Below are 69,436 nucleotides of genomic sequence, written 5' to 3' on the forward strand. Positions count from 1 at the left end.
TTTATCTTAACTTCTAGCTGGCTGTTGTGTCCCATCCTGGATAGCTCAAGACTACTTCAGAGTCTGTTGATGTTTTAGGCTGGAAGGCCTCAAGGAATAATGAGGTGGAAGGAAACAGAAGCCCAGAGGGAGGTGATGGCTTTCCCAAACCAAGGGTAACCAGGACTAGAACCCAAGTCCTCTGCCTCCCTGGTGCAGTTCTCTAAATGAGGCCCTGAAGGATGTGTTGGGGTCAAGCAGTTGGGGAAGCCTCTGAAGGAACACTGCCTGGGCAGTGTAATGAAAAAGAGGAAAGGACCCAGGTGGTTGCTGAAGTCACCATGGACAGTCACATGCCAGTCTCGGCTCAGGGCTGCTGAGCCTGCAGGTGCATTGGAGTGAGGAGCAGACAGCTGCGTCCCAGGGGCAGTCAGAAGGATGTGGTTTGGGGGAGGGGGACTGTGTCAGTCCTAGGTAAGGTGACCCATCAGCTGGGGGAGATGTCAGCTCTGGGCAGCTGCTTCCTGAGAAAGGTTTCTCATCCTGACCTCAGCTCCCCACTTCCCGACTAATGTCACAGACCTCCTGCCTCTAATTGGGGCACAAGACTTCCCCTTTTGCCCATCCCCCTCCTCCCTAGTTTGTGGCTGGAAAAATCAGACCTAGCCACAGTTGGCTTAGGCCAAGGAAATGATCTGGTCTGTCCTTTTCATTTGGTAGGTGGAGAAAAGTGAGGCTAAGGGAGAAGAGCTTTGCTAACAGCAGTTATGATTTATAGAGCACTTTCCATATACCAGGGCTGGTGCATTTTATCCTTACAAAAAGCCTACCACATGGGGAATCATATTATGCCCACTTTCCGATGAGAGAGGCAGACTGGTATTACTTTGAGGTAGCAGAGAGCATCTAGACCACCAGAATCTCTGAATAGTGGCCCTCCCCTTTCATGTTGCGCCCTGCCCCCCCCAATGCCACAGGTTTTGGGAAGGGAACCCAAGCTGAGTACCCAGCTGCCCTCTCCTCTGTTTGGCGGGGCTTGCCATCCTAAACCAGTTCTTCCTGTCCAGCTGGGAGCATTCCCTGATCCGCCTTCCTGCCACTCCCTCTCTGGCCAATTAAAGGCAGCCTTGTTTTGGGAACCCCCCCCCAAAGGTGTTGCTGCCCAAAGGCACGGCCCACCGACTTGGCACAAGGCCTAGACAGTTCTGGGGAAGTATCCCCCGCCCATCACGTACTTCAGCTGAAAGATATTTCTGATCTACTTGAGAATTTTCTTGATTGCATGGAAGTAGGGGTGGCGGCGGAAGCCTATGGGGTTCTAGGACCGTTGAGTGACCAGTGAGTGCTCTTGAGACATCTCAGAGCCCAGAGAGTTACCAAACACCCAGGAAAATATTTGGACCATGCTTTGGAGGGCTCCTCGAGGTTGGGAGGAGGTCCCTTTCCCTCTCTGGGGTGACACCCCCCATCTGTAAAGTGAGGGGTTTGAGCAGGATGGCCTCCAGAGGCCTTTGCAGCTCTGAATTTGATTAATAATTAAGTACCTACTATTCTAAAGGGGCTGTGGAAACCATAAAGACATCTAAAGTATTCCCTCCCTTGAAGAAACTTACGGTTCCTGAGAAAATTGACTCCACCAAATTCTGAATCCCACTGCCTGCCCCCGCCCCGGCCCGCTTTCCACCCGCTTGCACCCGGGGCAGGAACTCTGCTGTCTTGGTTATAATGAGATACTTGTCCCCTGGTGAATTCGCGGGAAGTGTTTGTATGAATGAAGAGGTTCATGCATGTGACTTCATTCTAAAAGGTGCATTAAAGTTACTCATTACTAAAATGAATGTCTCTCGGTGATACTGTGAGGTGGGTGCTGATCTCTGTTTTTACAGGAGACCGATGCTCAGAGGAATGTAGGGGCTTGTCAAGGTCAGAACCAGTTCTGACTGATAGGCAAGGTGTCTGTCTGGTTTGAGCATTCTCAGAGAATATTTTAGATAAGGAAATCTGCTTGGTTTGAAGGTAGATAGATACCTTGGGTCCTACTTAGGCATTGCTGGGTGACCTTGAGCAAACATGCCCTGTCTCTGGGTTCACGTCCCCAACTCTAAAATGAGAAGGTTGGACCGTTGCCTTATAAGGGTCCGTCCTGCCCTAAAAGCCCTTAATGAGAGGAGGGGACCTTTCTTGGCTTCCTTGGTAAAGAGTCTAAACAAGTCTCAGTCTTGGAAGAGAAGTGGGCGGTGGAGTGGGGGACATTCAGCTCCTGCCATCCCAAGCTCCTAGAAACAGAGAGCTTTTCCAAGGACTTGGAGTGCTGAGGAGGCCTGAATGGGGAGCTGGGGAAGCCAGGCTGGGCTCCCAGCCCCAGCGCCCTGTTGGGAGGAATTGGCTCCTCGCTGTCCTTCAGTCCCCTGGACTGCATGGGTGGGTGTGATTTCCAAATGAACGCTTACCTCGGGGGAGGGGGCTGGATGGGGCTCTGTGAGTCACTGCAGGCTAGCGTAGCCTGCCTGAGTCACCCATTTCCTTTCAACCTCTTGGCTAATAGGTCAGATAGCTGTGTGGTGGGGGGGTTGGAGTGGACTGAGAGTTTTACCTTGTCCGGTACGAGTCAGTGTCTTAGTGCCCAGGGCCTTGAGGGGACATTCAGGAAATACTTGTACTAGGCCTGGAACCGTCACAGCCCCTTGCCTGCCTGTGGACTTTTGACATTGCACAAGGTGCAGCCAGTCCTCCAAATTGATCTTTAGACCTCTGCAGAGCGGGTAGTACTTTTTCCCCCTAACTTAAAGCAACACTGAGGCTGCATGTGGCCTGAGTTCATAGAGAAAAGCTGATACAGTTCAGATTTGATTTGACCGCAGGGTTCTTTGCTATTTGTGACACCGCTCTTGCCTCTTGGGGCTGGCCTAAGGGCACTGAAACGTTGGTTTGGTGTTAGGCGGGGGTGTTAAGTCCTCCTCGTACTAGCTCGATGACTTTGGACATGCTACTCAACCTCTCGGAGCCTCTGCTTCCTGGTCTGTTAAGAAGATGGTGACCGTTGTGGAGAGGCTTAAAGGAGATGACAAAGCTGCAAATAAAGGCACCTGGTATCCTGCCTGGTAGGGGGAGGTGTTAGTGACAATTCCCTTCCTTGTCCAGGCCACCTTGATGCCTGGTGGTCCCATGGGATTCCATGCCCAGGGCCCCTGGACTGCTTTTGCCCCTCCCCCATATCTAACCCCACAGCTGGGAGGTGGGAAGGGAGGAGTCTAGGGTGGGGCCGATGGAGGCCAAATCTGCTATTTGTTTATCTTAGAAGTGGGCTGTTTGCTAATTATCCGATGGGTTTATATTTAAACAAGAACCAGTTCCTGGCAGCCCCACCTCTCCTGCTGGGATCCGCAGGGGCCCCAGGCTGAGCAGCAGCCTGCAGCTTGGAGGGAGAGGGCTAGGGGTTTGCCAAGGGCACCGGACCACTCCGGACCCCGCCCTGGACTCAGGGCCACCCTCCTGTGTGGGAGAGGCAGAGTTTCTAGTCTGAAGGAGGCTGAGTGATTGCAAATAGCGCCCTGGGCTTTGGGGGACGGAGTGTTGGTGGACGGAAAAGGTAGAGTGTTCTAAAAAGCCAGGTTTCCATGCATTTTCATTTCGTGGTGCCCTAGAGAGGGAGGAGAACACACATGTCAACAGTTGATCTGATTTAGCCCTAGGAGAACAAGAAGCCTGACTTCTTGGGCTGGTTTGTCATTAACTAACTCACCGGTGACCTTTGGGTGCATTCCTGTACCTCACGGGGCCTCCCCAGCCCTGTCTGCTGGAGGCTGGGTGGCTGGAAGGTGGGTGTGCTTCACAGCCAGAAAACTCTGTCCCGGTCCCAGCTCTGCTGCTCACCCAGGGACACACACACGGTTAGTTAATAAGTCACATTGTTGATGTGAGCCCCAGTGTCCTCTATAAAACACCTGTGTCACTCAAGAGTCATAATCGGTGTTTGGCAAACTTGTAAAGTGCTGGCTTAAGTTTAGTTTATTATTAGTGGCTAGACAAGGGTTCTTAACCTGGCCAAAGGTTGGCTTCAGGGAGGTGGTGTCTGTGCACACGTTGAAACTGTAAACTGATGGTTACAGTTCTTGCTGTTCATACATTTTCATGCTTTTCAGAGGGCTCCAGGACTCCCCAAAAGATTACTCTGATCTTAACAGTGCTTTCTAGCTTCCACCTTATACAGTCGTCATTCCCTCCTCCCCACTTCCCACGCACCTCCCTTGCCCTGTTTCTCTCCACCCCTCCTTTGGGCCAGACCCTCCTATTCAGTGCCCCCTACTCTCTCCCCCCACACCTCCCCCTCGCCTGTCCTTCCAGGCCAGGCGGGGCGGGAGCTCGGCTGCTCCAGTTTTCTCTGGCACAGTAGAAGAGGCTGCTAGTCAGGTGACACCTGGGTAATGGAAAGGGGAGGGAGAGGTTGGTGTGTGTGGAAACAGTGACTTGTTGAAGCCCAGCGGTTGGTGGCCAGGCCTGCGAGGACTGGCTGTACCACTCAAACCTCTGGGCATTGGAGCAGGGTGGTGAATGGCAGGGCTGGTCACCCGGAGCGGGGACGCTCCTTGCCTCGGGGAAGCCCGGCTGAGAGACGTCTGTGGGACAGACTGACCTGATCTGGAGCAGTAGCTTCCCCCGGGTGGCGGTGGCAGTGGCGGGGGAGGCCGGGAAGGGGCAGGAAGCCAGCACCCAGGGCTGATCTAATCAGCTGAGACAAGGCTGCAGCGTAGACTCTGACTCTGCTCTCGAGAACACAGGAGGCTTGTTTACGTCCTGAGAGCCTCCTTGGCCGGTGGGTCCAGCAGGATTTCGGATCTGCCGCCTAGATTACAAACCCCAGCTTCAATGCACCTCTGTCTCTGAGGCCCTGCGGGAGCCAGCCCCCTCCCAGCTGTCTCCACCCGGTAATCGGAGCAATGCCCAGCTTGGTTACCAGGCCTTGGGACAGAGGGAGGCTTGTCTCTTTGAGACCATCTTTTACGGATAGGGAAACTGAGGCTCAGAGACAATCACCGAAGATCACCCAGGGAGTTAGTGACAAGAGTGCTGGATTGGCTCCTGGCAAGATGTCTAGAGACTCCAGAACCGTCCCCCGATTTCTTGCTGGCACCCCAGGATCCTAGAGTCCTTGCTGTGGGAATGAGCTCCCCTGAGGCTTAGTGAAAAGCTGGTTGCTGGCAGTGCCAGGCCTGGCTGTCTCCAGAGTGATTGTGTTCAAAGTAACCCGACCTTGAAGCCGACATTTGAACCCTCACTCCACCCCCCACCCCCAGACCTGGCTTAACCATTCAGTTGCCAGAGCACCAGACCACAGATTGGTGTGTGGTTTCTTTTTACCTTCAAGGTATTTTTTTTTTTTTTTTGTCCCTAAGATAAATCAGGAAATACTCTGGAGATCCAGGTCCCCAAGTATTAATAGAATTTCAGGTGTTTCTGGTCACCTCTGTTTGCTCTGGCTGGGAAAATAGAAATAGTCTTTCCTCTGCCTCTGTCTGCTTGGGACAGGTGTTCAGAGCTATGTGACCTTCGGCAGGTCTCTGTCCACCTCTGGGTCTTTTTTTTTTTTGAGACAGAGTCTCGCTCTGTTGCCCAGGCTAGAGTGCTGTGGCGTCAGCCTAGCTCACAGCAACCTCAAACTCCTGGGCTCAAGCGATCCTCCTGCCTCAGCCTCCCGAGTAACTGGGACTACAGGCATGTGCCACCATGCCTGGCTAATTTTTTTCTATATATATTTTTAGCTGTCCAAATCATTTCTTTCTATTTTTAGCAGAGACGGGGTCTCGCTCTTGCTCAGGCTGGTCTCGAACTCCTGACCTCGAGCGATCATCCCACCTCAGCCTCCCAGAGTGCTAGGATTACAGGCATGAGCCACCTCACCCGGCCTGGCTCTTTTTTTTTTTTCCCCCACAGTCTGAAGGGACCCAGTTGGTTGTTGAAAAGTCTCTGGTCTCAGTAGCACAATAGTAACCCACTATAGTTATGTTATGTTCCTTTTCAGTTCGTGAAGCACTTCCCTGTCCACGAAGCAGGTTCTTCCCAGCAGTGGAGCTGCTGCTGCTTCCTAGGTCTCCGACCTTTTGAGTACTAATCCCCTTAGCCAGAAGGAAGGCAGGTGGGGGTTAATAATAGCCACTACTCATTGAGCACCTGCTGTGTACCAGGCCAAGTGCTGGGTCCCTTGCACACACTAATGCATTTCACTTAATCCTCGTCACCCTGCAATGTGCTACCAGCCCTGGTTACAGAAGAGGAAACTGAGGATTTAAGAGATGACATCAACTCCCGGCTCATGTAGTTAGGAAGTGGCAGGACTGCAGTTTTGCCTTTATCAACAGCCACTCTGGGTGGTAGAGCCCTGATTGTGGCCCCCAGGTTCTACTCTTTCTGGGGAATGTCTGACCCTTCAGAAGGGAGGGGGGAAGACAATGACGGTGACGGTTCATCCTGCTGGGGATCCTCTGCCAGAATCACTCTGGTGGGTCCAGCAGTTGGAGCCCGGAGTACTCACCGCCCCACCCCCTGCCCCCACCAAATTTGACTTGCTGGGTTATTACCCTTCTGGTCTGGCATCCTGAAAGGAGGGTCAAGTGTGCCCCTGACCCTACCTCCCCTGGGGAGGAGCCAGGTGGGGAAAGGCTCATTAGTGCACAGTTAACCAAGCCCTGACCTGAACTCCTCCCTGGTGCCCCAGCCAAGTTTCTGTTCCTTTGTTTAAGCAATATCACTTTCACCCTTGTTTACTCCTAGGCAGGGGAAGGGGTGCCCTGGAGCCCTGGCCCAGGCGTGTGTTGTGGGCTGGTGGGTTAGAGGTGAAGAGTGGGTGGCAGCAAGAAGCCCTGGCTGTGGTTGGAAAGATCTAGGTTTGGATCCCAGCTGTGTCGCTTTCTAGCTGTGTGATGAGTGGCTCAGCTCAAATTCTGTTTCCTCATCTGCAAAATGGGTAGAACCCCTTACAAGGCTGTTGTGCCAATTAAATGAGCTTATATAGAGAAAGAACCCAGCATGGTGCCAGGCAGATATTGGATACTCCTGTTAGTCACCTGTACTTTTCCTGGGGTGACAGAAGCCATAGGACTTTGGGATAAGGTTGGTGGCCTTTTCCTGTTTTCATGCCTATAGCCTAAGGACGAGATGGGTAGTATAACCGGAGTGACAGCTGCTGCCTGTGGATTTGCTGAGACCCCTAGGGGCAGCCAAGACCCTAGAAGGGAGAGAAGACAGTTCCGGCCTGGGAGCCAGGAGACCTAGGTTCTAAGTCCAGCTTGCTGCCAGCTGCTTAGGTGACCCTGGCAAAGTCCTTTGTCTAGTTCTAATCTGTTTGCTAGGTTATAAAATGAGACGGTTGGGCTTGGTGGCCTTAGATACCTTCTGTTGGCAGGTGTTTGTCCCTACAAAACAAAAGAGCACCTACCCTTCTTTTCCCTGGCTAGTCTGGGGAAGAACCTGGGATCTCTAACCCCTCAGGCACCAATCCCAGGTCCCCACCACCCATGGATCCTGCAGGGTCTGTGGGACACAGGCCCACTGGCTTCTTTAGTTAGTTAATTTCTCTCGTGTGTCTGTGAAAGGGACAACGATGCAGGGAGACCTGGGGGCCCGGACAGGGTGCCTGTGCATGTCCACACATGTGAACACATGTGCCTGGGCAGGGAGCGGGTGAGCTGAGCAGAACAGACCACATTCTTAGCTAGGAGCAGGGCGGCGTCCCTCTCTGGTCAGGGTTGGGCCAGGCTGCTGGGTGGCCTGGTTCTTCAAAGCCAGCCCAGACTGAATGGGCCTTGTCTTAAAAGAGGGTGGGAGTATGGAGGGCTGTTGGGGCCTTCCCAACCTTCACAAGAAAAAGGACAATTGCCCACAATCCCATGGGGCTTGGTCCTGCCTTGCTGGCCTAGTCCTAAATGGCTCCTGCCCACTTGGGAGTCTCCCTCTGGGCAGAGGTCGTGGGTGGAGAAGGGGCCAGCACAGGGCAGAGAGGCTGCCTCCAGTGCCCAGGGAGGATTTAATCCCCTATGTCCTCCCACCAGCACTAGGAGATGGAAGATGCCAAAGCTTCTTCCCAGTGCCTTGTCTTGCTATAGGAGGGAACTCTGGGCTCATGTAATGCAGCATTTGAAGACTCCGTCCTTTTAGAAACCTGAAATAGGGTCTAAAATCCTGGCTATGCTGCTGATCCCCAGTGTGACCCTAGAGTACTTGTTTATCTTTTCTGGAAACCTGCTATAAAGATGAAGGGTTAGGGGGGCTGGGCAGGGTGGCTCACACCCATAATCCCAGTGCTTTGGGAAGCCAAGGTAGGAGGGTCACTTGAGCCCAGGAGATTGAGACCAGCCTGGGTAGTATAGCAAGACTCCATCTCTACAAAAAATAAAAAAATTAGCCAGGTGTGGTGGTGCGTGCCTGGAGTCCCAGCTACTCAGGAGGCTGAGGCAGAGGATCGCTTGAGCCCAGGAGTTTGAGGTTGCAGTGAGCTGTGATGACGGCACTGTACTCTACCCGGGGTGACAGAGTAACCGTCTGTCTCAGAAAAACCAAACAAAGAAAAAAAAAAGACTTGGGGATGACCAGGTGCTCACAAAGGGGGCTGAGTGGGGAATAAATCTTAGTTTCAGCCTTGGTTTTGCTGCTGACTTGGCTGTGAGATCTTCACACTCCACCTTCCCTCTTAGTCTTTATCTCTTTAATATATAACGGAGGTACATAGTAACAGCCAATCAGTGCGTTAATCCCATGGGTTGTTTTGAAACTCTCCTTAGCACTTTCACATAGTAAAAGACGGGCTGGATGCATAAACAACATTCCATGGCCTGGGAGGGGAGAAGGTCTCAGCCTGAGACAGCCCCAGTGACTGAACCCCAGCACCTGACTTGAGGACTTTGAACCCTGCAGGTCAACGAGTGGTCAAAGTACCCTCTTTCCCTCTCCTGGCTGGTTTGACCCCCACTTAACAGGGCTCCCTTCTAGCCTGTGGTGGACTGGCAGCCCTACGTACATGTGTGTTCACATATGTGTTTATATGTATGTGTTTAAAAGCCTGAGTGACTCATGCCTGGGTTCTGGTCCAGTGTGGCCACTTTCTTCTGCCTGTGTGGACTTGGACAAATGACTTTATCTTTCTGAGCTCTCATTCCCATCTCTGCAAAAAAGGGTCTATTAAGAGGACCTACAGCATGCTATGTGCTTAGTTAAGGCCTGTCACTTGGAGCCCCGGAGGTCTTGCTGCTTCAGATTCTGGGCCCGAGGGAAATTTGCAGCGGGAGATGGGGGTAGGAGCCCAGGGACCCCGCCCTAGGTGTAGGCACTTGCGCAATCACGGAAGAGCCTTTCTCCTGCTTTGCCAAACCAAAGCCACAGGCACGGGCTGTGTGCTGTGTGCGGGGGCTGGAATTCCAGCAGCTCAACAGCTCCTGATTCCCGAGTCATGAAGTCATCCCTTCCCAGGGCTTAACCCCTTCTGGCTTCCTGCCGCCGTGTGTGCCAGGCGTTCAGCAGAGGTTCCCCCGCCCCTGGGGAGAGAGTGATGCCTGCCCACTGCTTGCCTCCCAGCCTGACCCTGCTCCCTTCCGGGAACCCAGCATCCTGTCCCCTGGGGGTGGAAGAGAGCACATGAGGGTCAGGTTCTGCCACTGGGGCCAGGGGTGGGAGGGATGGGGGGGGTGTACAGGAGGAACCTGGTGGCCTCTCCTGCGATGACAATAGCCTTGTCTTAGGGACCGATGTTCCTTCTCAGACCCTGCCTCCATCACTGACAGCCCCAGCTGGGTGGAGGGCAGCCTGGGGAAGTCAGAAACAGACCTGGTGGCTTTCCACTCTGAGCTATGTAGCAAACTCACCGTGTGACCTTGGGCAAGTCACTGCCCTGTTCCAGGCTCCAATTCTCTCAAATCCTGTGAAAGGGGAGGACAGGAGCTTCCCGGGTCCCCAGCAGGTACCTGTGATTCTAAGCAGACCCACCTCCTTGAAGTTATGGCATCTGGAGAAGATGAGCCTGTCTTGTGGCGAGGTGGAGTGGGGAGGAGGTGTATTGAACTTAATTAAAAAAAAAAAACCCCAACTCTTCTAGGAAATAGTAGGCACTTCAATGTTCGAATTAATTAATGAAATGGTAAACCTTGCTCAGGGCTGCTGTTTTGTGGGCAGACAGAAGCCTGAGCCCAGAAGCTGGAGGAAGGGTGGTGGGTGTCCTGGTGTTTGCTCCACTCCTGAGGGGGTCTTGTTTCCCACTCTACTGAGCTACAGGATTAGAGAGTAACTGATGTTCTGTAGGGCCCTGGGCAAGTTCTTTGTCTCCCTGGACCTTTGATACTTTCCTTTTGAAAGCTGCTTGGTGAGGGGGGACCTGCGACTCTGCTGTGACGAGCTGGGTCTCCGTATGGGGTGGGGGTGAAGTGACACTTATGGGTGCTGGGGTGAAGGGTCTGTAAGGGCAGGGACTGTGCCTCTCTGTGCCCTGCACAGGGCTGGCAGCAGAGTAGATCTGTGGGAGTTGTTTGGAAGACAAGACTGAATCCAGGAGTGCGCTCTTGAGTGACCAGGTCCGGGCAGCGCCCTGACCGGAGGCTGTCGGGTGTGGGTGAGCCAGCCCGTCTGCCCCAGCCCAGTCTGACTCAGCCGGGAAAGGTGTCCTGGACTGCGCAAGACCAGAGCCAGCAGCCCACTCCCTGCCATGTGTGAGTCAGCTGCCACTGCATCATCGTAGAACCCTCGAGTACAGTGTCCAGGGGCTTGCCTGTGTGCAGTCCTCGCTCCCCCGTCTGCCGGTTGTGCCACCAAAAGAAAATTATTTCCTTGGATGTAAAATAAGTTAATAGCATGGCTCTAGAGTTATGAAGAACAGGGTCTGGCACATAGCAAGTGCTCAGTAAATGGTACCTAGTGATAGTAATCTAATCATGTGATTATCACCACCTTTACTATTTTTATTTGCTCAGAGTAGGAAAGAGACTTGCATAAGGACACACAGCAAGTTAGGGCACTGTGGGAGCCAGGACCCAGGTCTCTAGCCCCTGGCCTGGTCCCCTTTTGGACTTGAATGCCCACTTCACTGGCTTTTGGAATATTGGCTGCTTTTGAGTACCAGGAATCTTGGCTTACGTGTCTCTTTTCTTTATCTTAGATCCGGGAGACGGAGGTCATCGACCCCCAGGACCTCCTGGAAGGCCGGTACTCGGGAGCCCTACCAGATGACGAGGATGTGGGGGGCCCTGGGCAGGACCCCGATGACTTGGAGCTGTCCGGCTCTGGAGACCTGGGTACGGAGGGTGTGGTGGGCAGGCCTGGAGGGGATGGTGGCCTCCTAACCAGGAAGGTGGCCATGCCTGGGGACTTGGATTTTTGTGCGGATTTTCCTACTGTACCCCACATCCCCTTCCCAAAAAAGGGGGAACAAAAGTAACTGGTTTAAGCTTTTCCATCCCTGAGACCCTGAAGGGCAAGTCGTTTGGTGCTTTGAATTCATCTGTAGCTCTGGGTTTTCTGAGCACCAGCCTGAACCCGCCCTCACAGGCGCCTCCCTTTGGTGGGGGACGTGGTGGGGAGGGAGTGAGTGGGTGGCAGGACAGGGTCGGGGTGGGGAAGGAAGACCCACAGAGTGCTTTCCTTTTGAAAAGAAAAAAGTTCCAGTTTGGAAGTGGGGATGGGGTGAGGGGCCAGAGATGTGGTTGGGGAACCAAGAACAAGCCCCTGCTTCAGTGGGGGGTGGGGGTAGGTGAGGGGACTGAGGCCTCTCAGGGCTGGACCAGGGACCTGTGGCCTTTGTGGTCTTTTTTGATTCCCTGGCCCTGGGTTCCAGGCCAGACAGCTACTGAGAAGCATCCCTGCTATGTGCAGGGAGGTGTTAATGATTTGAAGTTTGAGCTTTGGAATCACACAATCCTGAGTTCACACCTCCACTCTGTGTGACCTCTGAAGCTCAGTCTCCTAATCTGTAAAATGAGAATGGCAATGACAGTACATCACTATTGTGGGACTGAACTGAGGTAAAGTTCTCGGCACATACCAAGCACTCAGTAAATGTGTGTTTGGTTTTTTTTTTTTTTTAAATAAAATTTTATTATGGGATACATATAGATGGTAAAAAGGTTACTGTAGGGGAGCAAATTAACTTACCCATCATCTCACATAGTTACCCAGTACAATGTTTTATTATTGCAATTGGAGTCTTTCTTTTCGGACTTTATTCCCTGGGGATCTTGCTGAAATGCAGATTCTGATTCCGTTGCACTGAAATTCTCCATGTCTAACCAGCTCTCAGGTGTTGCTGTTGGTTTCGGGATCCACAGTTGACAGGGCAAGATTCGGAGCTCACACAGCCTGCGCCCAGCTCACACATTCCCGTGAAAGGGCCAGGGAGCCGGGTCTTAGGGCACATTTTACCAGTGAAGTGACTTAGGTTGGGGTCAGAATGCTGGACATTGAGCACCTGGGGGCTGGCTGTAAGGGTAGAAGTCCCACCAGCCACGGCTGAAGGGTCATTTGCCTGGGGGGTAACGGACCTCACACTCACATAGCCGTTCTGACCTTCCAGATGACTCAGAGGACCCCGAGGTCTTCCCTGAAGTGATCCACCCCTTGGTAAGTAGCTGCACGCTTTTGCCTCTCCATTGCTCCTCTGTAACACACATGGGGTCTGACCCCACTCTGCAAGAAGGCTCATTTTAATCTGTGGCCTTATGGCATTTTGGGACAGGCAACTAACTGTGGGTTGCAGGTGGACCATCCTCTCTGCAGGGATAGTCACTGTCAACACCAGCTCCTTCTCTCTGCATTCATAGCTACTTTTTTAGCATTGATATAAAATTATTTACACAGTTCTGTGTACTGCATTTTTAACTTAGAGTGGTGATGAGTATTTCCCTGCATAATTAAACGTTCCTGTCATTTTTATAGGCTGTGTAATAGTTCACCTGTTTCCCCTTATGGATGGAAAAGTTATTTGAATTTTTTGATATTGTAACATTATAACATTGCAGCAAGCATCTTTTACACACAATCTCTGAATAGCTCCTTAGGACAGAGTCCCCAAGGCAAAATTACTGCCTCAAAGGGCAAGCAATGTCTAAGGTTTTGCCAGATTGCCTCCAGAGTTGTTATTCTAGAATACGCCCTGGCCAGCAGAGCGTGGGAACACCTGTTTCCCTGTGCTGTTGTTCACATTCATTTCCCATTCGGGACAGATAATACTAGAAAAGTTGTGGAGAGGTTGTTGCCAATTCCTGCTCCAGGATGGCAGAACCAGATTCTCCGCCAGGCTGAGTGTCCCTGTGCCCCACCCTGGGTCCCTCCCCAAATGCACTGAACGTCTCTTCTCCTTTCCAGGTGCCTGTAGATAACCACATCCCTGAGAGGGCAGGGCCTGGGCGCCAGGTCCCCACCGAACCCAAGGAACTGGAGGAGAATGAGGTTATCCCCAAGAGGATCTCACCCTTTGATGGGGACGAGGATGTGTCCAACAAGGTGTCCATGTCCAGCACTGCCCAGGACAGCAACATCTTTGAGAGAACAGAGGTCCTGGCAGGTAAGGCCCGGGAAGAGGGCTCAGGGTGGGACAGTGCCTGCAGGCAGGGAAGCCTCTAGCCCTGGAGGCTCCTTGGGCCCCTTCCTTGTACCCACTCAGGTTGCCCTGGGGCATCGAAGGACTACACCTCCTTTAAGGGGTGGCTCTGACTGTGTACCTGGTGGTGGGGGCCAGGGAGGAAGAATTGCATATCAAAGGCTTCTAAAGAATAGGCATTGAGTCATTCCCTTGCCTTAAGCCCTTCTCACTTAATTTTCAAAGCACTTTCATAGCCTAGGTTTGGCATCTGGGAGTTAATCATTAAAAGTTAATTTCCCTTCAAAGTCTGGAGGCTCCTTAGAATTCGGCTGGCTTCCCCTCCCCTTGCTCTGTCGTTTGCCAGCCTTGTGACCTTGGCTGAGAAGCTTTTGAACTTCTTGAGCCTCAGTTTCCTCATCTATAAAATGAGTAGGATGGTAACTTCCTTGGATTGGTGTAATGAGTCCCTGAAAAAGAAAACATGAAATAACTTTGCAAACTCCAACGGGCTGTTCCGATTTGTTAGTGTTGTAGGTGGGGCACGGGGTATCTTCCTGTGACAGAATAGGAAACTGAGGCCTAGAGAGGTTAAATGTGAGCGCTCTTGACTGTAATGGGCTGTTGTGGGGAAGTCTTTGTCTGAGGGTATTGTCAGAGGGAGCGAGGGAACTCCCTGTGGTTTTATAGGCTGTGGCTGGGGGCCAGTCTGGATGAACCGGCCTGGTGAGTGGTCACCTGGGAACCGGCTGGGCCAGAGTGCTTGAGGTATAGGGAGAGGGCTCTGTGCCAAACGTCAGTGTCCTGCCTCCAGCCAGGACAGATGGAGGACCTCTTGGGGACAGAGTCTCACTCTGTCACCCTGGGTAGAGTGCAATGGCATCATGGTACCTCACTGTAAGCTCAAACAATCCTCCTGCCTCAGCCTCCTGAGTAGCTGGGACTACAGGCACGTGCCACCACGCGCAGCTAAGTTTTCTGTTTTTAGTAGAGACGGGGTCTCGCTCCTGCTCAGGCTGGTCTCGAACTCTTGAGCTCAAGCCATCCTCACTCCTCAGCTTCACCGGCATGAGCCACCACGCCCAGCAAGGTTTTGCTTTAATCAACTAAATGTTCTATCACTTTTAAAGAAAAATTTAAAAACCTTTGATCTCATCCAAGCAACTGTTCCTTATACACAGGGAGACTGAGAGCCAAGCTTTGGGTCACATAGCAAGAGAACTGAAGCCAGTTCATCTCTTTAATCTTCCATTTGAGAATTGTCCAAGTATAAGATCCCTATGTGAAAAGTTACGTTGCTTAGCTAGCTGAGGTGGTTCCTTCCATGCCAGTAACTTTTAAACAGCACCAGGAGCATTATTAAGCGGTTGCTGGATGCCACGTGATTCCCGTGCCCCTGGTTAGGTCCCTACAGCCACCTGGAACTGAGTCTAAAGAACTTGTCCAGAGTCACAGCCAGGAAGTGATAGACCTGACACTTGGACCTCGGGCCACAGTCAGCTTTTGAGCTTGTGTTCAACCCTGACCCTTTGGGGAGCCCCAGACCAAGGGCCTTGTGGAGGAGCTGGGGTCAGCAGAGGGAGAGGTGACAGAGATGGGAATGGGATTGACACCTGATATTCCATGTGGTTTTTTTGGCACCTCCCCGGGGCACTCTGTTTGTCTGTTGCTGCTTTTTCATAGGCTCTTAGCTCCTTACTTGGCTCCTCTGTGCCATGCTGTCCCCATTCTGTGCATAGATTTGTAGCATGGGCAGGGATGGAAATTAATCTTCTTAGCCCGAGTAAGACCGAATTAGGGGACTCAATCTGCCACACAAAGGATTCTGCGAGACATCCCTGCCCCTAACAGACAGGAATGAGTCATTCGGGCCACCTGGCCTAGTGGACAGAACAGACGCTCACCCAAGGTTAGAAGCCCACTCTGCCTGGCACAAGCCAGGTGCTCCTCTGAGCCCGACTGTGCATGTCATTTATTGAGCACTTACTGTGGTGTAACCCTGATTCGGGGGCACAGATATAAAAAAACCCTAACGGTTTACAGTTAACGAGTCTTCAATATGCTACATGCCAGTGACTGTTCTAAGCACTTTAAGTAGATTAATTTATTTGCTCTAGGACAAATGCATGAGAAAGGTACTATTATTTCCATTTTGCAATGAGAGAGACGAAGGAACTTGCCCAAAATCACACAGCCAGGAAGTGGGAGAAGTGGGCGTGGAAACTAGGCCTTTGCCACTGGGTTCCACGTGGGAACGTAAACCACGATGTGTCACTATCAGTGACCTAATAGTATGGACATGAGCACGCTCTCCACGTGTGTATGTGGAATGTATGCACTGTCTGTAGCAGTGTGGGCCCGCATGCCTCCTGGGCTAAGAGCTGGAGGAGAAGCATCCACCGGGTTCTCCACGGCCTGCCGTTGTCCCTGTTCCTGGCTCAGTTGGCGCTAAGCTGTGGCTGAGGGGCGTGGGGTGTCTGCCTAGTGTTTGGAAAGAGCCTAGGCTTTGGACTCAGGCAGACGTGGGTTGGAATAGTGGCCTTGCCACTCTAGCCCTGTGGTTTTTAGTGACTTATAATGCCCAGTGACCCCCTTGTCACCACTGAGGTCGTGAGGGTCAAACTAAATAAGGCGTGAACTTGCCTGGCACAGGCAGCGGTGGTGGTGAGGATGTCTGATTGTCAGAGAACTGACTGGGGGCAGGGGGGGGGACGGGGGATGTACCCCAAGGTCCCGATGAGGAGTTCTCACCCCCGCCTCTCCCCCGTTCCCTCTCCAGCTCTGATTGTGGGCGGCGTGGTGGGCATCCTCTTCGCCGTGTTCCTGATCCTGCTGCTGGTGTACCGCATGAAGAAGAAGGACGAGGGCAGCTATGACCTGGGCAAGAAACCCATCTACAAGAAAGCCCCCACCAATGAGTTCTACGCATGAAGCTTCCTCAGGGGCACTGGCCTGGACTGTAATGGGGAGGGAAGCCGGAGGATTTTGCAGGGTGGACGTTAGGGTAGGGGGAGGTCAACCTAATCCCGACTTGTCAGTATCTCCAGTTCTGATTACCTTTTAAGTGTCAGAAGAGACATCGTCTTCTACTGTTCTGCCTGGCTCTTCTTGATTCTTGGGGCCTCAGTTGCCCTGGCAGAAAAATGGGCTTAAACTTGGCCTTTCTGAAGGCAAGCCTAGGACTGGATCATTTCCTAAACTTCCAGTTTAGAATCTAGGTCCAGCTTCAAGCCTATACTGAACATGCCTCATCCAGAGCCCCTCTGCAGCCAGGGGGCTGGGGGAGTGTGTGAGTCCTGGCTGGAGGTCTGTCCCCAGCCACCTTCCTTTCTCCCTGTCACAGCCTGTCCCTCTGCCAGGAAGTGGGAGAAGGATCTAGAACCATCTGCACCTTGAGATGTGTCTGTAAATGGATACTTAGGATCACACTACGGGAGTCTCTGTGGTATACCTTGGGCCATTCTAGGCCCTTTTAAGTGACTTTTGGAAATCAATCTTTTTTACTTGGGGCTTGGGGGGAAGAGCTGAAAGTTCATGCTGAAATGGATTTATAGAATATTTGTAAATCTATTTTTAGGGCTTTGTTGTGTTTTATTTTTTGTTTTTTAATGGTTCATTCCTTTGTGCAGAGTGTCTCTCTGCCTGGGCAAAGCGTGGAGATGCTGAGATGTTCTTCCCTCTCTTGTACATTTCCACCGTGCCTGCTAAGTTTGTATTTAATGTTTTTTTTTTTGTTTGTTTGTTTTTATTTGTTTCTTGGAATTGAGAGAAGAGCCGGAGACATGATTTTTATTTTTATTTTTTACTATTTATAGCTTTAGATAGGGCCACTCCTTCCCTCTTTCTCTCTTTCATTAAACCTCTTCCCCAGTTTTTTTTTTATACTTTACACTCCTCTGCTCATGACCTTGGCCCTTTCTGAAGCTGCTTCCTCTAAGAAGTAGCTTTTGCTGAAACGGTTTTTTTAGCAGCTCCCAAAATATAATGAAAGCGGATGGTGGGATATTTGTGTCTGTGTACTTGTAATATATTATTATTCTTCCTTGGTTCTAGAAAAATAGATAAATATATTTTTTTAGGAAATAGTGTGATATTTCCAGTTGGATGTTGGGTGGGTGGTCGAGTGAGTGAATTTTCATGTGGCTGGGTGGGTTTTTTACCTCTTTCTCTTGCACTGTTTTCTGGTGCCTTCTCCGGATTGGGCTGGAATAGTTGAGGTCGACAGTTCTACCCTTTCTGCTTTCTGCTTGGGAACCAGCTGGTGTTCTTTGCTTTCTCCAAGCCCTGGAGCTGTGCTGTGCTATCCAATATATTAACCACATGTGGTTGCTTCAATTTAAGTCCATTAAAATCACGTAAAGTTAAAAATTCATTCCTCAGTTGCACTAACCACATTTCGAGAGCTCAGTCACCGCACGTGGCTCGTGGCTACCGTATCGACAGAGCAGAGAGCATTTCCAGCTATCGGACTGTGCTGCTCTAGAGAACTAAACCAGCTCAACATGTCACAGCCTCTGCTGTGCTGGGATGAACCTTGCCTCCCTGAGCTGGGGGGAGCATGGGGGAGGGCTGACGAGGCCCTGTTATCTGGGACTCGCCCCCGCTCTCCAGAGAGGAGAGGCCTGGCGGTGGCTTAGCCTGGGCAGGCCGTGTCTCCACCTACCCTCCCTGGCTGGGCTGAGGGAAACCACCCTCCCTTACTGCACCAGTGGCTGTTAACTCCCGTGGCCACCCCAACCCAGGGTCCCAGCTGGCTGGGTCCCCTCCTACCCCCAGGGCCCTTTACCTCTGGCTGTGTTGGAGTGAGCACCTCTTCTGTAGCCACCTCTCACACTGTTGTCTGTTACTGATTTTTTTTGATAAAAAGATAATAAAACCCGGTACTTCCTAGATTGCCTGCCTTTGTCATTTTGGTTTGTAACAAGTTATCCTTTCTGGGCTCTATACCCCTTGATCTCAGTGGAGCGTGAAAAATCCCCTTGACCAAATCCCCTATGGAGTGTCAGACACAGGGGGCAGGGGTAGGGGACAGATGTAAGAAGGGGCAGGAAATGGCCCGGAGAGGAGGGGGGACATCAGAACATGCACCCTAGTAGCTTGTACAGCACATCTCTCTTACCTCAGTGTTTTGTTTAGGTGACCTTATGTTTAAAAAACAAACACAAGAAACCTCGAATTAGTTGCCATCTATAGAAATCAGGATGTTTCTCATAAAAATCCTGATTTCTTGGTTTTCTTGGGGGGAAAACAAATCACAATTTGGCAACTGTCAGCCTGCGTGGCAACAAGTGGGAGTTGCTGAGAGTCAGGTACCCATCTAGATGTGGGCTCTGCCACGCCACAGTCTCCGCTTGCTTCATTCACATCACCTGCGTGGCCTTAGCAGGCACTGTAGTTGACAGGCTCTGGAAAGACCATTGACAGCTCTTGAATCTTCATAATGACCCTGTGAGGTGGGTAAGATTCTTGTCACCAAGGGGGCTAACTTGTCTGTGCAGAGATGAACCTTAATTCCAGGTCCTTGGACGTTGGACGTGGTTCCCTTGGCACCATGTTGCCCAGTGCTTTGCTGGGGTGGGGGAAGGATGCAGAGGGTTTGGTAGTAGCTGTAGCAAACCCTCGCATCGCACACCATGAGCCAGGAACCCATTCTCAATGCCTTATACCTGAACCCACGTAATCATCACAGCTCCACAAAGAAGGTGCTGTGAGTATCCCCATTTGACAGATTGGCAAACTACATCTAAGAGGTTCAATAACTTCCCCAAAGCTACACAGACTACCAGTGGTGGAGGTGGGATTTGAACCCAGGAAGTCAGGCTCTGGAGTCTGCTCACAACTGCACTGCCTATCGGGGTTTATGTAATCCAAGCCGCTGGGGGCTGCTCAGTCCCGACAAAGCCCCTCTGAAGCAGTGAGTCTGGTCTCAAATCCATGTTAGCTCAAATCTCTCTTGAGATCCTGCTACATTTTGTTTTCCTGAGTCTGCTGAGGCTTGAGTGGGTCTCTGTTCCTTGTAACTTGTGTCTCACAGAAGGCCCTCACATCTGTTAGAGCTGCACTATCCAATACAGTAGCTATTAGTCACTGTGGCTTTTTAAATTTAAATTGATTAAAATTTTAAAAATAAAAATTCAGTTCCTTAGTTGCACTGGCCTCATTTCAAGTGCTCAATAGCCACAATGGCTAGTGGCTGCTATATTAGATGGTGCAGATATACACCATTTCCATGGTTGCAGAAATTTCTATAAGGGCCATGTGGTATGAGACTTAGTCAGGACCTCTGGGTTCAGATTTCAGCTTTCACCAGCTGTTACCTTGTGCTCCAACAGCCTACAGAAAGGCAAGCCAAAGCTTGGCCCACAGTAAGTGCTCAATAAATGATATTCTAAGCATCAGTGCCATCTTTTTGGGTAAGGTATTAGCTCTAGAAGAGCCCTGTATTCATTATCTATTGCTATGTGAAATTACCCCCAAACTTAGGGGCTTATAACAACAGAAATATCATCTCACATAGTTTCTGTGGGTCAGAATTCAGGAGCAGTTTAGCTGGGTGGTTCTGGCTCAGGGTCAGAACATTTTGATTGCAGTCAAAATGTTGGCCAGGGCTGCAGTCTCATCTGAAAGCTTGACTGGGGCTGGAGCATCCACTTCCAAGATGGCTCAATTACATTTCTGGCAACATGGGGCTGGCTGTTGACAGGAGGCCTCAGTTCCTCACCACGTGGACCCACACAGGGCTGACTATCCTCGTGACATGGCAGCTGGCTTCATGCAGAGTAAGTAATCCAAGAGAGCCAGGTGGGAGCTATGATGTCTTTTATGACCTAGCCTTGGAAGTCACCCGCTGTCACTTGCATGATGTTGGTCACGTATGTCAGCTCTATTCATTGTGAGAGGAGACTACACAGGGGCAGGAACACCAGGAGACAACACTCGTTTGCAGCCACCTTACAGGTTGGTTGCCATAGCCCCATCACCGGTCAGCCTTGGACAAGGGTTAATCTGTCTGGACAGCTAACTCTGATTGGCACAGTATTATTTCTGAGAATTGAGCAGAGGATGCAAAATGGATCCTGGACAACATTGGGCCATCTTTGTTCATGAACCTGCTAATCTTCTGAGGCAGCAGAAGCACTGACTTCTGCATGGGACAATGCATGGGGCATGGGAAGGCCGACAAGCCAAACAGATCTCCCCTGTCAATGATACGCTGTGTGGTTTCGGGGAGAAGGCAGAATTCTAGGATGGCCCCCGAAATTTCTGCACCCTGTTGTACACAATCTGTATAATTCCCTCCCCTTGAGTATGTGCAGGACCTGTAAATATCACGAGATGCCATGAGGTTAATGATTAGGTTACATTAGCTAGCCAAGGTGAAGGTGCCCCTCTGTTGGCAAGCAGCCAGCTAGAGCAGGTGTTTACCACTTTGCCCTCTGAAAGCATTATTGTACCACTGCTACTCTGCCTGCCTTTGTCCCTTGGGGTCTGGAAAAGAGCCAAGCCTAACTAGGGGGCCTTTTTTAAATGAGTATTCTCAGAGCTGGGCCTTGGGCAAAACCTTGCGTGTAGATGTATTGGTTTCACTTCCCTGAAAGCCACTTTCTCTCTCCCTTGTCTTCTTCACAGGTCCCTGTGCTCAGCCACCCACATCCTCTCCAGGGAGGAGGGTGTCTACAATTTTACCCATGCCGTGTGATTATAACTAGTTTCTCTTTGCAGAAAACCTTACTTAGCAGAGACAAAAAAGAGAAAGAAACCCCAAGGTCAGTGCTTAAACTGGGAGACGAACTTGTTAATGGTGGAAACTCAGGCGGCACGAGAGCTGGTAAACCGGGAGGTTTTAGAACAGAGATTTTGGCCCTATTCTCTCTGCCTGCCCCATCCCACCCCCCTCCCTCTGCCCCCTGCAACACATACTCTGCCTACACTCAGCAGCATGGCGGAATGAGGATTAAGAGAACCCGAGAGTGCCAGACTTAGTGTCAGGAGTACAGACTTTGAACCAATGACAACCTTTGCCATCAACCTGCTGTGACCTTAGCCTCCTCTCTTGGAGCCTCAGTTTCCCCATCTATAAAATGAGGAGGAATATGGTCTACAGCAGCAGTTCTCCACCCTGGCTGCTCTCTGGAGTCCACAGGAGGGTCTCTACAAACAATGCAGATGCCTGGGCTCCACCCTCAGAGGCTTTAATACAATTGATCTGTGGTATGGCCTGGAAGTCTAATTTCATTTTTTCAGAGATGGTGAGGGAAGGGAATGGAGGTAGTAGGGGTTGGGGAGGAATGGGGAGGGGTCGGAGTGTCTCCCTTTGTTGCCCAGGCTGGACTCGAGCTCCTGGGCTCAAGCAATCCTCCCCTGCCTCAGCCTCTCAAGTAGCTGGCAATACAGGTGCGCATCACTGTGACCCGAATATCTAATTTTTGATACCTCGGTAGATGATTCTAATGTGAAGAGGACTAAATCTGTAAATAGGTTTTAGAGTGTTTGGAAATTCCATGGAAATATATAGAATTGTGTGTCTAAACCTCCAAAGGATCCTGAGAGCATAAGAAAGTTAAGATTATCTTTAAGGAACCTAATAGTTTTTAAATACACATAAATAAATGAAAACTCAATGCTTGGGAGGGGAACAGTGCCACCTGCTGGTTTCACTTTGCATTAGCAATATCAAAATATCTGCCGATGCAATGTAATGCATTTGCTATTTATTGAAAACCAACTCAACGTGCAAGGCATTGTGAGGCACCTTCCAGAACACACAATGATAAGAGATCCTTTCCACATGAAACTCACAGTGTAGAGGGGACAGCAGGCATGTACATAAAGCCCTTTGATCCAAGGTGGGGACCGACAGGGTCCCAGCAAGGTTCTGGGGGATCGTAAGAAGGAAGCCTGGGGCCAGGGCTGACTTTACAGGTGTACGATCTGTGCTTAGAAGGGCCCTGTACTTGGTTTCATCATCTCCTATTGCTGTCTTGAAACTCTTAATCATTTTTGAACAAAGGGCCATACGTTTCCATTTTGCACTGGGCCCTACAAATTATGTAGCTGGGTCCTAGCTCGGGTGGTTGAGGAAATTTTGGAGGAGATGACATCTGACCTGGCAGGGCAGTCATGGAGGGAGGGGAGAAGAAGCAGCATGTTCTAGTATGGAAGGAAAGGTGGAGTCCCTTGGCCTTGATGACTGGATGGTTTTGGGGAAGGAGGCAGAAGAGCAGGTGCTGCCAAAGGAGGCTGGGAGGGAGGGAAGGGAGTTTGATGTTAGATGGATTCAGGCTCAAGTGCAAGGAGGACCTCCAAGGACAGATACAGCAAATGGAACTCAGAAGATGGGCCAGGGCTAAAGCTTTGGGGTCACAGACTTCCAGGTGTGTGCCTAGGTGGGACCAAGGGTTATAGGATCCCCTGTGAGGGGTGAAGAAGGAGACAGAGCTCCATGGCTGGGTCTGGGCTTTGGCCTCTCGGTCTCCTGCCTTGGGTGGTGGAGAAAGCCCTGCAGAGCAGGGCTGGATGGCCCTGGAGCCCCAACTCCCCATGCTGTGCTATGAACCACCTCTTAGCCTCCTTATGAGCGGCTTCCTGCTTCAACACCACCAAGGCACAGTGAGCTGACTCTCTCTTTGGGGACATTTCCTATTCAACTGGTTCTCTGCATTCCTCAGTCAGGAATCACCTTCAGGGGACCACACCGGGCTTTAAATAGGCTTCTCCATCGCCGCTCGCAGTGGGTTTCAGCCTGCTGCTGGCAGGTGACGGAACTTAGTCAAGACTGTGGGGAGTCTACAGAGCAAACCCCACTTCCTTCGCTCTGGGAAACGTCAGCATTTTTCTCATGGGACTTTCCATGTTCTGGGGGAGATGTTTTACAGGAAACGAGCTCTTCCTCAAGAAGTCAAAGAAGGGCCCCAGAGGGTTAGAACCCAGAATCCACATTTCAGACCAGTCCTCCCATGGGGCATCACCAGAGGCTGGTACAGGTAGGTGGCACCCATGATGTCAGTGTTCTTAGTTGTAATAGCCCAAGGCAGGATTCTGCCTGGGCTTTTTGTTTGTTTGTTTTGCTTCCCTGTAAAGCACAGACTAGACAGAGGCTGGGTGGGTTGATAGGGATGGATTGTCATTCTGTCCATGGGCCCCATGAGAGAAGCCCCCTCTCAGCTGTGCTATTGCCCAGTTGATCCCAGGAGTTCTGCCCGGGATTGTCCTGGGAAAGTTTTGTTCTGAGCAGTTTACCTCTGGGCCTGGGATGCATCCTAGCTTGGGATGGGGACATAGCTAATAGGGTAACTCATCCCCAGAACTGACAAGTGTCCCTCTGGGCAGGGACAGAAAATCAGGATGCCATCTACCTCTGAACTCATTCCTCCTCTAGAAAGGGTCAAAAAGGTAGGCTCTCTCTTCCATCAGATTTGTGGTCCTTTTTTCTCTGCAGGTCTCTCTCTCTCTCTCTCTCTCTCTCTGTGTGTGTGTATGTGAGGGTGGAAGGAAGTACACTGGGGCACCTCCCTCCCTGGGGAGGTGGGTCATTCAGATCAGACTGTACGTGGGATAGGGTTGGTTTTAATACAGCAGAGGAATCCCTGAGCTTCAGGACTGCATCTTACTGGGCCTGTGGGAGAAGCAACTGGGGGACAGTTAAGATGGCAAGACCTAGGCCAGGTGTGGTGGCTCACACCTATAATCCTAGCACTCTGGGAGGCCGAGGCGGGAGATGACTTGAGCTTAGGAGTTCAAGATCAGCCTGAGCAAGAGCGAGACACAGTCTCTACTAATAGAAAAATTAGCCAGGCACAGTGGCACATGCCTGTAGTCTCAGCTACGGGGGAGGCTGAGAGGTAGGAGGTTCACTTGAGCCCAGGAGTTTGATAGTTTGAGGTTGCAGTGAACTATGATGACACCACTGCACTCTAGCCTGGGCTACAGAGCAAGATTCTGTCTCAAAAAAAAAAAAAAAAAAAAAGATGGCAAAACCTGGCCACTGTCCAGGCACCTGCCGAGCCACCAAAGCTGTGGGCCAGAAAGCAAACACAGAAAAGGGTCTGTGCCTGGTTCTAACCATAAGGAATACAGGGAGGAGCAGGTCCCTGTGCTCCAGGGCCAGATCCAGCATTCTAGCTAAGATCTGATGCTCCAGGAGAGACCTAGTAGCACAGGTGAGACCTAGCACTCCAGGTCAGATCTGGTGCTCCAGGGCATGCTGGCCGTGCTCCAGGAGGCTGTGCCGAATGCCTGCATGTGTGAAACTATGATGTCTCTTCCAGAGAGGACACAAATGCCTGGCAGGTAAATGCCGCAGGCTTGGCTCCTCACAGTTTATGAAATTGTGAGTGACACACAGGGAGAGCCGGAGGGAGGCAGATGGAGGCATAGGATACACAAATACATCTACAGAGACGAGGTTGGAGGGGAGGGTGTGGAGGGATTGAGATTGATTGAGTTAGAGACAGTGAGAAGAGACTAAGACAGGGAGAGCCACACACACTGGACACAGAGAGAGCATCACTCAGGTTGTGTCTTCCTGTGTGTATAAGGACGAGTGAGTGATCCGTGCAAGGCCCGCGAGGCCGGGTTTCCATGGCGAGCCTTCTGCCGCCCTTCCGCAGCAAAGGGACAAGGAAGCAGGGCTGAAGACCTAGAAAAACGGCCGCGCCCCAAGCCTGGGCACAGACCCCCGCGCGGGCAGCCGCGGCGCCCAGGCCACGCCTAAGTCTGGATGAAGAGGTGGAAGTTGGTGCGCGTGAACTCCTGGTGGATGCTCTCCAGGAGCGCGTCGGCATCGGCCGCGGGCTCCGAGACGCCCGGGGGACCCGGCCGCGCGCTGTACTCGGGGGTGTAGGTGAAGGAGAAGGCACTGGGGTAGAAGAGCCGGTCGGCGCGCACCAGGCTCACGGGCACTGTGATGGGTGTCCGCAGCCAGCGCCAGTCGCTGCCGAAGGCCGCTACGTCGGGCACCACACACACCAGGGACCGCGGGCTCCTGGGGGGTGGAGCACCAGGGTTGGGGCTGCAGTGACTCTGATGACAGGTGCTCCTCCCCCGCTCCCTCGGGGCCCAAGGGAGGCTGTCTCCGCATCGCATACCTGTACATGGTCTCTGCCTCCACGTCGCCGAACCACACCTTGAGCCCCGCGTGGAAGTTCTCTCCGTGAAGCTCAAGCGTGGCCACGTCTCCCCCGCCGCTCAGCTAAGGGAGGGTGGGACCAGTTGGGGTGGGGGGGATGGGGCTCGGAACCTGCCGCCCTCCCTCACTTGCATCCCCGCCTGCGGGTGCAGGCCGGGTCCACGCGTCCCAGCGCCCCCAGCGCCTGGTTTCACCTCTAGGGTGCTGATGAGGGGCACCGGGGTGACGGGCTCCCGCGTGCACGCCAGGCTGCTGCTGAAGGAGAACTCCACCGACTCCGTGCCGATGATGGTCCAGCAAGAGCTGTCGTTGAGCAGCGCTCTGTTCGCCTCCTTGGGGCAGGGAGAGGCCTGGGGGAAGACCGGAGGGGCGGAGGCAGAAGCTTCCGAAGGCGCCGCCAGTGCACCGCGTTGGGTACCAGCCCCAGGCTGTGCGGTTTACCTTCCCGTGAGCTTGGACAAGACCCTTAGGTTCTCTCACTTAGAGTTAAATAAGCTCATCGGACTGATTTATTTATTTATTTTCTGAGACAGATTCTTGCTCTGTCCCCCGGGCTAGAGTGCCGTGGGGTCAGCCTAGCTCACAGCAACCTCACACTCCTGGGCTCAAGCGATCTTCCTGCCTCAGCCTCCAGAGTAGCTGGGACTACAGTTGCGCACCACGGTGCCCAGCTAATTTATTTTTTTTTAAATAGAGACACGAGTCTGGCTATATTGCCTCCTCTGGTCTCCAACTCCTGGCCTCAAGAGATCCTAGCGCCTCGCCCTTACAAAGTGCTGCAATTACAGGCCTGAGCCACCACACCCAGCCTAGAATTTTATTTTTTAACATTGTGCAGTTCTATGCCCTAACATTCTACAATCTTAATATTCTTTGGGAAAGAATATTGCTCAATAATAATTGTTATTTTCTACATATTATGATTCTATCTCTTAACATTCTACAATAATATTCTTTTGGTACTAATATTGCTTAATAGTTTCCACTTTCTATAATTTTTCATATCCTATGTTTTAACGTTCTATGATTCTAACAGTCTTTTTTTTTTTTTTTTTTTTTTTTTTTTTTTTTTTTGACAGAGTCTCACTCTGTTGCCTGGGCTAGAGTGCCGTGGTGTCAGCCTAGCTCACAACAACCTCAAACTCCTGGGCTCAAGCAATCCTCCTGCCTCAGCCTCCTGAGTAGCTGGGACTACAGGCATGCACCACCATGCCCAGCTAATTTTTTCTATATATTTTTGTTGTCCACCTAATTTCTTTCTATTTTTAGTAGAGAAGGGGTCTCACTCTTGCTCAGGCTGGTTTGGAACTCCTGACCTTGAGCTATCCTCCTGCCTTGGCCTCCCCGAGTGCTAGGATTACAGGTGTGAGCCACCATGCCTGGCCAATTCTAATAGTCTTTACTCAATAAAACGCAATACTATTATGTGTTATGACTTTTATTTACATCCTGCAATTTTATATCCCAGCATTCTATGATTCTAAAATTCTTTGGGAAGCAGTATTGCTCAGTAATATTAATTATTACTATTTTTCTGCATACTGTCATTCTGTCTATGATTTTAATATTCCATGGGAGGCAGTATTGCTCAGTAAGTAGCAACCATGACGACGATGATGATGATGACGATCTTACATTCTGTGGTTCTTTTCATTCTCACTTTCTTAGATGCTTGGTGCCAGTATTCTTTGCTTCTCACCTGGAATTGCACCACCTTCTCTGTGGCAAGGCATAAGTAGGTGCCACCGTCTCCTGGAGGACCATCTGGAAACTGGAATGCACACTTGTGCAGCTGGGAGATGGGCTCATCCACGTCGAGGAGTGCACATTGTTTGGCTACTTTGCGGATGATCTGCAATGGAAGGGTGGTAAGAAGGTGCCTGGGTGACAGAGGCTGCCCTCCCAGCCAGTTCTCTGCTACTCCGATAGCCATGTGGTCACTAGGAGAGTCCCCCTGCCCCTTGACTTCCGCCCAGTCCTACAAAGTATCCCCAGAGTGAGAATAGGTATCTTCATGCCTGGGCCCTCACACTCCAGCTCTGCCCATGTGGGCCGTACCCTCTATATAGATCTGGGGGGACCCCTCCAGGGACGCCCTCCCTTCCCATACCATAGGAGGTAGTGTGATGCCGGTAACAGTACAGACGAGCTGAACCAGGGAGCCATAGCGCACATAGCCCTCCCGAGGCGGGAAGTCCCCTTGGGAACGGTGCTCATCAGCTGAGGGTCAAAAAAGGGAAGGAATGAGGGGTTCCAGGGGCCCAAGTTTCTGTCCCAAGCCCTGCCTTCTGGCTCCACCCCACATCCCACATGGGCACTGGGGGAAGCTTTGGCACCCAGGGCAGCAGCTGAAGCTGAAGTTTCTAATCTTGGAGAGGACATTTACAGCCATCCTCACAAATGTCTGCCCCTAGGGGGAGGGGTTGGGGTCAAGGGCAGGGGCAGGCAGCTTAGTTGCTATGAGGGGAAAGGGTGTGGACATTGGAGTCAGAATAGCTTGGATCGTTGCTGACTCACTGGGACCCTGAGCAAGTCTATGTGTGTTTCTGAGCCTCGGTTTCATAGGGCAAAGTTTCCCTTCCTTGAGGAGTTGTGGTGAAGATTAAATAACCTTATGCATGGAGTGCCCGGCCCTGGGCCAGCAGATGTGATTACCCAGGTGCAGCGTGAAGGCTGCCCACTGTCTCGCGCTGGCCACAAAGGCGCCGTCCTCCACAGAGAGGTAGCGTGTGGAGACCGTCTGGGAGCGCAGGCGGTTGAAGAGGGAGACCTTTGAGCCCGAGGATATGCACACTGTGGGGGGAGGTGGAATCAGTACCCTGGCCTGGCATGGTCCCTTGGACTTGCCAGACAATTTCCAATCCTCTGTCCCCTGTGCCAGCCTGGCCACACTGGGCATTCCTATTTCACAGACATTTATCTAGTACCTGCTGCAGTCCTGCTTCCTTACCTTTGCCAGCTCCTTTTTTGCTGCCTGGACATCCTTCAGTTCAACAAACAGAAAATTTAAAACACTTTTATAAATTAAAAATATTTTTTATTTAAAAAATTTTTTTAAAGAGACAGGCGTCTCTCTATGTTGCCCAGGCTGGCCTCAAACTCCTGGGCTTAAGCGATCCTCCTGCCTCAGCCTCCCAAGTAGCTCAAACTATAGGCTCACACCACCATGCCTGGCAGAGTTTTGTCAACTAGTCACTGTGTGCCTTCTTTGTGGCAGGCACTGTGCAGGGTGCTGGGCACCAAAGGGTGAATTAAACTCAGATTTTCTCTGGAACAGTTCACAGTCTCTGAAGGAAGACAGGGACATGAATATAAAATTTCAGTATGAAGTGGTAAGGGCTGAGTTAAGGAGGCCTTCTTGGAGGAGGTTATACTCTCGGCTGGCGAGCAGGCATGAGGTAGGAGTTACACGGGGGATGCATAAGCAAAGATTGCAGTACCATATTCCTAGAGCCTGACACTTATCTTTTCCAGCCTATTGCACATAATCAGAGCCACGGTTTCGTTTTCTCACTTGACTTTGACCACTGGGGAGAAAGCACTGGGTGGGTCACCTTCCTCTCTCCTCTCACAGTGCTAGGCTTACTGTAGGTGCTCAATTTATACCTAGTCCAAGTTCCTGTCCCTTGAATAATACCTAGAATTTATTGTGCGCCAGGTGCTTTACGTGCATTGGCTCCTCTGAGTCTCTCAACAACCCTCTGAGGCAGAGGATATTATCTCCACTTAGGAGAGCAACTTGCACCAGATCATGCAGCTAGCAAATGGCGGAGCCAGGATTCAAACCTAGGCCACTGGGCTCCAGAATCTGGGCTCCTAACCATCACATTATACCACTCACCCCTCTCTGGCCCTTTCCTGATACTGAGGCCCAGCCAGAACACTGCCCGGATCTGAGACATTCTACAAGGGTTTTTAACAGACAGAAAGTAAGTGTGGTGGAGGGGTAGGAGCTGGGTTCTGGAGTCACATTGACGCAGGTTTTCATCCTGACTTGCCCACTTCTGAGTTGGGCAATCTTAGGAAAGTCACCTGGAATGTGATAGGCCTAAGTATTTCTTAAATGAATGGATGAATGTTCCAAACCTCATTTTCCTTCTCCAAGCGACATAGGAACAATGATAGTACCTATGTCACAGGGACACAAGGACAAGCATCAGATAGGATAATGCAAGTAAATGCCCACCAGGAAAGCCGCCTCCTACTCAACCTGCTCACCTCTCAGTGATGGTCGTCTGGTGTTGCCATTGGTACTTAGGCTTCTTTCCCTTCCATAGTCTTAGAGCCCCCAGCCCTGGGATTGCCAGCTGACATCCAGGACAGTGCTAATCCCACATTTTTCTTTGATCCACTCTGTGTGTCCCCTGCTAGGTTGTGCTTTCCACTAGAACAGACACCTGCCTTTATTTTATGGGGATCCAGCAGCCAGTACAGAGCCAGGCATACGTATATACTTTTAACTGAATTTCCTCTGCCCCTTTATCGTCGCTTTTAATCTGTCCCTAGTTCGGCACCTGCGGGGCCGTTTGTCTGCTCTGGGCCTCCAACTCCTACCCTCGAGTCTAGAGTCATCCCCTTTCCCCTGTTTTTGACCCTTCCCTCTTCTCATCCCCAGGCCTAAGCCGCACCCACTCACCCACACTCCTCCCCGCTCCCGGCTCAGACTGCACCTTTTTCACTCTGACCCCACCCCTATAATCCAGGCCCCCCCTACCCTCACCCGTCCCAATTTAGCAGCTGGTAACTTGGTTGCACCTCCCCACCCTGCGCTGCGCTCAGGCCCCGCCCCGCTCACGGTCCGTGTTTTTCAGCGACTGCTTCTTCTGCGACGGCTTCGAGATGACCTTGATGAGCCGGCTGTGGAAGGTGCCCAGCTCCCGGCCCCCGCGCAGCACTAGCCGCAGCACCAGGCGAAAGTGCTTCCTCTTGTCTGCGTCCGAGATGTACAGGGTCTTGGCGCAACTGAATTCCTGCGGGGCTCGTGCGGGACGGGCCGTCTCATTCCAGCCCTCCACCGCCGGATGAACCAGCCTCCCCTAGATATCTGACGTCCGCCCCATCGGAGGTGACAAGAAGCTCCTCGATCCAGGCTTTCGGGCTCAGCCTTAAGGCAGCACCCCGGCCTCCCAGCCTCCCTACCCGGGTCTCGGCTTCCGGAGGGGAGTGAAGAAGCCCCCCTTTCCAAGGGAGAGGCAGGGAGGGAAGCAGGAATCAAACCCCTCTCTTGCGCGCTCACCCTGGAGTCCGGCTGCTCCTCGAAATTCAACTTCTGCGTTTCCGCGGCGCTACCGGCCGCGCCGTCCAGTCCCATGTAACCGCAGACCGTGGGCCCAGTCTCCCCGGCCTGGTGAACTGGAAAGGGACGCGGGCTAACCCTGGAGGGACTCAGGAAGCATTCAGGTGCCAGGCAAGCTTAGTTCTGCCCGCCAGAGGGCGCGGCGAGACTGCAACTGCGATCCGCGCGGCGCCCAGGCCCCACTGCGTGGTCCTCCCGCCCGCGTAGACGGCGGGCAGCCCCGGAGTCCGCCCTCACCTTGGCCCGGCACTGGCTTCACCCTCCAGCCGGGACCGGAGAGGTAGACGCAGGGTGGAGGGCAGAAGAACCTGCGGAGGTAAGAGAGCGTTGGATTCCTGTATCTGCCTCCACCCGACTGTCCTGTAAGCATCGCAAGGTTGCATAAACCCAACAGAACCCTGGATTGCGTACGCCCCCACACCCCGCAGGCTTCCGCGTGACTGTGAACCCCGTTAACACCCATTGGCCTTCTTCTTTCCCACCCCTCATTCAACTCATCGGTAAGTCCTGTCCTCTCCACCTTCAAAACATACCCAGAATCCACTGGCTTCCTACCAGCTCGGCCATCGTGCCTCTGGCATTACTTTTTGCCGGGACCACTGAGTCACCTGGTAATTGCCTCTGTTTCCACTGCTCCCCCCTTCAACTTGTTTCTCACACAGAGTGTTTTTTTAAAAAACATGAGTCAAATCATGTTGCTCTTCTTCTTAAAGTCCTCCACTGCTTTGAAATTTAAAGTCCTCCCACGATCAGGGCCCTGCTTACCTTTCCACCTAGTTCCTACAACTCCTCCCTCTGTCTCTGATTCCAGCCACTGGGACTACTTTTGAACCTCAAATAGGCCTCGTTGGTACAGCCTCAAGTTCTTTGCATTTTCTGTTCCTTCTAATTGTGACATGCTTTCCCCAGATTTCCTGGTGTCTGGCTCCATCTTAGCATTCAAGTTGCAGTTCAGATGTCACCTCCTAAAAGGCCCTTAGCTAACATAGCCCCACCTTTAGTGTCTATCACAGTGCCCTGTTCCATTCTCCTTCTAGTGCTCATTACCACCTGGAAGTATCTTGTTTACGGATTTATAAGGAGTTTACTGTCTGTCTCTTCCACACCAGAGTGAAAATGCCACGAGAGCAGGGATTATATCTGTCTTGTTTGGCTGTATGTCCAGTGCCCAGCAGTGCCACAGAGCCTGGCACATGATAAGCACTCAGTAAGTAGTTGAATGAATGACCGAATAAGTGGGTGAGTGAGTGAACGAATGAGATCGAGAGATTCACAGGGAGGCTCTGCTGTAGAGCAAAGTGGGAGCTAAGGCCCCTGGTCAGCCAAAAGCTGGGGTCTCTGCCCCGAGGCCTCCCCTGGCTCTAAAAGAGGCCAAATGGGTGGAGGGTGCATAGGGCTGAAGGCTGCAGAGACTGGGAGGGACCCCTGAGACACCTACCGCTTCTCATTTCCATATGACTTCTGGGCCACCTTGGCATGCAGGATCCGTACCGTCTGCTCACACTGCTGCTGCAGGCACCCACGCACCCCTTCCCTCAGGATGGTGGCATGCTCTGGGGATGACCTGGGGGGGGGGCGGGCAGGGCAACCAGCCCGCACCAGGGAGAGTCAAGGGGCAAGGTGGCACACAGCCCAAGCACTCAGGTTGAGTGAAATGAAGCAGGGGTGGGGCGGCTATACATTCCACAGGGTCAGGGAGAGGAAGGTAAGGAGGGGGCTCCGGTGCAAGTCGTGGGCTAAATATTTGGTCTGCAAGGTGCTCAATGAGGCCTGCATGGAGCCCACCCGGACCACCCAGGTGCCACTCTGATGGTCTGGCTCCAAGCCCATTGCAGCCCAGGGCCGTAGGGACACGTGGCTGTGATACAAAGTCCCTCTCTTATGCTGGCCCTGGGATGGAGAGAGGTGGGTTAAGGCCCTCGGAGTTGGTAGAGGTTAAGCTTCCCCACCCCAGGGGAATGCCTGAGGGGCATAGCCTTTGCTGGACGCGCAGCCCAGTCTGCTGTGTCGCCTCCTGCTGGCAGACGCCTGAAAACACGAAAGGGCCCCCAAACGCGTCTCCAGGACTGGGGGTGGGTGGGGGTGGGGGCGGGGCAATCTGAGTCTTTCTAGGGCCAAAGCAGTACTCCTCTCCTCCCGTGAGACGGGGCCTGCTGCGGCGTCGGCTTTCCTTCCCTTGATTACGGGGAATCGAGGCCGATCACATTGGTCCTGCGGAGCGAGCCGGGCAGAGCCTAGGGCCCGGCGCTTCTCGGCCTGGGTTTGAGTGGGTGAGGGCGGGTGGGCCAAGGCCTAGGCAATTGCAGGGAGCATGTAAAGGAGTCTGTGATGGGAGAGATTCAGGGGACCAGCAGGCTGGGGCCGGAGGAGAGCCATGAACACTGAGGCTGTCCTTCTGAGCCCTTTACCCTCCCCGCAGGACGGGAGTCCGCGGCCTCTCCTCACTCCTGGAGGGGACAGCGGAGGGCAAGAGTAGGGCCGCACCCTCGGAAGCGGGGCCAGGCAGTCGGCGGCCAGAGCCAGGGCCGCTCCGCCCCTTGGGGCTCCTCAGGGAAGTGCCTCGTAGGCTTCCAACGCATTCCGGCTGCGGAGTGTCGCCGCCCCAGTCTCCCGCTGCAGCCGGATTCCGGCCCCGCAGCTAGCGCCTGGGGCTCCTAGGTGGCAGGAACAGGGGGCGCCGGGCTTGCCCCGCCCCAGCCCTCAGAGGAAGGGGGGGGTCGCTCCCTGCCAGTGGGAGGGGTCGCAGCCCGCACTCCCCCTCCTCACCCGCCAGCCCCGGGTTAAATGCGGCCGCCGCCTCCGCGCGCTCCAGCTGCCTGGCAGTCCCCACCTAGGGCACGCTGCCCACGCCATTACCTGGTCCAACTGCCTGGGAGGCTCCGCCCGTCGGCTCCGCTCTGCAGCCGCGCCTCTGAGCTGTCCGGCAGGCTCAGGTGAGTCAAAAAGTCCGAGGGCGCTGAGGGGTCTGCAGGGGAACAGGCGTCCAGTCAGACCAGGCGACCATCTGCAGCGGCGATGCACCGCCTCCCATGCCCCCATCTGACCTGCAGTGCCTTTCCCTGCTTCTGTCGGGTCCTTTCCAAATTGAGCTCCCACCAACAAGGCGGCCAAAATGGGGCCACCCCTGCCCTAATCTTGTCCCTCCAGGAACCCCCAGGAACGTCCTCAAGGTGTTCATTTCTTGGCCAACTCTTGAATTATTTACAGACCTTCCCTCTCTTGCCAGTCCACTCCTCCTCCCTCCCCGGGGCATCTCTGAGTCTTTGTCTCTGACAAGGATTAACCCCTCAAAGGAGTCCCAGGTTCTACTGTCAACTCTGCCAGCATGTCGCTGTGTGACCTTGAGACATTACCCTCTCTGGACCACGTTCCTTTCTCTATAGAATGAGGGGGTTGGAAAGGTGACGGACGTTGAGGCAGTCGCTATTTTAACTTTCTCGGAGTCCTGGGGTGGAGGTGGGGAACCAGGTGAGATGTCAGCTCAGACCAAGAGCAGGATAAGGGGGTTCTTAATCAAGATTTTGAGGCCCAGAGGCTTCACACATGAGAAAGGATGGGGAGTGGCGAAGGCCCCTTGTCACTTTACCCTCATGCTGCCCACGGATGCTGGCCCCGCTTCGGCCTGAGCTACAGAAGGCATTCCCCACCCTCCCACCTCCACCAGCCGCTGGCACATCTAGCCTAGTCACCCTCCCACGATGGGCCCTGCCAGAGGGATTTCTGTTCTTCTAGCAGGCCTGGAAGGCGAAAGGGGAAAAGAATCCGGGACCGGAAGGAAGCCGCCTGGAGTGAGCCACAGGCACCCGACCTTGCTCAGAATAGGCCCATTCACGGAATTGGGGTGGGGGGGCAGGGGCGGGGCTGCGGCTGGGTTAGGGGCGGCTGGCCTTCTCTGCCAAGAAATAGCAACAGAAAAATGGCTAACACAGCTTCAGCCTGGGGCCCGGGGGGTGGGGTAGGGAATGGAAGGAAAAGAAGTTTAGTGACTCCTAGGCGCCAGTGGGGAGGAGGCGGGGAGGGCTCAGGAGGAAGAAGGGGAGCCAGGAGTCCCAGGTTCTCATCCCGCTTTTGCAGCTCCGTAGGCTGCTTTCTTGGGCCTCTATTTTCCCATCTGTACAATGGGGGTCCTTCGAAATTCTCAAGGGGTGTCGCCGGGGCCGCGGGAACGTGAGGGCTCACCTGCTGCCTGCACAGGATCCATGGCCGCTCTCCGAGGGCGCCCTCCGGGCGCGTGCAGTGACGCCGTCCCGGGAACCTGCGCACCCCAGCACCCCGACCCTCGCGCGGGATATATCCTGTCCAGGTCTTATCTCCAAGGCCCCGGGGCTCCCGGCCCCCTGTTTGCTCTAGGCTGGGGCACCTGCTGGGCAGATGTGGGCTTCCCACGGCCACCTAGCCGTCGCAGCCAGACCTGGGCAGGCGCCCTCTGGCGGCCTTTCCTGAGAGCGCGGGAAACGAAGGCTCCAAGCCGAGAATCCTTGTGCGTGGTGGGTTTTGGCCCCCCTCTCTGCCCACCCCACCACACTCAACCCCGCGGACGCGCACGGCCCTTCCCCGCCGCCTGAGGTTGGGCGGTGCGTGTCTGTTCGTGTGTGTGGAGGGGTTAGGGGAAGGGGAGTCGCAACGACAGCACACAGCTCCTTGTGTGCGGAGGGGAGGCGGCCGAGGTGGGAAATGACTCCTGCCTGCAGAGGTTGGCCTGATGGGAGAAGAGAGCACCGAACATCCCGTGCTGGCTCCCCGAACCGAATAGGGCAATAGGCGTAGGATTCTACCTGGCGCGGCCACTTCCTTGCCGCATGACTTTGGGTACCAGTGCCTAACTTCTTTTTCTATGCCTCGGTTTCCTTACCCGTGCAATGGGGAAAATAACAGCTTTGGTCTCAGAACTGTAGCGGGGATTAAATGCCACAATGCATGAAAAACATTTTACACTGTGTCTCATGTTTAGGAAGGCTTTTTTTCTGTTTAAATTTTGTATATTTTTACCTACTTTTTATTTATTTGCTATTCTGCAGTTCTACAAAGAATCACCCGTGTTTCCCAGCAATCCCACTCTGATGAAATTTTTCTCTCTTCTTTTTTTTCTCTCTTATTTTCTTTTGAGCCAGGGTCTTGCTCTGTTGCCTGGGCCTAGAGTGCAGTGGCCTCATCATAGCTCACTGCAACCTCAAACTTCTGGGCTCAAGTGATCCTCCTACCTCAGACTCCTGAATTGTTGGGACTACTGGCCTGTACCACCACGCCTGGGTGATTTTTCTTTCTTTTTTTTCTTTTCTCAAACTACTGAGCTCAAGTGATTCTCCCACCTCTGCCTCCCAGCGTGCTAGGACTATAGGCACGAGCCACTGTGCCCAGCCATAAATTTTAAAATTAAGGAACATTTCCAACACACACAAAAATAGAGATTAGCAAAATAAACCCATGGCCCTCCGCTCCCTCCAAGTGTCCATCACTCAGAATGAGAGTTCTGTAAAATACTATTGCTTTATGATTTTCCTTCCTCCCTCTAGGCTCTGACACCTCCTATTCTCTGTCCCCAGAGAACCATGAGGGGCCTTGTTTGCTGGCCACTGCTAGCATGGCTGCTTCTTCTTCAGCCCTGGGAAACCCAGCTCCAGGCGGCAGGTGAGCTGGGACCCAACCCCCACCAGTGGGAGGAGGGGAGCAGAAGCTGGTTCTCCATCTGCAGCCACCTGGGCCTGCTGGGATGAAGAAAGCAAGGACCTTGGAACATACCGGGATGGGATCAAGTTCCCCATTTCACTTCTGTGGGCCTCAGTTCCTTCATCATAGTTTTGGGCACATGCAAACTGCCCATTTGGTGTTTAATTTTGAAAAATTAATTGAAAACAGAGAAAACCCAGGAAATTTTACAATAATAATCCCTATTTGAGACTTCTCTTGAAAAATCCAAGAATCTGCTAACGTCCGGTGTGCATGGCTGCATGGCAGCATTTGGCCGGAGCTGACCACCTTAGGAGGGACACAGGCTCTTTGGATGTCCACCATCCTAGCCCACCCAGTTCACTCATTTATGCGGCCTCTCCAGGCATTTGAGTTGCAATATCCCCTCCTCAATGGATAGTACCTCCTCAGAATAGGTCTCAGAGCTGTAGGCTGGGAAATTTGTGAAATCTGCTAGCTCGGGTCCTAAATAAATGCTGGATGGATGAATGAATGAATGAATGAATGCATGTAACCTGCGTTTGCTGGGTTAGTTACGTGCTGGGTGCTGTTATACCGAGATAATAGCATTTCCCCTGGGTTTCCCTGGGAGTCTCCTCGGAGATGAGGCGAGGCTTTGCTGACTCAGGAAAGTCCTTTCTGATCTGACCCGCAGGTCCCAGGTGCCACACTGGGCCCCTGGATTTGGTGTTCGTGATTGACAGCTCCCGCAGCGTACGCCCCTTCGAGTTCGAGACAGTGAGGCAGTTCTTGGTGGGCCTCCTCCATGGCCTGAACGTGGGGCCCAATGCCACGCGTGTCGGCGTGATCCAGTATTCGAGTCAAGTGCAAAGCGTCTTCCCGCTCGGCGCCTTTTCGCGCCCTGAGGACATGGAGCGAGCCATTCGTGCCCTGGTGCCGCTGGCTCAGGGCACCATGACCGGGCTGGCGATCCAGTACGCCATGAACGTGGCCTTCAGCGTGGCCGAGGGCGCGCGCCCGCCAGAGGAGCGCGTGCCTCGCGTCGCTGTCATCGTGACAGACGGGCGGCCCCAGGACCGCGTGGCAGAGGTGGCAGCACAGGCCCGCGCCCGCGGCATTGAAATTTACGCCGTGGGGGTGCAGCGCGCAGATGTGGGCTCCCTGCGTGCCATGGCGTCGCACCCGCTGGACGAGCACGTCTTCCTCGTTGAGTCCTTCGACCTTATCCAGGAGTTTGGCCTGCAGTTCCGAGGCCGGCTGTGTGGTGAGTTAGGGGAGTGCTGAGTGAGGCTGCGATTCCCAGTCCAGCTTGGAGTCCTGCTCCCATCACAGTGAATTCCATTCTATCGGGGTGGCCCCGCGCATTCCGGGCAGAGCCGAGCTGCTCTGGCCAACCGCGGGCTGCGTCAGATTTCATCTCTGGCCACGTTTGCTGGGGCTCTGCTCACAAGGAGCAACGTTTAGCTTACCCTGCCCACCAGGATGAGCGTTTGTGGTTTACCGCAGGCTTAATGCCAAACTCCAACACCAAACCCCTGGACACAAAGAAGCACTGCCCCTCAAAGCCGAGAGCAATCGCCCGCTCCAAAGAGTCATGCCCCACTGCTCACGTGGGCATGGCTCCTCCCACTCTCATTTTAGCTCCTCCCACAAGTGCCGCAAGATCTGTTCTAATCTCATCTTGAGTTATTCTGCCTACCTTGATTTAGCGCCTCTCCACCTCCCTACCCCACTCTACCCCTGTATAGTCCTATCCTACTGACACGTCTAGTCCGGTGCCCCTCTTCTGAGCCTATTCGCAGGGGCTACTCAAGCCCTGTGGGTTCCCTAAGCCTCCCACCAGGTCCTGTCTCAAATGCGTCATATCCCTCCTAAGGCCATACTTGAGGTGCCTGCCTCTGACCCCCAGACTTCTCTTGTTGGAGGCTTCTGCCTATCTGTCCCCTGCTGATTCTAGTCCTGTATGTCCTCAGGGAAGGACCTGTGTGCTGAGGGCGAACATGGCTGCCAGCACCAATGTGTCAACGCCCCAGGCACGTTCCGCTGTGCCTGCAACCCTGGCTACAAGCTAGCACCAGATGACAAGAGCTGTTTGGGTAAGAGTTATCCCTGCCCTGCAATCTCACTGCTCCTGAACCTTCTTTGGTTCCCCATTGACCCAGCATCAGACCAATGAGTCTGGAAGAGGCTTTGGAAGTAAAAGCCCACTTCCTTCACTTTACAGGCCTAAGAAAAAGAGATATTGCCGGGGGAGGGGTCACACAGGCCTTGGTGGGACCCCGCAGTTAAGTTTGCTAGTTTCTACCTCCTTTTCTGCCCATTTTCAGGCCAGTCTCCTACCGGGCTCTAATCCACCTCCCAAACTTGTTTCTGCCTTCTCACAGGCACATCCTGACAGTTTCTCAGACACTGTTGGGGGTCTTCAGTTAGGTGTGTCTCCCCCCACATGAAGCCCATTCCTGCCTCTGCACCTCAGCTCTGTGTGCGCTGCCCACCTGGGCTCACCTGCCTCACCCCTCGGACTCCACAAATATTTCAAAACGTGGTTCTTCATTTTTGTCTTCTGAAAAGCAATGCCATGCAATACCTTGCTTATGTTATACAATTGGGTTTTTCTTTTTGGTGTGTATGTGTGTCTACTCTGTGATCATAATTGCAGCCACCATTTATTGAGTGCCAAGTTAGTATCAGACATTGTGCTAGCTGCATTTCATACAGTACCTCTCAGCCTCACTACAAGCTGGAAAAAGAGATCATGTGATCCCAATTCAGATGTCAGTTTCTAGAAACTGCAAAAGGTTGGCTTGGGCCGGGCACGGTGGCTCACACTTGTCATCCTAGCACTCTGGGAGGCTGAGGCAGGAGGATCGTTTGAGCTCAGGAGTTCGAGACCAGCCTGAGCAAGAGCGAGACCCTGTCTCTACTAAAAATAGAAAGAAATTAGCCAGACAACTAAAAATATATGTGGAAAAAATCAGCCAGGCGTGGTGGCTCATGCCCGTAGTCCCAGCTACTCCAGAGGCTGAGGCAGAAGGATCGCTTGAGCTCAGGAGTCTGAGGTTGCTGTGAGCTAGGCTGACGCCACAGCACTCTAGCCCAGGCAACAGAGTTGAGACTCTGTCTCAAAAAAAAAAAAAAAAAGAAAAAAAGGTTGGTTTGAACCCCGATTTGATGGCCATCAACATTCATATCCCTCTCCAAGTTCTCTGGGAATTCCCAAGGGCTTACATTCGGATGATCACCTCTTGCTGTGAGCTCCTGCTGCATTCGTTTGATTTTACGGATCTTCTCTCAGTTTCTCAACCCCACACATGCCATTCTTGCTCCATGCATGTAAAATTAGCCTCTTCTTTGGTTTGCACACTTGTGCACACAAGGGTGTGTGTGTAAGTGTGCATGTTTGTTTTACTAAAGATAGGAGTGGACAGAGGTGTGAGTTAAATCTATGTAAAGTCAAACACACACACACACACACACACACACACACAAAAGAAAAACCCATCATTTGTAATTGAATATTAGATACCCTCATTTCTAGAAGTCCTCAGTCTGCCTGCTACAGGGGCTTTTTCACTAGCAGCCTCAACCCACAGAGTTACTCATCTTCACTCTGTCTCCCCTGTTCTCTTTTTTCCTCTCTCCATCCCCATCTCTTTTCCAGGAAACCCAAATTCTCACTTTTTTTTTTTAGACAGGGCAATTCTCCTCTCTGCAGTCCCTATTCCCCAGCTCAGCTCTAGGCCACCTTCACATATCCAAGCCATCAAGAGGCTCAGCAGGGTGATAGGTCTCCATCCTCCTCAGAAGGAAGTTGTAAATGATTGCTCACTCCCATTATATTCCCGTTTTGCAGATGGGGACATGGAAGCTCACATACATAGCTAGCGTGGCTGAGCCTGGTCCTCCCCTGTGAGTCAGGGAGCATCTGGAGGACAGGGGAACAGCGGATTCTCCATCCCACGCCTGGCTCAGTCATGGGCCCGCTGTCTCTAGGTTGTTTCTAGGGTTTGGGTGGGAGGATCACCTGGCCCCGGAGGAAGGAGGCTTATACTTATAGAAATTACAGATGGCTGGGTACCACCCCAGACTAATTAAGTCAAGATTGTTGGAGAGGGGCCTGGTCGTTGTGCTGCCAGGGCTCAGAGGGGCAGCCCTGGGCACAGGCTGATGTCATCTCTTTCCCAGCTATTGACCTGTGTGCTGAAAGGGCCCATGGATGTGAGCACCACTGTGTCAATTCCCCGGGCTCCTATTTCTGTCGCTGCCAAGCTGGCTTTGTACTCCAGCAGGACCAGAGGAGCTGCAGGGGTGAGTACCCCACCCACGCACCAGCACCCAGGACTGAAGCCTCTGATGGCTCCAATCAGAGGTGACATCTTGGCGTTTCTTCCTTCTCCCCAGCCATTGACCACTGCAGCTTTGGGAACCATAGCTGTCAGCACGAATGTGTTAGCACCCTTGCTGGGCCACGGTGCCACTGCAGAGAGGGCCACGACTTGCTGCCGGATGGAAGGAGCTGTCGGGGTGAGGAGGGGTCTCCTACATTTGTGGGGAGCCACAGTAGACCTTAGCTTGGTGGGATCCTCCCTGACTCATCCTGCTATGTCTCTCCTTTAAGTCCGGGACCTTTGCAATGGTGTGGACCATGGCTGCGAGTTCCAGTGTGTAAGCGAGGGCTTCTCCTACCGCTGCCTGTGCCCTGAGGGGAGGCAGCTTCAGGCAGACGGCAAGAGCTGCAACCGTGAGTGATGGGTGGGAGGGTGTTCTGTCTGCTGCTGCCCCATTGCCCATATTCTGAATGTCCTTGACTTTGCCCTTGCTGAGGCGCAAGACTGTGGTGTGAATGTGTGTGTGCTGAGGGGTGGTGTTGGACAGTGTGCCATGCCCGGCCTCCATCTCTTTCCCCTCAACCCTCTATCCTGCTGCCAACGTTAATTTAAAAAATACATATTTGGTGATCACATTCCTGCTTTGCTCAAAAGCCCTCTGTGGTTCACCAACGCCTACAGAATAAGGAGCGAATGCCTTACCCCTGAGGTTTTTAAATAGTGGGCACAATCACATCAGTGGATAATGAAATCAAATTAGTGGGTTACAACCAGCATTTAAGAAAAATAAAAAATGGAAGACAAAATAGAGTTGACTGTATATAGAAAGAATATTATTTTTGGGCCGGGTGCAGTGGCTCATGCCTACAATCCTATCACTCTGGGAAGTCGAGGTGGGAGGATTGCTTGAGCTCAGGAGTTCGAGACCAGCCTGAGCAACAGCAAGATTCTGTCTCTACTAAAAATAGAAAAATTAGCCTGTAGTCCCAGCTACTCGGGAGGCTGAGGCAGGAAGATTGCTTGAGCCCAGGAATTTGGAGTTTCGATGAGCTACAATGGCACCACTACACTGTACCTGGGGTGACAGAGTGAGACTTTGTCTCAAAAAAAAAAAATATTTTTGAAACTTGTTTAGTTATATGTGAGAATATGAAGTATGTCATGATGTATTATTTTTACAGTGGGTTGTGGTCAAAATTTTGAAACCGCTGCCTTAGCTCATGACAATCTGGCTTCAGCCCACTCTACCAGCCTGTCTCCTTCCACACTGGAACATTCATTCAGTCATACTGGCCTGCCCCTTGCTGAGTGTGTCGAGAGCTTCCAGCTCCCCTACCTCTGCACGTGCTGCTCTCCACTTCCCAGACTGTCCCTCCCTGTCTTGGCAAACTCCTACTCATCCTTCAAGACTGTCTTAGTACATTCAGGGTGCTATAACAAAGTACCGTAGACTGCATGGCTTAAACAATATTTATTTTCCACAGTTCTGGAGGCTGGGGAGTCCAAGACCAAGGTGCCAGCAGATACAGTGTCTGGTGAGGGCCTGCTTTCTGGTTCATAGATGGCGGTCTTCTCACTGTACCCTCACATGGCGGAGAGGAAGCAAGCTCTCTTTGAAATCTTATGATGACACTAATTCCATTCGTAAGGGCTCTACCCTCATGACCTCATCTAATTCTAATTACCTCCTCAAGAGCCCACTTCCTAAGACCATCACGTTAGGGGTTAGGGTTTCAACAAATGAATTTGGGGAGACACAATGATTCAGTCTACAACAAAGATCAAATCAATTGTCATCACTTCTATGCACCGTTCCTTACCAACTCCAGGAAGAATAAATTATCCCCCATTGGGCTCCCTGAAGCCCCTCTGTTCTAACACTTTCCTTGACTGCGCATACGGCATGTTTGACTTGCTCGGCTCTTTCCTGATTTCCTCATGGAATAGGATTATGTTTTATTTATTGATGAACCCCTTCAGGGCCTAGCAAAGTCCCTGGCTTAGAACAGGGCAGGCGACATTGTAGAGTGATTAAGAGCATGAGTTTTGCGGTCAGACAGACCTGGCTTCGAGTCCTGGCTCAGTTACTTCTAGCTGTGAAATCTGGGGCAATCACTTTATCCTTCAGAACCTCAGATTATAGAAAATAGGGATGATATTCAAGGTCATCGGGAGAATTGAGAATATATACAAAGAACCTGGCTCAGTGCCTGGCACATGGTAAGCTGTCAGTTAATAATGTTTTTGCTATCATTATTAATACTGGTACAGGGCTTAGAATTGTGCCTGATACATAGTAGATGATCAATAAATGGTAGTTATGTTTGTTGCCATTATCATTAAAAAAGGTGCTTTTAGTAGAGTGCCTGCTAATTGTGCTAAGCGCTCAATAAATTTTATCAAGGGCTAATAATGAGAATGATGATGATGATCATGATGGTGATAATTATTTAGCATACTACCTGGCACAGTAAGGACTCAGGAAATGTTATCTGTTATATAATAAATGTTTGCAAATGAATGACTAGGTGGATAGACTGATGCCAGTCAAGGTTCTGGTCCCTCCATCCACGCTCTTCTCTTTGACCAGGATGCCGAGAAGGCCACGTGGACCTAGTTCTGCTCGTGGATGGCTCCAAGAGCGTGCGCCCGCAGAACTTTGAGCTGGTGAAGCGCTTCGTGAACCAGATCGTAGACTTCCTGGATGTGTCCCCTGATGGCACTCGCGTGGGGCTGGTGCAGTTCTCAAGCCGCGTGCGCACCGAGTTCCCGCTGGGCCGCTACGGCACCGCAGCCGAGGTGAAGCAGGCGGTCCTCGCGGTGGAGTACATGGAGCGCGGTACCATGACAGGGCTGGCGCTGCGGCACATGGTGGAGCACAGCTTCTCCGAGGCGCAGGGCGCACGGCCTCGCGCCCTCAACGTGCCTCGCGTTGGCCTGGTCTTCACCGACGGCCGCTCCCAAGATGACATCTCAGTGTGGGCAGCGCGCGCCAAGGAGGAAGGTGGGCTGGGCACTGGGCACATTGGACTGGGGTTGGGTCGGACTCCGGGAGACAGCTTTCCCGAGGCCTGGGGCACCCTCTGAGTCTCCCGGCCATGTAGGCATCGTCATGTACGCCGTGGGCGTGGGCAAGGCCGTGGAGGAGGAGCTGCGTGAGATCGCCTCGGAGCCAGCCGAGCTGCACGTGTCCTACTCTCCGGACTTCAGCACCATGACGCACCTGCTGGAGAACCTCAGAGGCAGCATCTGCCCAGGTAAGCACGTCTCTCTGGGGACTCCTCGGCTTCTCTCTCTGCCCACCCTGCGATATCTCCCCCTTTGTATTCACTCCCCACCCCCTTCATACAGTTACAGCCAGGGAACGGGCTCACTAGACAGAGTCTTGTTATGCAAAGTGTGGTCTGCTGGACCAAGGGCATGGTGGCCACCTGGTAGCTTGTTAGAACTGAATCATTTCTGGTGCTTTCCAGACCAAATGAATCCGAATTTGCATTTTAACAAGACCCTCAGGTGATTCGTAAACATTAAAGTCTAAGAAGCGCTAGACTAGGCTACCTGTCCCCCAAATTAGTGGGTATTCAGAATAATTTTGGGAAACTTTTTCAAAGGCACACCAAACTTAGCATTTGTAAGTGGAGTCACAGTATATGTCCCTTGAACTTGCTGGAATTCAACTTTATGGACCTGGCAAAGTGGCAGGACTGGGTGTGTTTAGGTACACAAAAACATGTATTTTGTGGGGGGGGGGGAGGCAACAGCTCATAAATGCAACCCATCCACTTCATCTGGTGCTCAGCTGAGGAAAGGGCATCAGCTCTACCAGTGGAGAAGAAGGGGCTGTTGAGCTTGTGTACTGTGCTTTATAGGTGACAGAGGAAATGTCTCCAGGGTAATTTTTACCAGTCTTTATGCTATAACTCAGGCTAAAGGTGCGACTCTTCCTTCAGATCATTATCAGGCTCCACCTTTGGAGACAGGTTCAGTAGGGCTGGCAGGGCCTGGAGAATGTGTGTGTGTGCGCATGTGTATACATATACACATACATCTCCTCCCACCCCAAACTAATTCTAATAGTTAGCTAGGGCATTGTGGAGGTACTGGATTGACTTCTCTTTCAGGGCCCTTTCTGTCCCGACTCTTAACATCCCCTGCAGTGTGACTTTGGACAAGTCATTTAACCCCCACCCCTATCTTAACGTTCCTCCTCTGTAACAGGGGAGGGTGCTGGCTGCCACGGTTGCCTGCCACTCTAGAATTCTAAGAGAAGTCTGGGCTCTGTGGTCAAGGCTCTTCACCAGTTGTCTCTATGACCCTGGGAAGACCCTCCCCACCTCTGACCCTTGTTTCTCCATCTGTGAAGTTAGGGGTCTTTGTGGGACTGTTATCATTACTATCAATAATGCCATACACAGCAGTTTGTTAAAGGCACATATGAGACTAAGAGATAACTTTTAAATCATTACAGCAACTTTGCCAAAGGCTAAGTGCCAGGCATTGTGCTTACTATCTCACCACCTGTAATCTTAACAATGGCACACATTTACAGAATTCTAGTGAACCTAAGATACTATCCATTTTGTTATATTTTATTTTATATTTATTTATTTATTTTTTGAGACAGAGTCTCACTCTGTTGCCCAGGCTAGAGTGAGTGCCGTGGCATCAGCCTAGCTCACAGCAACCTCAAACTCCTGGGCTCAAGCAATCCTCCTGCCTCAGCCTCCCGAGTAGCTGGGACTACAGGCATGAGCCATTATGCACAGCTGATTTTTTTCTATATATATTTTTAGTTGTCTGGCTAATTTCTTTCTATTTTTAGTAGAGACAGGGGTCTCACTCTTGCTCAGGCTGGTCTCGAACTCCTGAGCTCAAACGATCCACCCGCCTCGGCCTCCCAGAGTGCTAGGATTACAGGTGTGAGCCACCATGCCCGGCCTGATACTATCCATTTTAAAATTCACCATTATTTTATGTGCTGCTAAGAAAAAAGCGGGTGCCAAATTTAATTGTAAGGCTCCCCGCTTGCCCCTGCCAACGTGAGGTGTTGAAATGTGTGGGCAATAGACTTGGATCGGTCATTCTTAAACATTAGATTGCATCACGGTCACTTGGAGGGTTTTCTAAAACACAAATTGCTGGGCTCCAACTTCACATTTTCTGATTCAGTAGGTCTAGGGGGAGGTCTGATAAATCTGGATTTCTGATAAATTCCTAGGTGATACTGATGCAGCTAGTCCAAGGACCACACTCGAGAACCGCTGACATGGTTAAAATACACTATAAAGTATTTACTTGTGGCAGGCAAGTATTTACTTGTACCAATAGCTGCTACATGTGCCTATTTCATTAAAATTAATTAAAATCAAATAAATTTTAGGTCTTCAGTTGCACCAGCCACGTTTCAAGTGTTAAATAGCTACATGCAGCTTGTGGTTACTACATTGAATGAGGTAGATGCAGAATACTTCCATCGTTGCATAAAGTTGCATATGGAGAGTGCTATGCTGGACTATTGCTACTTAAAGTGTGCTCCATGGACCAGCATCGTCAGCATCACTTGGGAGTTTATTAGAAATATTCTCAGCTCCATCTCCATTCTCAATCAGTCTGTATTTTAACAAGCTCTCCTGATGATTCCAGAGGGCATTGAGTTTTCAAAAACATTCTTGTAAGTTGTACACGTAAACACACACACAGAGATCAATGAATCCTCGAAAGCACTAATGAATAAGTCCCCTTGTATGTGCATTTTGCAAAGAGGACACTGAGGCTTAGAAAGGTTGAGTTCCCCAGTATTTCACAGCTTCTTGGCTGGGACTCAGCCCAGGTCTGTCTGAATCCAAAGCCCATATACTCAACCATAGGCCGGGTGTAGGGCCGAAGCCCGGGCCAGCTCGGCCTCCTGCAGTGTCTCATTCGGCTGACCTTCTGTGCTCGGCTTGCAGAGGAGGGGATCGGCGCGGGGACAGAGCTCCGGAGCCCTTGCGAATGCGAAAGCCTCGTGGAGTTCCAGGGCCGCACGCTGGGGGCGCTCGAGGGCCTGACGCAGAACTATATCCTTTGGGGCTTGGGGCGCGGGCTGGAGGGAGAGGGAAGGGACCCGGGAGAACCCCAAGGTCTTCCTTAACGGTTCACTGGCCCAGCTGACGGCGCGCCTGGAGGATCTGGAGAACCAGCTGGCCAACCAGCAGTGACGGCCACTGATGACCCAGACCCGGGCTGGGGCTCCGCCCCACGGACTGTGCCCCTGGCGAGCCGTCGGGGCGCCGGGGTCTCCGGGCTTGGGCTGTCGGGGTGGAGGCGCTGGCGGGCTCCCAGCGCTGCGCTCGAGCTGGCCTCGCCTGGACCAGAAGCCGGACTGCGCTGGGCAGGGGGATGGCGAGGGTGGGGGCGGGGGACGCGTGCTACACTCGCATGCCCTCGCCGCGTGCTGCGCTCAGCTCTTTGTTGGATTTCTTTTTTGTTTTCTTTTTCTTAAAAAAAAAAAAATGTGATTTCCACGGGGTCGGTTTGTGGGGTCTTCCTGCGCCGCCAGTGGGAGGAGAGGCCAGACGGTACGCGCGGTCCAGCGGCGCCCGGGCGGAGAAAGACGCATTGTGCTAGAGTCGGGCTGGGGGGCAGGGGACCCGGCTGCTTCCCCCTCCTTGTTTATTCAGCCAAGAACAGATGGCTCCTTATGCAGGCTGGGGAAGGGAGGGGGCTCAACGGGAACCCTTGGGGTCTGAGCAGGTCTGTGCCCCCCGCCAGGCCCCTGCGGATTGAACACTTCACTCTCTGATCATGCCTACCTCGTGGTGCCTCCAAACCCGGCTCCAAAGCTGCTGGGCGGAGCGGTGTTGGTGAGAAAGTGAGGGGCAGTAATTGAACCTCTAAGTTACTGAGATGGGAGTGGAGAGATGAGTTTCTCCCGGATTTTATCACCTTCCTGCACTGGGTAGTAAGAGAAGGTGCTAGGACCCCTGGCTGCCCAGCCTGTGGCCCTCCTTCAGCCACCCCACCGCCTTCCCCCAACACCTCTATCAGGAAAGAACACAAACCAGTACAGTTTCCCAGGGACGTGCAAGAAACTGCAAAGTTTACAGTGTTTCCAGCCCTAAAGTGATTTGGAGCAAATTACTCTGGGTTTGTTTCCTCATCTGTAAAGTGGAGGTTGAAATTGTCACTCCCAAGAGGCCAGAATTGAGGAAATTCTTCTAAAGCGTCTGACACTGTGCCTAGTATGTATTAGACCCTCAATTAATGGTGGCTATGAACTATTCTTATAGTAATAGCTAATATATTTACTCTTGGCATTATTCTAAGTGATTTTCAGGTATTGTGATTTTATCCTCACAACCTTGTGAGATGAGAATTATTGCTTTTTTTTTTTTTTTTTTTTTTTTGAGACAGAGTCTCGCTCTGTTGCCCAGGCTAGAGTGCTGTGGCATCAGCCTAGCTCACAGCAACCTTAAACTCCTGGGCTCAAGCAATCCTCCTGCCTCAGCCTCCCGAGTAGCTGGGACTACAGGCATGTGCCACCATGCCCGGCTAATTTTTTTCTATATATATTTTTAGTTGTCCAGATAATTTCTTTCTATTTTTTGGTAGAGATGGGGTCTCTCTCTTGCTCAGGCTGGTCTCGAACTCCTGACCTGGAGAGATCCTCCTGCCTCAGCCTCCCAGAGTGCTAGGATTACAGTCGTGAGCCACCTCGCCTGGCCAAGAATTATTGCTTTTATCCCCATTTTACAGATAAGGAAACTAAGGCACAGAGAGGTTAAGTTCCCCCAAGTCACATAATTAGTAAGAAGCTGAACCAGGTTGTCTCCTATGGCTGCTATAACAAATTGCCACAAATTGAGTAGCTAAGAACACAAATTTATTGCCTTACGTTTCTTAGGTCAGACGTCCAGGATAGGTTGGCAGGGCTGCATTCCTTCTGGAAGCTTTTGTTTCCTTGCCTTTTCCAGCTTCTAGAGGGTACTGGAATTCCTTGGATCATGGCCCTGCATCTTGCCAACCTCAGCTTCCATCATCACGTCTCTTTCTCTGACTCTGACCCTCCTGTCTCTGTCTTATAAGGACTATTGTGATTATATCGGGATGATCCTGATAATCAAGGATAATCTCTCCATCTCAAGCTATTTGTCTTTTTTTTTTTTTTTTTTTTTTTTTTGAGACAGGTTCTCTCTTTCTGTCACCCAGGCTGGAGTACAGTGGCATAATCATAGCTCACTGTAGCCTCAAACTCCTCATGTGATCCTTCTGCCTCAGGCTCCCAAGTAGCTGGGACTACAGGCACATGCTACCATGCCCAGCTAATTTTTAAAATTTTTGGTAGAGATGGGGCTCTTGGCACATGCTACCATGCCCAGCTAATTTTTAAAATTTTTGGTAGAGATGGGGCTCTTGCTATGTTATCTAGGCCGGTCTCAAACTTCTGGCCTCAAGGGTTCCTTCCACCTGGGCCTCCCAGAGTGCTGGGGTTACAGGCATGAGCCACTGCACATGGCCTTAAGTTCTTTAAGTTAATCACATCTGCAAAGTCCCTTTTGTCATGTAAGGTAGAATATTCATGGGTGCCAAAGATTAGAATGTGGATGTCTTTGAGGGGGGGCATCCTGCCTGCCACACAGGGCTGGAAGCAAGGTTGGCTGATGTCAGAGCAGGTGTGTGGTCCCCTGCTAGGCTTGGTTAACAGGGAGAGATTTAGGACCAAGAAAAGCCCTTGAGGTGATGACTGGAGGGGATGAGGTCCACTTGACTATAACTTCAGATGACAGGTAAGGAGGGAGACATACTGGGGCAGGTGATCTTTGAGCCAAGCCTTAGCTCAAATTTCTGCAGGTGGCCGTGGGGGACTTTACAGGTAACTGCATGTGTGGTCGGGAGTGACTGGAGTATGGGGAGATAGGAATGATCATCTTACCTGGACATGAGGATCAGACAAGCTAAAGTGTTATGGACAGCACCTGGCATGTGACCTCACCTTGCCCAACTCTTCATTTTGTGGTTGGGGAAACTGAGGCCTAGAGGACAGATTTGCCTGCCTAAGATCACACAGTGAGAAAACACCGGCTGGATCAGGAGGAAGCCTGGAGAGGGTAAAACCGGAACAGGGTGCTCAGCTGCTAGGGGGCACAGAGGACAAAGGCCAGGCTCCTTCTTTCCCTGCTCCCTGGTGCTGGGCGGGGCTGCCCTGTCTCCCGTTTCTGTTCTCACCTGCTCTTCCCTCCTGCAATCTCCCTGGTGGCCACAGGATGGCGCTTGGAGCTCTGATTTAGAGCTGGGTCTTTGTGCCCTTGCAGGCACTTGGCATCTGCCACTGGGACTGATGAGGCTGTCCTTTTCCCTTAACATTCCTCCCCCTACTGTGGCAGTCCCCACCTGCCAGTGGAGAGAAGCTCCTTCTGTTCCTAGGCATTGGCCACACACCCCTGGATTTGAAGACCAGCCCTGCTACTTAGTGGGTGTGTGTTGGTGTTGCGGGGTACTGGTTCCCTTCTCACCTCCTGGTTCCCCTCTCTCATGTCCCTTTCCTCTTACCCCTTTTATCCTGTTGGCTAGAACAGAATTCCTGATCACTAAACATGCCCCGCATAAGGGTAGCCAGCCCTTGCTTCTTTGCTTATACCCCTCTCTTACTTCAGAGGATAGGAGAAGACGTACAAAGGACTTGTCGCTTAAATAAAACAAACATCCATTAGCCCAAGAGCAGAGAACCTAAGTGACAGTGTGGGGAGAGTAGCATTGCCAAGAAAGCTTACATCAAGAAGGCACAGAGCCTGGGCCTGAGTCTCTGGTGTCCAGGAAAGCAGGAGCTGAGGTGGCTTTCAGAGCCTGAGAGCCGGCACAGAGCACTTCCATACTGGGGGAGTCTTGAGCCCAGGTCCCCAGGAGGGAACTCAATGCCCTCAGTCCTCTTGGTTTCCTGGAGATTTTGAATTGAAAAAGGACAATATCATATCTCCCCCAGTGTTTGGCGGAGATGTCACCTACGGCTGTTTTTTATACTCAGTAACAGGCACTAGATGTGGCCTTGGGTGGGAAAGCAACCTCAGTCCAGCGCAGACCCCCTCTCTGATTTCTCCTCTGTCTGTGTTCCCGGGCCCTCTGATCTTCCGTGCTTCTTGGCCTTCCTATCCTTCTATTCTGGCTCACAGCTCTCCCTGCTTCTCTGCTTGGTGCAGCTCCTGTCTCCAAGGGTTGTCTGCTCTTCTTTCTGTCTCTTTGGACCCAGGAACGTGAGAAAAGAGAGAAGAAAGCTATCAAATACAAAACACAAAACACCTACTGTGTGCTGGGGACTGCCAGGCCCTGCCCCCGAGCTGTCTTGTTGAAACCCTTCAACCCACAGAAGGGAAAACCAAGGTTGAAAGAGGCCAGTTGCCCCAGGCCCAGAGCTTCCAAGTGAGGATTTGAACCCAGATGTCCTTGATCCCAGAGTAGGCCCATTTCACACTTCTACCCTTCAGTAATCAGGGACAGATTTGGACTTTTTCTAAGAAACTTTTCCTAGGAAACTTAAGGGGCAGACAAGAGCACAGCCCGGGATATGGCACAAACGAGGGCCAGAGGCAGAGGCCCGGCTCCACCGTTCATCAGCAGTGTGGTCTCCACATTGCGCTTTTGCCTCAGTGTCCCCCCTTGTAGAATCTGAAGGACAGCACCAACCTCACAGATTAGGCCAAAAGATTGAAGCCACTGATGAATGTGAACCTGGGTGGTGGGTGACCAGGAAGGGCTGCCTTCTTTTCAGGCCATTATTTGCCTTTCTCCCCACCCTCCCACCTGATCTGAAGTAGGAGACCTTGCCTGGGGGGCTGCAGATCCCCAGGCCCAGTGAGGAAGGTGGGCCACATCACACAATGCAAAGCAAGTTGCTGTTAAGCTCGCAGAGGAGGGGCATGAGCAGCTCAGCCTTGTGCAGCCCAGGAAGGCTTCCTGGAGGAGATGGCAAATGAGATGCACCAGGGGGAAGGACAGACATTCCCCAGATGATCAAGGAGGAGAGGGCTCCCGGGCAGAGGGCTCGAGTGGCATTTCAAGGGCAGGAGAGGAAGGTGAGGCTGGGGAAGAAGGCTGGACTCAGTCCCCAAGGTGGATCACGCTGCGTCACACGACGAGGGCTTGTGGGTTAGTGGTTCCCAGACTTCATGGACTCGTGAATCACCTGGTGAGTTTGTTAAAAATGTAACATCTGGGAGTGGGGTCCAGGAATCTTTGTTTCCACCAGCTCCTGGGTGACACTGTGCAGGTGATCAGAGGGAGGAAGGAAACACAGGGCTGCCGGGGACGGGAGAGAGTGCAGGGCAAGGGCTCAGACAGTGCCCTCCCCCCGAAATATATTGTTATTCTCAATTTATGGACAAAGAAACTCAGTCCCAGAAAGTAATTTGCTCAATTTCCTCAACAAGTAAGCAGTGGAGCAGCGACTGAAGTCTAGGCCATGTGAGTCCAGAGCCTGGTTCTTCGTTCTAACTTGGAAGAATTTCTGTGATGATGGAAATGTCCTATATCTGAGCCGTCCAATATGGTAGCCATTATGTGGCCAGTGAGCATTTGCAATGTGGCTAAAGTGACTGAGGAACTGAATTTTAATTTTTTAAAAAATTAATAAAATTTAAATAGCTGCCTGTGGTTTGTGGCTACTGCGTTGTTCAGCACAGGTGCAGGGGGTACCTGGAGAGGGAGAGGTGACTACTTTAAATGGGGTGATCAAGGGAGGCTCCCCGAGTGCTGCTATTTGAACTGAGGTCCAAATGCTGAGAAGCAACCGGTTTTCCAGCGTTCCGGGGGGGGGGGGGGGGGGGGAGAGTGCAAATGCGGGGCCTTGGGGGTAAACAAACTCCGGCGTCCTAGGGTGGAAAGAAGGCCCGTGTGTCTGGAATTCAGTGGTGATGGAGCGGCGGCAGGGGCAGGTAACCAGGGCCTGGCGGGCTGGGTGAGGTGCCGGCGCGTCCGTCACTGTCACTGGCCGCGGAGCCTGAGCGATACAGTGGGTGTGGCCGCCCCTCCGTCCCTTTCTCAGGGCTGTGGCGAGGCTCAGATGAGACAAGGGGATGTGCAAATGCTTCCTGAATTGTAAGATGCTGCCCATTAGAGCAGGGCAGAGCCGTGGTTCCGAGTGTGGTCGGGGACCAGCAGCAGCGACCTCATCTGGGAACATGCTAGAAATGTTCCCCCACCCTTGATCTACTGCTTCACAGCTCTGGGGACAGGGCCCAGCAACCTGTGTCTCCACGAGCCCCCTGGGGGGTCGTAACACACACTGAAGTTGGAGAACCACCACCAGGAGTGGTGGCAGTCACCTCCTCCTCCTCATCTCAGTGTCGGCACTCCCCTGCCGACAAATTGTCCCCCAACCTCCAACTCAGAGTCCTTGATGGTTCACTGTGCTCTCTAGCCCTCCTCCCCCTCAGGTGGGATTAATTTTGAGCTTCATATACACAGATTTTTAAAAATCTAGTAAATAAAACCTTTGTATTAAAAATTTTTTTATTATGCAGGCCACCCAGGCTCATAGTTAAAATAAAACAAATAGCACAGAAGGTATCAAAAAAAAAAAAAAAAAAAAAAAATCCCCTGCCACCCCTTAAACCCATTCCCTGGAAATAACCACAGAACAATGTTTCTAGTGTGATTCCTTCCAGACGTTTCCTGTGTGTATGAGGCAGCTAGTGCAGCGCTCTGAAGCCAGTATGTTGGTTTCGAAACCCAGGTTTGCTTCTTATTTGTCGAATAAGTTGGACAAGTTGCCTCCATTTCATCATCCAGAAAATGGAGTTAATGACAGCATCAATCTCACAGAATTGTTGTGAGGATTAAATAAGTTACTTAGAATAAAGCAATCAGTGTCTGGCACATTGGAAGCACGATGTGAATATTAGCAATCTCAGTGTGAATTTTTATAATTGTCTTTTTTTAAAAAATGGAATCATACTCTACACATTACCTGCAACTTGCTCTTTTTACTCACTGCTATCTCTGGGGCATATTTTCCTATGGCTGGATGTGTACATGGACAGGTAGAGGATGTTTCTTATTTTATATCTACCCTGTATCTGACCAGCCTTCCTTTTTTTTGAGACAGAGTCTCGCTCTGTCACCCAGGCTACAGTGCCGTGGCGTCAGCCTAGCTCACAGCAACCTCAAACTCCTGGGCCCAAGCGATCCTCCTGCCTCAGCCTCCCAAGGAACTATAGATGTGCCACCACACCCAGCTAATTTTTTCTATTTTTAGCAGAGACAGTGTCTCGCTCTTGCTCAGGCTGGTCTCAAACTCCTGACCTCAAGAGGTCCTCCTGCCTCAGCCTCCTAGAGTGCTAGGATTACAGGCCTGAGCCATGGCGCCCGACCATGACTATCCTTCCTAATGGGCAATTCTTCATGGGTCTTTTTGGGAGGCTATGGGAGCCGGGTACTCCTTTTCTGACTCCTTGGATGCTAGAATGTGAGCATGACAGTGCAGCTGTTAAGAATGCAGAGGTGGGAGTCAGCCTGCCTATTCAAACCCAGCAGTGCCACTAGCTGTGTGATCTTAGGCAAGTTTCTTAACTTCTCTGTGCCTCAGTCAAAAGGGGTCCAGTTTTCTCATCTGTAAAATGGGGAAAATAACATTCCCTATGGGAATATGAATCTTGGGAGCATAAGCCAAAGGTGCAGGAAGAGTTGGGAAGTCCTTTATGATGATGATGTTGAGAGTGCCCTGGTGGAATCCTAACCAGATGATTCTTGCTGGGGACCTTGGCTGACGTTTTCTGTGTCTGATCATTATTTCTATGAACTACCTGATATCCTTACAAAGCTTCCAAGTTGCAGAATTTCAAAAGGCATGGCAAGAGGAGGGTATTTACATAGAACACAGTGTGAATGGTGCTTCCTAGAGTTGTGAAACGGTTTCTTGGATATCAACCAGGCTTGATGTGTCTGTTGCTTGCATCCAAGAACTCTAACCACACCCTGCTTCATTCATGTAAGGGCTGCATAGTATTCGACTCTAAGTTTGCATCACATTTCATGTAATCATCCCTTCGTGATGGATATCTGGGTGACTCACAGCTATTGTACTACACAGACGAGTATGATGACATGCTTCTCAGAGCTCCTGCCCGGCCCTTGGGACCCTTTCCTTTGACTCCACCCCTCTACACAGGTACACGGTTGGGTGGGAGGTGGCCTCAGTGCACAGTGTCATAGAGTGCCACATGTGAACCTCTGCCCACTTGACCAAGGCAGGACTGGCCAGAGGTCTCAGAGTAACAGAGGGCTCAGTGGGCCAGGGTGGACGTTGTGGGTGACTCGGGAGGGGGCGGGCAGGGGCAGCCAGCCTGGTTCCCTTATGCTCGATCCCCTCCCTGAAAGCCAGGCCTGTCCTTACAGTGTTGGGATCTTACTTCAGATAGGAGGCAACGTCTGCACGGCCTCCGATACCTTCAGGGACCAGTGACTAGTTGTCCCCTCCCAGGGGTACTGGCACTGGAAGGAGGAAAGGAAGGGTTGATCCAAAGGGGGTCCTGTTCGTGGTGGGATTCCAGGCAGCCAAGGCCACATGTGTGTACTGAGCACATCTTGTGTCCCAGGGACTGTGTGGGCTCTTCATGCTACACGATCCCGTGTAATTCTCATGACAACACTGCGAGGTTAGTGTCATCACTTTCATTCTACAGATGAGGCAACTGAGGTCAGGGAGGGAAGAGGTGGGCCCCAAACCACTCAGTGATCACCTTGATGTCCAGGGCCCTTCCCACTTGGTCAGGGAGGTCAGGCACGGGGAGACCATGTGGAGTGAAAGTGGGGGCCCTCCCTGACTCTGTGCCAGCTGCCAAAAGGCTGAGGGTCTTGGAGGAAAGGAGGAGTGGTGGGGGGCGGGGGCGCTGGCGTGAGTGCTGGGCGACCTTCCACTCTCAACTCAGCTGCGTTCCAGAAGGGCAGGAGGAGAGAGGGCCTGGCGGACAGCTGGTGTGTGGACTGAGGAACAATAGCGATGATGATGATGATGATGATGATACTGACAATCACAGTGACTGATGTTTCAGGCCATTCACAAAGCAATAGCCCGTTGTTCATAATTCCGCAGAGCCACACAGCCAGGTCGGGAGGAAGACGAAGCAATGTAGTTATTCCCATTTTACAGAAGGGGAGACTCAAGGGCTGCAGAGGGAGAGTAACTTGTCCAGGTTTGCATGTTAAGTCACGCACAGTGCTGGGCAGGACCTGGGATCCTGCGGGCTCACGTGGGCCACAGCTACTTGGGAGGCTGAGGCAGAAGGATCACTTCAGCCCAGGAGTTCAAGGCTGCACTGAGCTACGATCATGCGACTGCACTCTAGCCTGGGTGACAGAGCGAGATTCTGTCTCAGAACAAAACAAAACAAAACACCACGGATGGACCACGAAGGGTGGGGACAGAGAAGGGAAACAAAAACCTTCTATTCTAGGTAAGTCTGCAAACTAAATTAATAAGAACAATATACATAATAACACATGCATAAGCATACCTTATGCCACAACATAGGCATAATAACAATGTTAGAAAAGTGAGCTGTTTTAGGCAGTTGACAAAACCAAGGGAGACTCTTTTCTTAAGCTAGAGCTAATTTTGGTTAATTTAATACGAGCCGCAAAGCCCAAGTTTTAGAAAATCAAGTTACCTTGTGACCCGTTTTTCTGTTGCCCTAAAGTCTGTTCCCCAAACACTATTATTCAGTCATTAGCACACTGATTCCAGTCCTCTGTTTGATAGATTTCTTTTTATTTTCTAAAAACTCAAACAGATGTGCACTTTTATGGGAGTGGGTAGTAATGGTGGGAAGGAGCATAGAGGGTTTTTGTTATAACTTTATTTTTAAGAAGGAAGGTGTTCTGTTCCCTTTCCTAATCTCTCTTGATGCACAAATGATCGGTTGTGGTGAAACTTATTTTAATTCCGCTATTTCCCTTGAGGCAGGTTCCACGGGCACATCCTTCTCTGCTTTGCAACATTAAACAAACTAGCCAGCTGGCACAGGATGCACAGAGAGAACTGTCTCATGCTTTGTAATCATTTCATGTTCTTTTTGTTGCAACATGTAAAATTTATGTTCCTGAGAAAGGCACACTGGTCTTGGCATAACTTGCACCATTGTTATACTCTTAATTTATCTTTATTTTTAAACCAATACTGAGAAAAGTAGTTTTATTGTTGGTGTTAGGAGATTCCAGGCTTATAAAAGGCATTTTGATTAAAGACCTCTTGAAGCAACAACCGACAAACTTAAAAATAAGGAGATGGGTTCACTCCAGACAGAATGCAAATAACAGCCTCATTGCAAAAATCACTTTGAAATGAGAATTTTAAGACCCTTAGTGGATAAAAGGAATAGCATTCATGAAAAAGAGAAGAGGTTCCATAAACATCCATCCATGTTTTTTAACATCCAGAAACGAGGTTATAAAATAAAACCAGGAAGATATGAATCAAGAACAGATGGATATGAAAAAAATAAGAGGTTATAAATACATCCAGCTGGGATCCAATCCCTCATCTAGAATGAGGGAAAAGAAAATGATAGGGGATATTTAAAGAAGTAACAGGGGATAATTTTCTAGATTTGAAGAAAGATGTGAGTGATCAGATCATGAGTATACATCACGTGTGGAGCAGAGTGAAAAATTAACACCTATACAACAAGAAACTTGGCTTGGGTTACAAGTCCATGGCATTGATTGGAAGCAAGCAGACCCGAAGCCGAGTCAAAGTATGAGTGACATTGCCAGGGAAAGTCCAACATTGGCCCACAGAGTGGCTGCGTGTTCCTGAAGGCAATCCTCAGGCTCTGCTGCACCAGCAGGACGTGGTGGGGCAGGGGCATAGTGACAGGAATGACCCATGGCTTTGCCCTCCCCTATTGCAGTGAAGGCCTGGAAGTACCAGTATATGATGCTCAAACTCCTAAGCAACTGTTAGAAGAAAGGCCAGTGCTAAGATGACTTCCAGTGCGCCAAGGGCGTTTATGGAAAAGCTTGTACTCCCACTGTGAAAAATCCAGGAAAGGCTGACCTCCCGTAACCCCTTTATGGCCACAACCCCTGGTGCCCTGGGCCATGGATGAGAAGTCACTCGCCTGTTTATTCCTTGAGGGGGGAGGATATCTGACTGGCATTTCTATCTTCAACACTTTCTTCCATCACCTCAACAGTTTCACCCAGGGAGCTGTGGTCCAAAATCCAAAATTAAGATTCAATTTTGGCCGGGCGTGGTGGCTCACGCCTGTAATCCTAGCACTCTGGGAGGCCGAGGTGGGCGGATCGTTTGAGCTCAGGAGTTCGAGACCAGCCTGAGCAAGAGCGAGACCCCAACTCTACTAAAAATAGAAAGAAATTATATGGACAGCTAAAAATATATATAGAAAAAATTAGCTGGGCATGGTGGTGCATGCCTGTAGTCCCAGCTACTCGGGAGGCTGAGACAGGAGGATCGCTTGAGCTCAGGAGTTTGAGGTTGCTGTGAGCTAGGCTGACGCCACGGCACTCACTCTAGCCCGGGCAACAGAGTGAGACTCTGTCTCAAAAAAAAAAAAAAAAAAAAGATTCAATTTTATCTGCTGCCTTGACCTCTGATAAAATTAGGGGACTATTCTAACCTTGAGTTCCTTCCCCACTCTACTGCTGCAAATAAAGTCCCCTAGCTAAGCAACCTCCTTATCAAGGGAACAGACACAGTTCCCGCTTATTCCTCAGTGTGGGGGGGTTCGGTTCCCTCCCGGCCTGCAGAATTAGTCAAGCAAGCCAATCATATTCCCCGGCGTGAAGCAGAGCACACCCTACCTACACTGGCGATACTGTAAGTCTTGCCTCCCACAGCCCCTGGTTGTTCACTCTGTTCCCAAGTGCAGGCCCTGGTTGGCCCTGTGTGGCACGCAGTACCCTCCTCCCCTAGGCTGGGATGTTAGTTTCATCTGTCCAGTGTTGGGTGGCATGTGTTTGGCCATGCTCTTAACCCTAGGTCAGAAACCCTCCTTCACTGATGGGGTGAAGAGGGAGCAATTAAAACAGGAGCCTGCAAGATCTCCCCAAGAATTCCTTTTACCCCAGTCCCCTCTGATCAGAATCCTGAGAGTGAAGGCTGTTTAGGGGTGGGGAGCAGGAGGCCATATGCTAAAGAGTCTTGGGTTTGAACGTCATTGCTGCCATCAACTGGCTAATTGACCTCAGGCAAGCCCCTGTATCTCTCTTAGCCTCCCTATGGGTTAAGGACCAGCTGCAAAATCAGGACCTACTCTAGCTAGTTTAAGCAGAAAGCCATTTATTATCAGGATTAGGTTTCCTATAAAACCACTAGAAGGACTGAAGGAGGAGGCTGTAAACTGAGTATTGGGGAAACTTCCTTCCCCCGAGTCACACTGCCTTGGCCCCAATTTAGGAAGATGCGCACTGGAGAACCACTCTGCCCCTGCCATGGTCTGCACCAGCCAGATCCATGTCCCGCACTCTGCTTCCCTCCTAACTAGTCTTGGTTTAAAATCTGACACCATCACAAATCATTTCTTGGGTAGAGAGGTTTCGGGTGCTTCTGCCACCGTTGTATTTCTCTGGCTTCTACTCCAGGTTCAGACATTTGCCGTGATTGCCCCCAGATCCTAGCCATCCCCATCCCTGCATTCTCTACCCCTCTTTAGTGCTGATTTCTTCTCCGAAGGCAACCGCATTTCTCCATCTCTCCAGAATTGCTGAGAAGAATCCAACCTGGACGAATGGCCAACTTCAACCCAAAGGAAGCTTAAAAGGGAAGGAGTTGAACACCCAGCCTCCGTCTCAAAGTGCACAGCTGCTCTTAGACCGACAGGCATGACTGGACACTGACTCTCCTGTATTTTCATTCTTTTCTCAGCCCATCTGCACAAGTGTTTTGGTTCTTTGTCTTTTTTAAAACATCTGCTACTATTACCCTTCCTGCATGTTAGCCAGTCTCTTGGAGCTTCTGGTCCTTCACTTCAGGAAAAGGAAACCTAGGAAGGACTGGAGATGAACAGACGGCCACTGATGGCCCCTTTCTAGGTTCATTCACCAAGTCATTCATTTATTCCATGGCTCATTCATTCACTAAACGGTTTTTCTGTGTCAGGCTAAGCACTGGGATACAGCAAAGAGCCAAACAGACACAGTTCTTAGACTCACAGAATTTACTCCTTACATTTATTGAGACCCACCGTTTACTAGTATCAATAAAGAAAAAAATTGATACAAGCGAGCGATCCTCCTGCCTCGCCTCCCAGAGTGTTAAGGATTACAGGTGTGAGCCACCACGCCCGGCCCAAGTATTTCCTAATGACATACCACAGCCTCTGTTTCATTAACCTTAGGCTACATGGATGCCTTGCCCGAGGGAGACAGACACGCAGAAGGAATAAATTGCAGAACTCCGATCTGTACCCCAACCATCTCTTTAGACGGGATTACATAGGCAGACACCTGCGATCTACCACTGTCGGTTATTTCCTCCTGCTGCTGCTGTGATGGGTGGATAGTTTTCACCCTTGCCCAGATTCTGCTTGAACACCCCTCGCCCATGCACACGTGAGCCTAAAAGAACAGTTCACCTTTCTAGGTTTTATTAGGACCAGGATGAGTGGCTGGGGAGGAACTTCAAAGCTTGTAAAATTCAAACTTTCTTGGGTGGAGAAATGCTGAGAAGGGCTGGTCAGGCAATCTGTTTGCCTCTAATGCGTGAGAGTTCTGGCTACCATTTCTGTCACCCATGGATCTCCAGAGGTGATGGGAATGACCCCACCCTTCCCTGTTCTCATCTCTTTCTCCGTCCCAGCACAGTGGTGTTCTGCCCCGTATTCTCACCACCACGCCAGGCTACTTCCCCAGGACTGGTGGCTTCTGTGTCCCCATTCCACTTTGGTCATTATGGGATATTTTGTGTGTTTCATGCAACGGCATATTTTAGGTTAAGTTATAAAGGCAAGTGCAAAGGTCAGAAAATTGGCCGAGGCTCCTGGGGTGAGTTTATGGCCTGGGAGGAAGGAAGGTGAAATTGTGTCTTAGAGCCACAGTTACCATCTTGGGACAGGTGGAGGAACTGGGGCCCAGGGAAAGGCAGGGGCTGCCTCTGTCACGCAGCATGAGCCATGAGAACCTGGTCTCCTGCCAGTCTGAAAGAGAGTATGATGTTCTTTTCTTTTTTTTTTTTTTTTTTTTTGAGACTGTGAAACATACTGAATTTTAGCTCAGATCAGTGAATTTTAGCTCAGGGTAAAGATGGTATCTGCTGTCAGGACACAGAGACCTGGCACACATCTCCCGCAGGCCTGAGCGATGGGACACCTGCTCTGGACCTCACACTTCAGGGGGCCTTGTGCTTTGGAGCACTTTCCTCAAAATTGTCCCTGCTCCCCTCCAGTGCTGAGGCCAGCCAGGACCAACAGCGCCATTGGGGCAGATATTTCAGGGCACTAAATATCTGCGGGTCGAGTGATACGTCATCTGTACTTTCGAGAAGGAAATTGCGTGGAGCGATCGGCAGAGTTTCACAATGCCTGAGAGACTAGGAGCTTGAGAACTTGAGCGGTATTGTACAAAGTCTCAGCTGTGAGTCTACAAGTCTGGTTTGAGCTCCAAGTCAGGTAGCACCTTTGCAGTTGACCTCTTCTTCCCCCCTCCACCTACAAGGCTAATAGGCTGGGCCCCATGATGTCCAGGGCTCAGATGGACGCCTGAGATGGCCTCCTTATCAGCCTGTTAACACCCTTCTAGGCCAATCCCTTCCCTTTCTTCTCGGGCAGTTATTCTGTGGGCCTCATAGTCTTGCTTGGAACAAGAAACAGCCACTGTCTCCCTGGCATCAGGATTTCTGGTCTCTGGCTAAGTTTCCTGCCCACGTAGTAACAACTGGGTGGGGCCAAGAAAGTTCTGGTGGGGCCACACCCACCTGTGAAAGTATAAATAACAAGGTTTGGCACTGGCCATCAGAGCCACTTGCCTTCAACATGAAGTCCAGTGGCCTCTTTCCCCTCGTGGTGCTTCTTGCCATGGCACCTTGGGCTGTGGAAGGTTCTCCAAGTCGTGAGTTGGAGTCCCCTGGGCTAATCATGGCTGCAGGGTCATAGATGGGGTCTCTTGGTGGTGTGGGTATGTCCCCTTCTCTAGGCTCTGATCTCTCAGCTTAGTGTCAGAAGACCTCCCGGAAGGTGGAGTACATGTCCACGGTCTCCGTGAGGGCTTCCGAGCATCTGGAAGTGCTTCCTTTACCCTCCTCCCCTTCCCTCCCCTCCCCTCCCTCCTCCAACCCTGTCTGTGACTCTCCAGTCATCAGTCTCTCCCTGGTTCTCCTCTGTCTCTGTTTCTGCTCTTTAGCGTCTGTGTTTCTGCCTCTGGCTCTAGTCCTCAACATCTCTCAGGCTGGCTCTATGTATCTTTGTTTATTTCTCTCGCTCTCCTCTCTGCCTTTGTGTAGCCTTGTTTTGCCCTTGGGCAGGAGCCCTTGCCTGGAAGCCCTCTGCTATTTTCCCAGGTCTGAGACTTCTCCTGTCCAAGTGTCTAGTTTAATCAAGCCTGTCAGTCTTCCCGGACGTTAGACGGGCATGTCCCTTTGGACTTAGTGGACGGCCACTGAGGTAAGGGTCTCTCCTCCTGGAAAGTGGTGCTTTGTCCAGGAGTCAGGATGGCTACTCAGCCCCCAGCCCCCTCCTGACCTCTAGACCTTATCTTCAGAAGGTGTGAAAGCCGGAGTGTGCCCTCCTAAAGTACCTGCCCCGTGCCTTAAAAAAGAGGAACCCGAGTGCATTAGTGACTGGACTTGTCCTGGGTCGAAGAGATGTTGTCCTCATTTTTGTGGCATGAGATGCCTGAGTCCTCATAAGATCTCAATCTCAGGTGAGCAGGTCGGGGAGCTGGACAGAGAGGACTGGCCTGAGGACACAGCATCCAGGGGGATGGGACTGGGCGATGGGTCCTGCCAGGCCTCCTCCTTTCCAAGACTTGTTGAGCCCAGTTTATCAGTGGGTCAAGGAGTCACACTGCACCAGGCAGGAAATGAGCCACTTGGCTGGTGAAGCAGCCAGCTTGTGAGGAGGTCAGTGTTCCAGGGAATCATCAGGGCATTCAGGTGGCCAGGCAGTGGGAAGCCTCCCACCCCGTCAGCACTGGACAGCCGGGCACCCGCACTGACTGGGGGGCTGATGGTGGAGGGGGGCCAGATGCCACCTTCAGGGGATGCCTTCGGGAGGAGGTGGTAGTGATGGGGGTGGGGGAGGAGATGATGCTCCCACTCAGGCTGGAGCAGGGGCCGGTGTGTAAAGCACAAGGCCTCTGACCTGTGGGCACGCTCTCATCAGTGAAGGAGAAGCCTGGGACGTGTCCAGCAGTCTATGGCTATTGCATGATGCTTAACCCCTCCAATTCCTGTGAAAGTGACGGCCAGTGCCAGGCTAAATTCAAGTGCTGCGTGGGTATGTGTGGGAAGATCTGCAGCTCCCCTGTGGAAGGTAAGCCGGTGGCTGGGACAGATCAAGCTTCCTCACTCCAGCCCTTCTCAGCCTCACCCCACTGGAGGTCCAGGTGCATGGCAGAGGGACTCCTGATCCTCACCCCAAGCAGAGCCTCTGTCTGGCTCCCCTGTTCTCCAAGAGCACTGTTCCCCAGGCCTCAGGGCAAGGATTTCCACAGTATCACCTGTGACTTTGATTCTATTCCAGCCTTTCCAGGTGAAAGCCCTGGGCAAGTGATTTTATGAGTCTCAGTTTCCTTATCTGTAAAATGGACGTAATGAAATTGAAAGTGCTTTGTAAAGCACTATGTACACTAAGTATTTATTATTCAGGTTATTTCCATCACGTTGTTTAGGGTTAAAGCCCAAAGGATCAGTGGAGTTTGAGGATAATCTAGTTCAGTGCTCTGAGTTTAGAGCTTTACAGTGAAAATGAGACTTGAACTCAGTCTCTTGACACCAAGACTCTTTCAACTAGACCAACATCTTGCTATTCTCTCTATCTCAGGGGGTCCTTGGAGGGGAAGAATGGGGAGATGGTTTGACTGGTTCCTATACTGAAGCTCTTCTCTGAATTTCTCCCACAGTCTGATTTCTGCCATGGGAGGAGGCTCTGGAGTCCTACTCTGTTCAGCCCGGGAGCTCCCTTTCTGCTCCCGACTTGGATCACTGGGCACTCTGCCGAGGGCTTGGTTCCACCAAACCCACCTTGGGGAAAGGCTCGGCACACAGTAGCCTTTCAGGAAATGCTAGTTGATCAGTGAATAAATAAATGAGGCTATTTCTCTCTGTACATCCTGATTCTGTAATTCACTGGGAGTATGAGTAGGGTGGGCGGCAACGAGGGAAGGTCTGGATATGAGCCCTCCCTCCCACAGATAGGAGGGGTGGGAAGAGGCTTAGGGGTTGAGCAGACTTGAACTTACATCATGAATCTGAAGGTAATGGCTCTGTGATTTTGGACAAGTGACTTTATCTCCTAAGTCTCAATTTCTTTATCTGGGAGGTGGCAATACAAATCAGTTTCTCACAGTGTTTGGCGCATTGGGGAATGCATTGTAATAAATAGCAATGTTACTGGGCCATGGCAGATTCTCCGAAAATGGTAGCTACTTGTTGCCTACTGGGGTGATTTTGAGTCTCTTTCATTTCTTCTTTCTCCCAAGACACTATTTGTTCTATTTGCAGGTAAGAATCTTGCTATAATGGACCATGTGTATGAGATGCTGTTGGCCAGTATGGGCAAGGGTGGTGGTGTTCTTGACCTACGGAGCAGGAGTGACAATTGTGGATTGCTGGGGTGCAGGAGCAGGCAGAGAGCTTTGCTCCACATTGCTCTGTGCTCCTGGACTCTAGCAGAAAGAGACAACCTGAGTAGATAATGACGAAAAAGATAAAATATTGTAATTCAATTCTTTCCTGGAAAAGGTCACTGAACTAAGAAAATATTCCTTACTACTTTCAACCAATGCTCCAAGAGCAGTAACTGGATGTATTAAATTAACCAACCGTTCAGTGAAGAGGAAAGATGGGAAGGCCCACGTTATTTATATTATGAGTGTGGTAGTCACCCTCCAAGTTGGGCCCCGATGATCCTCGCTTCTTGGTATTCACAACCTGTGGAGTCCCCTCCCACGTTTTTCCACGGTTGGGCTGTGTGACCAATAAAATATTGCAGAAGTGAGAGATAGTTACATCCTTATGAGATTAGGTGATATTAGTAAAAAGTTTGCAGCTTCCACTGTGGAAGTGTGCTTTCTAATTTCAACCCCTTACTCCGGGGGAATTCAGTTGCCACATCATGAGGACACTCAGGCCATTTGTGGAGTGGCCCACAGGGTGAGGAACTAACACCTCTGGTGAGCGAGCTTGGACGTGGATTTTTCAGTCCCTCGCTAGCCTTGAAATGACTGCAGTCTCAGCAGACAGCTAGACTGTCACCTCATGAGAGACCCTGAGCCAGAATCACCCGGCTCAGCTACTCCTGGATTCCTGACCCTCAAACTGTGAGACAATGTTAGTGGTTTTAAGGTGCTAAGTTTTGGGGCAATTCATTATGCAGCAATTAATAACTAATACAATGAATTTAGCATAAATTTGGTACTACAACTAAATATGGACAGTAGAAGAAAAGATAATTATGAGCCAATGTCGTCTTCCATAAATATAGGTGTGAAGATTCTAAATAAAATGTTGTAAACTAAAATTCATCAGAGTTTTAAAAGCTTTCCTAAGATTCAATATGAATGTGAATTTTTTGTTAAAATTATGAATATAAGTGAAAGAATAGAAATTAATCCAAAAAAAAAAAGGAAACCCACCTGAAACTCTGTGGCAAAACCTACATTCAATTTCAGAGGAATTGTCACCAAAATCAGAAAGAGAATAAGGATCACCACTATTTTTCAACAATGTATGAGATATATAAAACTATGCAAGGAAATGAGATAAAGGAATAAGATGTATAAGATTGGGAAGAAAGATACAAAATAGTCCTCATTTGCAGACAATATTATTTCCTACAAGAATTCAAAACATGCAAATAATATTGACAAAATAAGATTTGTCAAAGTTGCTGGGTATAAGGCCTATATAAAATTCTATAGAATTTCTACACCATTATCCATAACCAGTCATAAATAATAGAAGTAGAAATAAACAACCAAAAAAACAAACTCTACAAAATAACCTGGAAATAAACCCCAAAATTGTGCCAGACTTTCATGGATTAAAATCATTTTTTTTTTCACTAGAGGTCTAAAATACAAACTCAGTAGATGAAGAAATAATATTTGTGTTTGAGAAGACTTAATAAGGTAAAGATGGAAATTTCTTTAAAATCATTTCTAAATCCAGTGTAACTGCAATAAAAACCCCAATATGATCTTTGAAAAGAACTTGAAAAAGTTATCCTACAATTAATATATTAATATAATGTTGCAGAAGAGCTAATAAAATTTTTAAAAAGTACAAGAATGGAAGCTAGCCAGACCAAGTATCAAACCGTGCTAACGACATCATAGTTAATGTAGTATTATTTTGGTACTCAAATAAGCAAATAGTCTAAAGGAATAGAATATAATGTCTAAATATAATGACCCCAATCTTGGGGCCTGACATCGCCCTCTAAGCCTTTCTCTGGGTCTCTGTGGGCAGCCACTGTGTGAGGATTCTTCTCACCTCCTGGGACTCAGAGTCCAGCCCCTTCTCATTCTCTGTCCTCACTTTTCAGAGGAAATGAAAAGCCAGAGCCTAGGACTCTAGAAGTCCTCTCCCTATACTCTTCACTCTACTTCCACCCAACCCTTATAGGTAACAATTTTATGAATTTCTGGTTTACTATTTCTATACTTTTTTATTTGAAAAAAATATGTATGTATTCTTATTTGCACTTGTTTTTCCATGGAGGACAGCTTACTATATACATTGTTTTCACTTAATATTACTGACAAATCCACTCCATCTCAGTGCATTCAGACCTTCCTCATTCTATTTTTTTAAATGATGAAATAATATTCTATAGTGTCAACATATAAAGTTTATTCATCTCATCACCTAGTCCTGCTTAGATGGACAATCTTTTGCTATTACAAATGAGGTCACAAATTCTGTTAACATAGTTGTTGACATATATCTTCAGGGTAGATTTCTAGAAATGAGATTTATGAAAGGACAAATGCATATGCAAATTTATTAAACATTGTTAAATTCTCATTCGTGGGTATTGCACCACTCTGTACTCCTGCCAGCTCTGTATGAGAAAGACTATTTTTTTCATAGCCTTGCCAATGGAATCTAAGATATAATCAATACTTATTTATATCATAGATATAGACAGAAAATGATGTCATAAGTAGATAGGAAATGGTATCTTAATATAGTCTTACTGTGTATTTCTCTTACTATCAAAGGTTAATTTTTTTTTTTTAATTTTAAGGGCAATTTGAGGGTTGTTTTTTTTTTTCTATGAATTTTCTGTTCCTGTGTTTACTTACATTCCTCTTGAGTTTTGGGTACTTTTCTCCTTCCTTTTAAAGAGCTCTTTATATATCAGTGACACTAGCTCTTTTTCTGATTTTAGCTGTGAATATTTTCCCCAGTTTTCCTTATTGTTTGACTTATAGTTTCTTTTTTGGGGGCATGCATTAAAATTATTATGGTTTTCCTAATATCATTTATCACTAAGTACATGTTTTCTTAGCGACCGGAGATGCTGCATTTATCATATATTGTATTTCTATTTGTAGTTGAGTCTATTTTTGGACTTTCTGTTCCTTTGATTTATCGCCTATTCATATACCAATACAATGCTGCTGTACTTCTGGAGGCATTATCATGCCTTTTAACATATGGTAAGGCCGGTCCTCCTTGATGCTCTTCTTTTTCAGGGATTTCCTGGCTGTTTTTGCTTGCTTACTTTTTATATGACACTTAGAATCAATTTCTTTAAGTCCTGGAAAAAATGTGCTGCTATTTTTATTGAGATCATATTAAATTAACTTGAAGAAATTTGATTTTTTTTTTTACATGGTGGGATCATTTCATTCAAAGACAGGGGATGTGTTCTCATTTAGGCATTCTTTTGAATCTTTCAGAAGTGTTTTAGAATTTTGACAATTTCTTATGGTGTTTACTTCTAGTATTTAAAATTTTTTTTTTGCTATTGTAAATGGAATTTTCTCTTACATTAAATCTTCTAACTATTCCTGTTTATATGGAGGAAAATCAAAGCTTTTTGTATGCTAATATGTAATTCTCTATTATTGAATGGTTTTATTTATATTCATTTTAGCATGGGATGTTTTGGCTTTTATAGATACACTATCACATTATCTGCAAAAATAATTTTATTTATTTATTTTGGATTTTTTTTTTTTTTTTTTTTTTTGAGACAGAGTCTCACTCTGTTGTCCAGGCTAGAGTGCCATGGCGTCAGCCTAGCTCACAGCAACCTCAAACTCTTGGGCTCAAGCAACCCTCCTGCCTCAGCCCCCCGAGTAGCTGGGACTACAGGCATGCACCACCATGCCTGGCTAATTTTTTCTATATATATTTTTAGTTTTCCAGCTAATTTCTTTCTACTTTTAGTAGAGACAGGGGTCTCACTCTTGCTCAGGCTGGTCTAGAACTCCTGAGCTCAAACGATCCACCCGCCTCGGCCTCCCAGAGTGCTAGGATTACAGGCGTGAGCCACCGAGCCGGCCTATTTCTGATTTTTATGTGTCTAAAAAAATCCTATCTGATTATATTGGCTAATTCTTCCAACACAACATGAACTAGTGGTGAAATTTCTGAACGTTCCCACTTGTTCTTAATCTTGGTAGAAAAGCCTTCTTCTTCATTAAGAAGGTATTCACCAGTTTTTTAGTTTATCAAATGTATATAGGGACTTTCCTGCAGCATGAACGCCTGCATCCATGGGCATGGGTTTTTCCCCAGGTTGTGTACCTAGAATCCAAATTACTTCTAGGTTTTTCCTTCTAGGCAAGGGTAGGTTGTTCTTCTAGGAAACTAGAAACTGAGTTACTCTGCCAAGTGGATGGACCTGTTTACCCTCCTGCCAGCAGTATCTGAGTCTGTTTCTCCCTACTTTGTCAACAGTATATTGTCAGCCTTTTAAATTCCTGTCAATCCAGTGTACGAAAACTGACGTCTTTGTTTCAATTTGCAGACCAAGATTATTATTGTTATTTATGAGGCCACATATGTATTCACAACACAAGTAATAATTATATGATTGATATTCATGTATTTAGTTCTGTATTAACCCAAAATTGCCAAGTCTCAATGGCCTACCGCTGCACAGACCCAGCAGAATTGTGGGAACATTTGAGAAGGCATTCCAACCTTATATAAACTTCAAAAGATCCATCTAGGAAGAGCTGGAGAGGGAAAGCCCTAGCAGGAAGGAATTTGAGGGTGAAGCTCATTTCTGATGGGAGGAGTTCTGACAGCCACAGTTGTCATCCATTAAATTGCTGGCAGAGGGAGAGAGGTGTGGTTAATGTGACTCTCCCTTGCTTTCATCCCATTTCCCAATCTCTGTATTTTA

At 50.5% G+C, this 69,436-nt stretch overlaps 4 protein-coding genes across 6 annotated transcripts in view; 3 read left to right on the plus strand and 1 right to left on the minus strand.

Moving 5' to 3' along the window:
- SDC4 (syndecan 4) overlaps positions 1-18,403 on the plus strand; it is a 19,904-nt gene extending 1,501 nt beyond the window's left edge. Inside the window, exons 2-5 of the mRNA XM_069495582.1 lie at positions 11,114-11,249; positions 12,524-12,570; positions 13,315-13,513; positions 16,308-18,403. Of these exons, the coding sequence (XP_069351683.1) occupies positions 11,114-11,249; positions 12,524-12,570; positions 13,315-13,513; positions 16,308-16,459 (534 nt within the window). The 3' untranslated portion in view covers positions 16,460-18,403. The remainder of the gene's footprint in view (positions 1-11,113; positions 11,250-12,523; positions 12,571-13,314; positions 13,514-16,307) is intronic.
- A 6,834-nt stretch (positions 18,404-25,237) lies between these two features.
- RBPJL (recombination signal binding protein for immunoglobulin kappa J region like) lies at positions 25,238-35,152 on the minus strand. Its single transcript, XM_069495986.1, has 12 exons — positions 35,131-35,152; positions 33,808-33,916; positions 32,390-32,515; positions 31,189-31,259; positions 30,892-31,007; positions 30,451-30,625; positions 28,311-28,448; positions 27,766-27,875; positions 27,355-27,507; positions 25,850-26,005; positions 25,615-25,718; positions 25,238-25,511 (listed from the first exon to the last, which is right to left on the minus strand). Exons 1-12 carry the CDS (start codon positions 35,150-35,152, stop codon positions 25,238-25,240), a joined length of 1,554 nt encoding a protein of 517 aa, XP_069352087.1.
- Positions 35,153-36,500: 1,348 nt separating this feature from the next.
- On the plus strand, positions 36,501-47,125 carry MATN4 (matrilin 4). Of its 3 annotated transcripts, XM_069495982.1 has the most exons (9): positions 36,501-36,579; positions 37,295-37,864; positions 40,786-40,908; positions 41,002-41,124; positions 41,219-41,341; positions 43,519-43,932; positions 44,033-44,185; positions 46,877-46,984; positions 47,067-47,125. In XM_069495982.1, the coding sequence occupies exons 1-9, from the start codon at positions 36,501-36,503 to the stop codon at positions 47,123-47,125; spliced, it is 1,752 nt and encodes a 583-aa protein (XP_069352083.1). The 3 variants fall into 3 exon arrangements, with proteins under 3 accessions (XP_069352083.1, XP_069352084.1, XP_069352086.1); XM_069495983.1 differs by lacking the exon at positions 40,786-40,908; XM_069495985.1 differs by lacking the exons at positions 40,786-40,908; positions 41,002-41,124.
- Positions 47,126-61,885: 14,760 nt separating this feature from the next.
- Positions 61,886-63,976, plus strand: SLPI (secretory leukocyte peptidase inhibitor). Its single transcript, XM_069495742.1, is given in 4 exon segments — positions 61,886-61,958; positions 62,610-62,741; positions 63,203-63,382; positions 63,972-63,976. Coding segments are annotated over 4 exon segments (390 nt in total).
- The last annotated feature ends 5,460 nt before the right edge of the window (positions 63,977-69,436 follow it).

Source organism: Eulemur rufifrons, chromosome 20 (assembly GCF_041146395.1).
Source record: "Eulemur rufifrons isolate Redbay chromosome 20, OSU_ERuf_1, whole genome shotgun sequence".
NCBI lineage: Eukaryota > Metazoa > Chordata > Mammalia > Primates > Lemuridae > Eulemur > Eulemur rufifrons.

What these genes read in the sequence shown, in the direction of transcription:
- RBPJL (XM_069495986.1), bottom strand. Translation starts at nt 35,152, where the DNA reads ATGGATCCTGTGCAGGCAGCAG. An exon ending in GGATCCTGTGCAGGCAGCAG is followed by an intron (nt 33,917 to 35,130) that starts GTGAGCCCTCAC and finishes GTTCCCCTGCAG; the next exon opens with ACCCCTCAGCGCCCTCGGAC. An exon ending in TCATATGGAAATGAGAAGCG is followed by an intron (nt 31,260 to 32,389) that starts GTAGGTGTCTCA and finishes TTACCTCCGCAG; the next exon opens with GTTCTTCTGCCCTCCACCCT.
- MATN4 (XM_069495982.1), top strand. Translation starts at nt 36,501, where the DNA reads ATGAGGGGCCTTGTTTGCTGGCCACTGCTAGCATGGCTGCTTCTTCTT. An exon ending in AACCCAGCTCCAGGCGGCAG is followed by an intron (nt 36,580 to 37,294) that starts GTGAGCTGGGAC and finishes TCTGACCCGCAG; the next exon opens with GTCCCAGGTGCCACACTGGG. An exon ending in CAGAGGCAGCATCTGCCCAG is followed by an intron (nt 44,186 to 46,876) that starts GTAAGCACGTCT and finishes CTCGGCTTGCAG; the next exon opens with AGGAGGGGATCGGCGCGGGG.